Source organism: Lontra canadensis, unplaced genomic scaffold (genome assembly GCF_010015895.1).
Source record: "Lontra canadensis isolate GAN:19392208 unplaced genomic scaffold, GSC_riverotter_1.0 scaffold21, whole genome shotgun sequence".
NCBI lineage: Eukaryota > Metazoa > Chordata > Mammalia > Carnivora > Mustelidae > Lontra > Lontra canadensis.
In genome coordinates this window covers 24,038,165-24,099,719 of record NW_022631015.1, presented here as the reverse complement: position 1 = coordinate 24,099,719, position 61,555 = coordinate 24,038,165, and the positions used below count along the sequence as shown (strand labels likewise).

The 61,555-nt window shown below is 43.9% G+C and overlaps 5 protein-coding genes and 6 non-coding genes across 12 annotated transcripts; 4 read left to right on the top strand and 7 right to left on the bottom strand.

Moving 5' to 3' along the window:
* Positions 1-1,172: 1,172 nt before the first annotated feature.
* TRNAI-AAU lies at positions 1,173-1,246 on the top strand. The gene has a single exon. It is a non-coding gene; the product is annotated as a tRNA-Ile (tRNA).
* Positions 1,247-7,654: 6,408 nt separating this feature from the next.
* TRNAT-AGU lies at positions 7,655-7,728 on the bottom strand. The gene has a single exon. It is a non-coding gene; the product is annotated as a tRNA-Thr (tRNA).
* A 3,387-nt stretch (positions 7,729-11,115) lies between these two features.
* TRNAV-UAC lies at positions 11,116-11,188 on the top strand. The gene has a single exon. It is a non-coding gene; the product is annotated as a tRNA-Val (tRNA).
* Positions 11,189-16,066: 4,878 nt separating this feature from the next.
* On the bottom strand, positions 16,067-16,138 carry TRNAH-GUG. The gene has a single exon. It is a non-coding gene; the product is annotated as a tRNA-His (tRNA).
* A 5,690-nt stretch (positions 16,139-21,828) lies between these two features.
* On the bottom strand, positions 21,829-22,256 carry LOC116870027 (histone H2A type 1-H-like). Its single transcript, XM_032861725.1, has one exon. It carries the CDS (start codon positions 22,253-22,255, stop codon positions 21,869-21,871), a length of 387 nt encoding a protein of 128 aa, XP_032717616.1. The 5' UTR covers position 22,256; the 3' UTR covers positions 21,829-21,868.
* A 315-nt stretch (positions 22,257-22,571) lies between these two features.
* Positions 22,572-30,442, top strand: LOC116870032 (histone H2B type 1-K). Of its 2 annotated transcripts, none has more exons than XM_032861734.1 (2): positions 22,572-22,981; positions 28,933-30,442. In XM_032861734.1, exon 1 carries the CDS (start codon positions 22,592-22,594, stop codon positions 22,970-22,972), a length of 381 nt encoding a protein of 126 aa, XP_032717625.1. In that variant the 5' UTR covers positions 22,572-22,591; the 3' UTR covers positions 22,973-22,981; positions 28,933-30,442. The 2 variants fall into 2 exon arrangements, with proteins under 2 accessions (XP_032717625.1, XP_032717626.1); XM_032861735.1 differs by lacking the exon at positions 28,933-30,442 and adding an exon at positions 28,370-28,384.
* Positions 25,368-25,735, bottom strand: LOC116870040 (histone H4). The gene has a single exon (XM_032861747.1). The coding sequence runs from the start codon at positions 25,726-25,728 to the stop codon at positions 25,417-25,419; it is 312 nt and encodes a 103-aa protein (XP_032717638.1). The 5' UTR covers positions 25,729-25,735; the 3' UTR covers positions 25,368-25,416.
* A 4,609-nt stretch (positions 30,443-35,051) lies between the features above and the next one.
* On the bottom strand, positions 35,052-35,444 carry LOC116870020 (histone H2A type 1-B). The gene has a single exon (XM_032861717.1). The coding sequence runs from the start codon at positions 35,442-35,444 to the stop codon at positions 35,052-35,054; it is 393 nt and encodes a 130-aa protein (XP_032717608.1).
* A 323-nt stretch (positions 35,445-35,767) lies between these two features.
* LOC116870036 (histone H2B type 1-K) lies at positions 35,768-36,170 on the top strand. The gene has a single exon (XM_032861742.1). It carries the CDS (start codon positions 35,768-35,770, stop codon positions 36,146-36,148), a length of 381 nt encoding a protein of 126 aa, XP_032717633.1. The 3' UTR covers positions 36,149-36,170.
* Positions 36,171-54,733: 18,563 nt separating this feature from the next.
* TRNAS-GCU lies at positions 54,734-54,815 on the bottom strand. Its single transcript has one exon. It is a non-coding gene; the product is annotated as a tRNA-Ser (tRNA).
* Positions 54,816-60,367: 5,552 nt separating this feature from the next.
* TRNAP-CGG lies at positions 60,368-60,439 on the bottom strand. Its single transcript has one exon. It is a non-coding gene; the product is annotated as a tRNA-Pro (tRNA).
* Positions 60,440-61,555: the final 1,116 nt, after the last annotated feature.

Here is a 61,555-nt window from a genome sequence, read left to right as displayed (position 1 = left end):
CTCCAAGGCTCTCTGGAAGGAGAGGGATCTCCTGGCGGAAAAATAATAGCCAAGTGAAGACTGGAGAGCAAAGAGGTTGCCCAGCAGCCCAAAGAGCCCAGCAGGAGAGCTCTCCCAGGGTTTGGAAAACTAAGGGAGCGGCAGTAAAGTGCAAATAGAAAAGGGACCGGAGAACAAAAAAATCTGATTTTTCAGTTCACCTTCTACTGAATTTTTACTAGAGGACAAAGCAAGTGCCGACAGCTGTGAGTTCACACGCAGGGTGCCGACTCCAAGAAACGCACTAAATACAAGGAACATGAATTCACAGCTTTTATTTTCACATTAAAAACCAAATTTATAGTGGCATAATGGAAAATAAGCAAATGAGTAGTTGATCTGCCTTGTCGAAAGACAAGAACTCTCCTTTCTGCAAAAGAAAAAAAGGAGTGAAAAAGTCTTTCGAGTCTTGCTCAGATACACGTTTGTACAAAACGGGTCAGTGAACTTCAGAAGCAACAAAGGGCACTAGGATGAGACATGGGAGGGTTGCAGCGTCCAAAAGAGAAAAGATAAAGGCCCCAACTCCGAACTCGCCTTGGTCTCGGCTTCTTTTGTCTCAGATTTAGGGCGTCTTAGTACATTTGGGACGTAGAGGGGTCAGACGCTCTGGAGCGGGCAGACCCCCCCAGTCCTCGAGCCCGGCCGAAGCCAGTCCTGTCCTCGAGCGCCACCACACGTCCACAAGCCGCACTGCAGCTCCAGATTTCGGGAGCAGCTCGCGATTCCGCCCGGGGCGAGCGCGGACCCGCTGAGGCCGGGCGGCGGGGGCTGCAGGGTCCGGGTCCCTAGGGTCCCGGCGAAGCTGACCTGCCCTGAACGGGCCCCAGGAGCGGGGAGCCTGCGCGGCGGCGGTCCCGCCTGGGCTGGGGCGGCTACCGGTGCAGGAGAGGGAGCCCCGCTTGGGATTTCTAGCGGCTGCTGCCGTCAGTTTGGGGTCTCAGTTTTCCCGGGAGGAAGCCCATCTCGCTCTGTCGGCGCCGGGAAGCCTCTTTTCTCTTTCTTTATAGAAAAAAGAGCATTTATCTTAACCTTTTAGCGGGGGTGGGGTGGGCGGAAATGTGGGCCGGGCTGGGGTGGGGGGGGGGTGGGCAAGACTTTAACAAGTGTAAGTAGCGGACCCGCCCTAAGGCGGCCGGTTAGCTCAGTTGGTTAGAGCGTGGTGCTAATAACGCCAAGGTCGCGGGTTCGATCCCCGTACGGGCCAGGAATGCACTGTTTTACCTTTTCTGTCCGCCACGTCCGCGTGAACTTTGCGGCCTCCCATCCAGCGACAAATAGCCCAGAGTCGCCGCTGCTGAGCGGTGAGTTCGGAAGCTTCACTTTTTTGAAAAAAGAAATCGCGTCCAGGCGTCCGGTGGGGAGAGAGGTGCTGCCTTTCGGGACGCATCAGGAGGGTTACAGAATGCTCGCAGCGCTCCGGAGACTTTGTCGCGACCCCGCGCAGGCTTCCGGAGGAGCCGGCGACGCTGCGGCCGCGTTGCCGTCCCCGGGGTCGGGGGGCGCTTGCCGCCGCAGCCCCTTCCCTCCTCGCGTCGGGGCACGGTGCCTGCTCGCCGCATGGATCGGCGCCGTGCACGGCTCGTTAGAACTTTTAAGAACTCCGGCCCCAACCCGGCGGTTCGGAGTCGTGGTCTACGCGGTGCGGACGCGGTGGGGGCGGGGGGCGAGGCCTCGGGCCGCCCCAGGTCCTAGCGCCCGCCGCGTCTGCCCCCAGGATCCTCCCGGGCCTCTGCCACCTGGTGCTCCTTGGCCCGCGCACAACCTCGCAGGCTGCCAGCGCGCTCTGCTCTTCCTCCTGTTTCAGAGTCTGGGGTACTACCAAAGTGGCATTAGCCGTACTGATTACGTAATAACGTAAGCAATGTCTCAAGCGCGGTGCCGGCGATGTGGGAGATGCTCAGTGCATCCGAGAAAGCGGGGGCTTCTCCTGCGTGCTCAGTGCTGCGCCCTTCACGTCGAGAGCAGTGCCGAGGTCAAAGTGAAAGGCTGAGAAACCTATTTAAAAAATTAGTAAAGGATACCTACTTCTCCATGGTATATTAAATACTATACTCAGAGATTTGTGCAAGGACTCGACAGGCCTTTGCTGACCTCGAGGATGAAGGGCAGCCCTGCCGCGGGATGCGGAAACGCGCTGGAACCTGAGCGTGACCGCTCGCTGACACCCTTCCAGGACGTCTCAGACGCACACCTGCCGCGAGGAACCGGGCCTGCCACACCTTCATGCTAGCCGGATGAGCCCCCTGGGTTTTGTTTTTCTTGGATGAGGTCATAGCTTCATGTGGTCTGTAACTAAATGGGTGTGTCCCCAGCCTTTCCCTTTTCACCAGTCACTGCTCACCACTCTCTCCCAGATATAACTCCTATTTTGAGTTTCACGCGTATGCTCCCTGATGTCCTTATGCGTGGAAATGTAAATATGAATATCAATGTTCTCTTTCTAGTTACACAAAATGTTACATTGTACACACTATTTTGCATCGTGCTCTTTTCACTTGAGGTATCTTAGAAGTATGGCTTGATCAGCATATACCGAGTTCTCAAACAGCATACTTCTATAATATATATAGAAACAGAGCCCATTTTCAATTGAACTGGACCAGCTAGCCAGAAGTTGAAGCTGAACTTTTGAATCCATTTTACCCCTGACTCATGAAGTATACAAGTAGGGCTGGCGAGAGGGCAGGAACAGGGCGCCTTTAATTTTCTGTTATAATGTGAATAAAACGCTTTCTCTGAATTTCCAATAGTACTAAAGTAGCAGCGCCAAAGCACACTGTTGATCAAAGGAAATTATGTATAGATTTATTCAAAGGCAATTTTCAAAAAAAGGTAAAACTAGGACACACAGATATACAAAAATGATCATATTGTTAGACAATAAGATATTTTCAATTGTTTTAGCTCACAAAAGCGAAGTCTATCAAATTGTTACAACTCACAGCATAGACTGAGGAAAGAGAAAGAGCTTCTTTGTAGATCTAGAAGATAGAACTCTGTAACAGCATCAACAATATTCCAGACAGACAATATCCCAGACAGTCACCCCTCTGTAATTCTTGCTCCCCCAGATCTTGAGTTAACAATTATAAGGGTAAATGGAAATTATTTTCTCTGATTATATAGGGAAAGTGCCCTTCTTCTACACCCCCCCCACCTCCTTCCTTGCAGTATTTCTTGGATATGTAGTGAATCTGAGTCCTGACTCCAGGCTTCGGAATAGAGATCAATGTCTCTATGGATGAAGTCCAGTCTTTAATTTTTACCATGCAGGGTATCTCTAAGGTTGTGAGCCAAAAAACCCCTAGGTATATAAGAATGTACCTCCAGAATTAGGTCAGGGGGCTCTCAGGAGATTGACGGGAGACTCACAAGGTGCAGCCCTTTGCTTCTCAAGGAGATAAAGAGAAGTCAATATTCTTTCTTCAGCTTTGCTGTAAACAATGAGTCAGTGTTTATACTTTTGTCATCACTTTGGTGATACCCTATATACATGTAAATACGGTAAATACTTCATACCCTGTCTTCTCTTTCGTCTATTGATAAGGAAGCATCTTTCTGCTGGCGGGGTCATTTTCTTTCCCCAACACAGTTTCATGAACCCACATGCTTCTTGAGCAGAATTCTGGAAATCCAGACTCAGTAGGATGGTTATGGTCTTAAAGTTGTTGAAGCCACACCATCAGGAGTGTGTAAGCAAGTGAATCTGGCATAGTCATCTTTTCCTATGAAGCTTTGAGATGGTCTCTTTGTTGGAGATGAAGCTGGTTGCAAGTCCTTTCCCAACAAAATGACTATATAGAGCGATGACAAAAGATTTTAAATGTTGTGATTGATTTACTACTTATAATTTTCCAAGGCAAAAGGGCTGATGAGAATTCATAACAACCATAATGCCACTAACAAGGAATTCTGGTTGTTTCTGTGCCATGCAAAACAACATAACAAAGCCAGTCCAAAAGAAGTTCTAGATAAAATAGCTGTAGACATAATGACCTATCATATTTTCAAAGAAGATAGAAAACACTGCATTTAATTTATAGAAGTGAATAAATATAATTTCCACAGAGAAAAAGTCTTGAAATGGACATATGCTAATCCTGAGACATCCCATGCCACAAACGTACAAGTCACATAGTAGGAATATAAAAGGACGATGTCAACAGTATGAAGCAAAGAGGCTTGGTAAGTCGGGAGTAGGTTCTACATATTTATACATTAATGACTTATTAATAATAAGTGATGTAAGTCCCCAATTAAAACTCAGTAGCCCAGAAGATGCTAGATTCAAATTAAAGAAGTGAAGTTGTGACTGAGTTTACATAAAAGAAATTGCTGGGATTAGGACTGATTACACTCTACCCCTGTTGTCTATTATCAGCCAAACACCACCAGGAATTTATATGTTGACAGAAACATCTCATGGACAGTAAGAGCACTGATGAATCTCTGGGAATTTCCCATTTGGTGTAAAGCTTCTGCAATATTTACATTAACATTTTATCCATGCAAATTTGACTTAGGGAAGACTAAGCCTTTCTCCTTCTCTTCCCCTCCCTCCTTCTTCTTCTGATTTTTAAGTCTTCTTGTGCAACTTATCTATAGTAACATATCAAATAGCCATGGTTCTTTCCAGCATCTCTCTTTTTGCAGGGTGAAAGGAGAAATCTTTATGATTTTCTAGGTACCTCCTGGGAAGTCTAAAAGACAGTTGTAGGTGGAAAAGATATCTTGAAAGTTTTATTGTACATTTAGGATTTCATTTGGGGAGGACAAAAATTAAAAGTTGTCAGGCCATTTGAACACTCAGGAGAAGAATCAGATCATGGTTACTGGAGAAAATACTTGGCTACTTGTTTCAAAGTTACAGTAAAACATTTTAAAATAAGCATTTGTTGTCTCAAATGATTAAAGACAGCACAGTCAGCATAAACTAAAAAAGGTTATCTCTAAATAAAGAATATTTGCTCTCCAAGAAGGGAAAACCAAAAAGAACCCTGTCATATTATGGGGAAGGCAAGAAGCAGTAAACCAAAGAAACAGACACACCAAAATGAAGCAAACCTTCTTAGATTTTAATACAGTTCATGGCTTTTAAAACTCAGGTATTATAAAGGAGGATAAATAAATATGGTTTTCAAATTATGTCCTTTGTAATGCTCTTCCCCATCCTGGAACACTTGGGCACTGTATTTCAGGACTGGCTTCAGGAATCGACAAGGTTGGAACTAATTCCATACTATTACCAAGCTGTCCCCAACATGGGTTGTGTTCCCCTTTGTTATTGTCAAATGAATTAATCAATCAGTAGCGATTGTAAACACTTGTGTTGGAATTGTTTGTAACAGAATAAGCATTCCAAGTTTGTAATTTAGGTACTTAAATTTTTTTTATTCAGTTGTTTACAGTGCTTTTCAACAGCAGCTTTCCAGCTGGTATTCCCTGGAATACCAAAATTCTGACTATTGCCCCAGATGAATGGACTGGCCCATCGAAGCATAAAAGCAAGGAACAGGAGGCTCTTGAGATGTAAGAGAAATAATCTGTCTGTTCCAGCATGTACAGAAATAGATGAACAAACCAACCATTAACAACCATATTTCAAGATTTGATTTATAAATCTGTTTAAAACCCAAGGCAACTGCTAATAAACTGCCAGACAGACTTATTTTCAAATATTTTTCCTGTTGTGTGTAGCCTTTTCATTTGTTTATTTTGATCTGCCAGTCTTGTTTTCTTGAATTTGTTTTAGTCATTATCTTTCTAGGAATATTTCATGTCAGCCCACTATAGAAAAAAAATCTTTACTGAATCCGTTATCTTGCAAAACTTAAAATGTTATATGTTCTGTCATTTCTCCTAACTTCCTTCCTCCTCTTCCTAAGTTTGGCCAAAGACATAGGAGAGAGGACTCAGCTTTTTTATCCATCATGCAGGCTGCGGGGGCGGGGTGGTGGTGGTCTGGGGATATATTAATAATGGTATTAATTATGGAGGAGTCTCCCTTTCATCTGTTGTGAGTTTGGGGCAACCAGCAGTGTTATGGAGGCAAATTGGCTCCTGGTTGTTTGCTTCATGATTTAGACAAGGATTGACAGGTACCGAATAGCATATGTGTTCCTCCCTGATGGAGTTTTTGGCAGGTAGAGGGCAGGAATAACACTTTAATATATGATCTATAGGTCTAATGGTATTTTCAACCTTCCCTGGATTTAGTTTCTGCTGAGAGAGAATACTACAGAGGCTCTAACTGATGGGGGGGAAAGACGATCTGCCTGCTTTTTACCTTTCTGAGATCTTAGCTGAAACCCCTGTAAGGAAAGACAAAGAAGAGGAAAACAAACTGAATTTGTTAACACATTTACCAGGTAAAGGTGGGACACACCCTAGGAAAGACAGGTAACTGTCCACGTGGCTCAGAAGTCCAGCTCGTGTAGCACCTTTAACAAAGGACTATAAATCGGTGGTGAAATGATGGAACAAAGGAAGGCAGAGTCAGGCCAAGGGTAGAGATAAAAGTAAAGTTTGTGATTTCATTTCCAGGCAGATCAGCTCTGAAGTTGTCTCTGGGGATTGACCTTCGTCTTTTCAGGTAAAGAGGGAAGGAGGGACCTCTGTGTAAACCTCTGTCCTGCTTCTAGGCAGGTTGGGGGTGGGGCAGAGAACTTTTTGGGAATCTGGTTCTTCTCACTTGCTTTCAGCTCGCAATAATTCATATGCCAAAGTGGCAGATTTGGATGGTATCGGCTGACACCCTTCACCACCATCTTTCTGTTCACATCCCTTTGGAAGTTGGAAGGGGCAGAACAGCTAGGAATAAAAGGAAGATGAAACCAAGTTTACTCTGGAGTATAGGTGGGATTTCAGGCATGGGGCAGGACCAGGTTAGTCAGTGATTCTCAAGGAACTCCAATCATAAACTTTGAAATCTCTTTACATAAGATGGAAGAGCCCATTGCGTGGGGCAGTGCTACACATATGTTTTAGCTTATGAACTATGATATCACCTAAGATTCAAGTACGTGATGGTCCATTTGTGATTTATTTCTTCAAAATGTCATTGAGCTCCAGTCTTGTCCTTAAAACTCAGTGGCTTGTCTGATGCACAAGGATGACAGCTCTTAGGGTTGCCCAAAACCAAAACGGTGAGAGTGTAAGTGTCCCCCGTGCTCCCTTACTTGTCCTCATAAACCATGAGTCTGACTCAAACCAGACTCCATAGCTTATTACTTCTTGGTCTGACCCTGACAACCAGACTCCGTCATTTAGCTGAAAATGTTGGCCGTCACAGAATCAGAGATTGGAGACTGAACTTCCAAGACAGAGTGTGAGACGTTGCTTTCTGTCACCTACGGAAAGATAACTTGGTGCTCGGGGCCTAACCTGGTCTTCTCTATCATCAGCAAAGCCATCGCTTTGACCACTTAACAGAAATGTGACTCATTTTCCCTTCATCCCAACCCTCATGATGGGATGCAATCACCGAGCAAGACACTCTCCCCCATTGGTATAACAATTGAACATAGGCTTTACCTACCATATAAATTCTTCAAGGCCTCTCCAACATATTCCAGGGCAAGGACACCGTTGAAAATAGAAAACGAAACAAAGAAGGCCCCGCTGGGATTCGAACCCAGGATCTCCTGTTTACTAGACAGGCGCTTTGACCAGCTAAGCCACAGAGCCCCTTTTTGCATTCATGTTCAGTTATATCATATTTATACCATCTTCTGTGAAATGTAGCAATTTGTCAGAAATTTACTTGATTTTGTGGCAAAGGGAAGATAGCTGTGTTTCTGAGATTTTACTAAAACAGAAACTTCAACATTTAAGAAATGCATTCTTCAATGCAAGGTTTTAAAAATTACGAATTAAAAAAAAAAAGGGTTAAATTCCCATTTCATGGTGACTATTGCCATCTAGAGGAAATATTGGATATTGCAGCACCTTTTAATTTGGTTTCTGCTTTAATTCACTCATTTTGTCCACAAATGTGTGCTTTCCTTATAGAATTTGTAATCTAGACGGAGGTAAAGAAAGCAAGTGTAAATAATCCACCCTAACCCCTACCCTAACCCCCCCACAAAACAATGACGTAACCACTACCGCCAGGTTACACACCTACAGTGCTACCTTCTGATCTAGTTTATTGTATTTGAACAAGACTATCATGCTTCCTTCCATTATATCTAATTTGGCTCAAGAAAGCGAGCAGAGATGAGGACACACTGACGCAGAGATTTTCAGCCACCCTGCTTCCAACTTGCCCAAACCAGACAATGTCATGCCCTTTCTTTCAAGGACAGCTTGGAGCTCCACAGATGTGTGGCTCAGCATGTGTTTTCTCTCTTCTGTCCCAATGGTGCACTCACAGGTTGCCTCCACTGTCCCCAACTCCAAATAACACCTCCTTTTCACCCACCCCCTTTATTGCAAATTTCACTGGGATGTAGGAGTGGAATGGCTAATTAATCCCAGTCTCCAGTCCACACTCCCCCTGTCCACACAGCCTTGTCCAAGCTTGACACTATTCAGCTTTCTACTTTGTAATCTAACATGTGTAATGAGTCTCATCACTGTTTTTTTTATTTTAATTCGCATTTATGGTTTCTAAAGACTCTGAACATCTGTTTATGTGTCTGTTCGCTACTGGCACTCTGTCTTAATGACATTGACTCTTTTCTTATAATGAGCCCATGTTCTTATTGAGGTTGGTTTGTCTTTCACATTGATGCACAGGGGGTATATTGTGTATCGTGGTCATTGGGCTACTGTGAATTTTAGGTCTTGCAATATTATCTCCCAATGTGTTTCCTGTCTGTTGACTTGTCAGTGGAGGAACTTAATGACAGATCCTTGATTTTGTTAAGGATTCCTCTCTTCCACCCCAGGGTTTGTAGTTTTAAAGTTATGCTTAAGGGTCTTTCTCTGTTACTAAGTTAAAAAATGTTCTCTCTAAAAAACAAAAGCTGTATACATTTTCTTTTTCACATTTGTGATGTTGATCAACCTAGTATTGAGTATCCATCTAGATAATATCTAGATTATCCATCTAGATAAGCGTGTTTGTTTTTTATATGACAATCTATTAAAACTCTATCTTCTGGTTCTCATAGCTTTGGTTTGGTAAGGGTCTCCAAGATGTGTGGTTGCTTGTGTGGTGGCCTTTTCACATTTTCATACAATTACATATTTAATAAAATCATACATTTTTCCTATCATAATATCTATCTGCAAGGTCAGGGAGAATCCAGTTCTTTCCTAATACCCCATACAAATCATCACATGGAAAGAATATATTTTAATAAAACAATTGTTCAAATTATATTTTACGAATTTCCCATCAGATAACCTTCCCTAGATTGGTTTTTTGTTTATATTCTTGTAAGCCTGGGCCTATGTTTCATGGGCCTATAAGGTCAATTCTAGGTTCCCCAAACTATAAACAAATATTTTGGTTCTTCCAAGAAAGATATGAGAAGACAGATTCTAAGTTGCTGGGATGGATGAATGGGCAAGGTGCTGAACTTCCAGTTTGCATGAGTCCAATCCTTGCTTGTGGCAAATAATCTTATCTGTTAATTTGTCATCTTCAGTATGAACTGCATTCCAGAAAACCTATGAATTTTTATTTTGCACTGAGACAATTTTATTATTTTTCTCTCTCCTATAATCCTGCACCTTACCACCAGAGCTTGGGAAACAAATCCTACAAGGCCATGTTTAATAGGTACACTATTGGCTCTTTCTACCATGGTCTTAGCCCACCATGGATTTGGCATAACTGCCCAAGTTCATCCATTTCTAAGTCTACTGGAATTTTATCCTAAGCTAAAATGTAAAGTGAGAAGACCCTGGGTGACACAAAAGGGTTATGTGACCCATCACCTCCTGGGCCTAGTGGTACTCACCCGTGACTTGACTTTCAAAAGGCTCCTCACTCTTCACTAAGGCTCCGGAGAGCAGGGCCCAGAGTTTGAAGGAGACGGTCTTTTCCATACGGTGTCTGAGGAAGGAGGAGAGAGAGATTGTGTAAAGGAGGTAAAATTTCTCTTCTACGCTTTTAGCATTTCTGGCTGGACCTAAAAATCAAACGGACATCAAGCAGATTAATAGGAGAAACACACAGACATTTCATTAAGTAATTTTTACATAGATGGGCGGCCCTCACAGGATAAACAAAGGCTCAAAGAAGCAGTTAGAGCTCCCTGCCTACATAGTAGGTCGAGCCAATGGGGTGAAACCGGACAAGACAAAGGGTTGGGTGGGTGGGGAGGGCAGTTAACTGTGGACAGGTGACTAGGAAGATAAGGGTTAGTTTTCTCCGGCCCGGAGGCCCGGGTCTGGCGATAAGAAGCCTTCCTTCCTCCCGGGACAGGGAGGGGCTCCTTCCACGGGGTACTCTACCCCCTGCTTTCAGGAAGAAAAAGGAAGGTCCACAGTGCTCTTCCTTCCACCTGCTGGTTTTTGAGTGCCTTTAACTCAAAATTATCAATATGCCAGAGACGCATATTTTGGGGGTGGCATGCTCTGAACCCCAAGAGTTGAAAACACGTATTTGTGTCCCATCCTGATGCATAAATATCCTGAGCTGAACCCCAGCTCTGACCCAGTGACAAATAAAGGGAGCCCAGGACAGTGCTGCTCGCTCACTCGGCGTGTGATGTCCGGGACCTAAAGATGCGTCCGCCCCGCGGCTTTGCCGAGACTTCCGGTGTAAAGTGCGCACCCGCGGGGTTTTAACCCGCAGCACCTGCTCGGGGCGTGGCACGGTAGGCGCCGCAAAACACCCGGCCTGGGAGAGAAGGGGTGAGTATGGGGCAGTCGCGGAGGGCTCGAAGGGGGCACGCATCGCGAACGCGGTTTTACCGAAGTTTTTCTGGCGCGCTCACAGATGGCTTTACTGGAGGCTATTTCCAGCCGCTGCGCTGGAGACGCGCCCGGGACGCAGTTAAAGATTCCCTGTGTTTAAATAGAGTCACCTGTCCCTCAACTGGGTAATTAAAAACATTTTTCGACGTGTCTGTCCAGAAGCTTTTGTATATGGGGCCAGGAAAGCATTCGTCGGCTTGTGGTTCCATAGTGTAGTGGTTATCACGTCTGCTTTACACGCAGAAGGTCCTGGGTTCGATCCCCAGTGGAACCAGTGACGCCAGCGCTTCTTTTTCTGCCCCGGCTCGAAGGCACAGCCAGTTTGTTTTGGGTTTTATTTTCAGTGCTTTTTCTTTTCTTTTTCTTCTCTCTCTCTCTCCTTTTTTCTCCTTCCCCCCCCCCCCCCCCAGTAAAGGCTTTCTGGGAGTGCTGATAGGAACACAGACTTACCGATCGTTCGGGAGATGCACCTTCCTGCGCAGCACAGCGGCAGGAGCGGAGCATCAGGTCGTCGCAGAAAAATTGTCTTGCTCCTGCCACGTCCAGCCGCCCCGAGGGTCACAGGGAAGCCTGCGGGCTCCAGAAGCAGATCTGCTCACCGAGAGAGCGAGCGCCTCACCTGCAGGAATTCCTACGATTGTCCACCCGGGTGAGGGGATTGGGTAAGGGTTAGCAGGTGCAGCCTGGGCCTGGGGTCGGCCAGGGGCTGCGGTTCTGCGCCGGAACCCGGGCCAACACACACTGAGCCTTCCCGGCCCACTTCAACGCCACTTCCCCTCCCGGGGCACCCGTGCCATGAACGGGTCCAAGCTGCCAGTCACCTTTCCAGTATCCTGATCTTAGCTAGGATTAGAAAAGTCAGAATTGTCACAGATTTGAAGACTATATGACAGAAAGGTACTAAAACCACAGAAACAAAAAGCAACTTGAAGGATAAGGGCTACGTGGATGGAACAAGGCTAAGAATAAACTGATGTACTCAGGTGGGACAGAGCATTGAAGAGGGAAGCAACAGGTCTATCTCTCTACACAAGGAAAGAGGCTTCTGTAAAACAAAAATACATGATCAGAAACGAAAAATTCAACAAGTAGATCAGAAAATGTGCGGTATTCTGGAACATCAAGCAAAAACTTAGTGCTGAAGGAGAAAAAAAATTATAGTGGAGGAAAAGATGAGGATGTGTAATAGCTAAATAACACTACTTCTAAAGTAAATAATAGGGAAAATGCAAGGAGATAAACTTCAAAAAATCAGGTACATATCAGAATGCTAAAAACAAACAAACTGAAAATTCTAGGCAGTCGGGGATCACTGAATATTCAGTCAAATGGACTACTGAGGAAACAGGAAAGAGCATAAAATCTTCTAGAGAGGGAAGAAAAATACAAGTCACAAAAAGAATCAGTTAGCAGAACAACCTGGACTTGTCAAGGTTGACACCAGAAGCTGGAAGACAACAAAGCAGTGGTTTCCAATCTTAAAGAAGCTGAAGTCCGCCCTAGGTTCTCTGTGAAACCTGAGTATCCATCGAGTAGGAATGTAAAAGAGAGACATTTTCAGATGTACATTGCCTTGTACAATTTACCTGTAGTACCCCCTTCCCCGGGATCTCTGTAAAAAATGAAATGTCAGTTGAGAGGTAGGGAGACTGGAGACACAGAGAATACGAGCTAAAAATGCATTACAGGAGAGGAGCAAGGGAGAGGCCATGGTGACGGGAGCCTGGTGTGTTCACAGCTCTGAGGGAGCCAGACTGTATGAGGTCAGGAACATCTGGGGAAGACAAATTCGAGGAGGTGGGAAGTGGAGAGCACCTCGGATGAGGGTAGACAGCCCCAAATGAAATATCCGTAACTGGGGGATGAATTTGGGGCTGAAGTAATAAGATCTGCCGAAAACTGTGCCGATAAAAATAACATTACTCACTCCAGGTGGGAGGAGCGTTTGTAGTCTGTGAGGACGATTTAAAACTGGGAAGGAATAGATAAGGAAGGAAAAGCAATAAATAAGGAACTCTTGGATGCAAATGATAGGGTATCTACAGAGAATTGGTAAATGTTTAAGATCAATAAATGAGTTTAACACATTTGCTAACTACTGTTTGTAATTTTAATTCTGAAGCCTACAGAAAATAAGGCTTGAAAAATTATACCTAAGGAACAGTCTGACAAATTATGTATAATATTTACACAGGAAGAGTTATAAAATGTTATGGAAGGCCAGAAACTGCTCAAGTAAATATAGAGTGACACCGTATTAATGAGAGCTAGAGCTTTATAAAATAAACATGCAAAGTTTCTTTATAATTATAATATATATTAAGTGAGAGTTCAATCAGAATTCCAACAGATTCTGATACGGGGAAGGACTAGAGAGCTTTGGCAAGCTAAATCATTTTTTAAAAAAAGAAAAAGATGGTAGAACTGCTTTCCCTTGTAAGTATTACAGGGGCTGCAAAGGATAATAGCAAATATATACGGCATTTTTGCAGAAGTGTATAACTAAACCCGTGAAACAGAATGGATGGCACAATATAGACCAAAGCAAATAATGAAACCCTCGTGTCTGACAGAGGTGGCAGGGCAGGGCAGAGGGCAAGGTCAACTATTAACTTTAAGTATTGCGGACTCAATTATCCATATTTGGGAACAAAATCCATACTTTATACATAAAAATGAATTATTGGTAGATCACAGGCTAAAAGGTGAAAAGCAAAGATTTTAGATATTTTGGCGAAAGCAGTGGAGGAGAACTGCCAGAAACCCTCAGCCACGGGTCTACCAAGAGCTGAGAGGCAGAAACCACGTGAGTCACAATTTCTGTCTCTTCTCCTTAAGACTGCTGTACCTGACCTGCTCCTTTTCCAGCCTCTGCCCATAGGAGTCTGCCCTGGGCCTTACACTTGGAGGGAAGACTAAGGAGGCTGGAGGACACAGAGCAGTAAGGATGCGCCCCTGGAGGTTAAGATCCTAGTTTTATTCCTTAACCAAGTGAAGGGCTGCTTGATTACCATTGCTGGGAGCTGGGAGCTCCTACTCGCCTCCTGGCTTACCCCCAGGCCAGCACCCATTCACACTTCTCAAGCTTTCTGTATTGAGGTTCTTTGTGAGGTCCTGGAGGAAAAGCCCCTTGTTTCTCCTGTTGAAAAGCTTTTCAAAATAGGAGCAGCCATGCTGGTGTAAAGGAGATACAAGTATGGTCCGAGTATAGACAGATGGCGGCGCTGGGGAGAAACGAGTCCACCAGGCCCCTGGCTTGGCCTGCTCCCTCTGGATTTCTGCTCATATTAAAAGAAAGTTCCTTGAACGTAAATCTGTCTTGTGGCCATTCTTTCTACCATCTGCCTTTCTCCAAGACCTCTCTCTGTGCCTTCCCCACATTGATAGCCTATTACGGCCAACATTTCGGCCATGATCAGCTTCATAAACAGACTAGCTGAAATCCTGCAATAAGCCTTAATCCAGAGGATGGGCAAAACTCTGCCAGCCATGTGGAAATAAGCACGTCACCATCAAAACAGCCCAAGGTGGCAGTCATTTAAAAAAGATGCTGAGTTTCGTGCCCATGTTTATAACCTCACCGCTGCACGGAGACTTCTTCCATAGAAGTAGCAATGCAATTTCTTATTCTTTTTAACAATGGCTTATTTGATCGTGTTTTTGGTTTGCGCCCCCGTGAACTAGTGCCATCCTGCATTTTAGGCCCTTAAGTCTTTAGAACAGCTGCAAAAAGTGGTAATTCTCATTAACATTCCCTGAGACATGACGATGATGAGGCACAGAGAAGTGTGGAAACCAGATCATGAGTTCCACAGAGGAGGGCAGCTTTCTCTTGGCAAAGGTCACTGGCAGCTTGTGCAGGAGGCTCCCAGACCGCTCTTCATGCATTCATAAAAGGATACCTGGAAAATGCAAAGTTTTTCTCATGTAATTCCCCTGCTCAGTTTATACCAGATTTGCTGGTGCTTATTCCAAGCTGCATAATATATATGAAATATAGACATGTGCTTGGCGCCGAGTACCACTGGGTACATGCCAAGCGAGCTCTCTCCTTTTTGAGCAAATCCAGAGTGCTGGTCTTCCTCAGTCCATCACTCACCGAGCGCTATAGGTGAATTCGGTGCCAGATTTAGGATCCTAACCCTCTTAGGAAGAGGTAGCCTCTGGGCTGTAGTCACTGACTTCCTCCTGCTCCTCAGGCCAGTAAAGAGCAGAAGGAAATGTGTTCTAGAGAACTCCAAGATTCAGGGGTTTGTCTCTGTTCTAAATCAGACTTTCCTTGTTCACTGGTGGCAAAAGAATTGACAGGAACTGGTCCTTCTGGGTCAGTACCTACTTGATTCCTGTCCTCGCCCATGGAAAACTGAGGAGAAAGAACACACGTGAAAGGGCAGAGGTCATACCGGTGACCACGGACAACACGATGAGTGGAGTGAAACCGCTGGGGCCACCAGAAGGATGACGTCCAAAGTATAAGACACTTTGGCCCAGGCTCAATGTCTCTGAAGATTTGCTTGGGCGAGTTTCAGAATCTGTGTCAGACCATCAGCAAAGGAATGGGGGCTGGTTCAGCCTACAGAAGGGAAGCCTTTTGGAGATTGATCTTCATGCTGAAATTTCTTATAAAGCTGCTAAAAATATGAGAAAGAAGACAGAAGACAGTATTTGTGGAGCCTTCAAAATCTGCAAGGCGGGGTCTCCCCTACACCCAACTTTCCCGGTCCACTTGTCCCTTTCTAAAAAGCTCTGGAAGGTGAAGAGGTTAGATAGGCTTCTGAGCCATGTTTTCCCCCAAAAGTTCTCCCCATTTTCTCCAGAGGTTCACAATTTCTCCTCCCTGGCCCCGCCACGAACCTGGCACGTGCGATGCAGAATCAGGCCTTCGTGCGCTGGGAAAGATAGCCACAATCAGCCCTGGCGGTTATTCCCTCGCGGTTAAAAGGAAAAGATTCCCAGGTTTATTTTTATTACCTGTTTCTTCTTGGGACTTCCAGCCGGTGTCCCCAGGGCTGTGGGTCTTGGGAATGGTTGGGGGAAGAAACCCCAAAACAGAGAGACGCACGCCAGAGGCGGGGCAGGGGGTGAACGGCACCTCGGGTTCGGGAGATGCGCGCTGGAAAAAGGGGGGTCGCGCAGGGGAGCCCTCAAGCCCTGCCGTGACTCGGATTCGAACCGAGGTTGCTGCGGCCACAACGCAGAGTACTAACCACTATACGATCACGGCGCGCCACCGGGAGCCGCCCGCCTCGGGCCCGCCGGCCTCCCGCCCAGGAGCACCTACAGCGGCGCTCGGAAGCCACCCGCGGGTCCTGCGGCCTTTCTCCGAGCTGCCCCCCGGGGGGCTGCCGCGTCCTCCTCCGCCGCCCAGGACTGCGCTGCGAGCGGGCAAACCCAAGCGGAGAAGAAGTGAGTTTGCCCGCATGGACCTGTCCGACGCCGGGGGTCCCTGCCCGGGCTTCGAGACCGCACGAACCCATCGCCCTCCCGGCCGCTCCCAGCCGCGCCGCGTTTCCAAATTCTCCGGCCTCCGACCCCTGGCCCCCGGCTGGAGAGGCGCGGCCGCGAGGGGAACCTGCCCGGGTCCCATCCGGGGCCAGACGGGTCAGCTTGGCGCGCCGTCCTGCCGAGGGGGGTCCCCGGGTCCCGAGGCGCGCACCTGCTGGAGGCCCGGACTCCGGGAGGCGGGGCCAGCCTCAGCCCGAAGCCCGAGCTGCCCGCCCGGGCTCCAGCCGCCTCGGGGCCTCTCTCCGGCCTTCTCTGGCGGCTGGAACCGGGAGAGGAGCGCGGGTTGCTGGTGTGGCCTGGAAGCTCCACGGGACGCCCCACCCCCACCCCCGGCCAACCCCACCTTTATTTCTGCGAGAATATCGCTTGGCCGCAGAATGAATGATGGGCACGCTTTATGAAAGCAACGTCTCTCAGCAGCCGGTGGCCAAACACAGAAGCCTGGTTTTATTGTGTGTGGACGGGGATGCCCGGGTTAGGGCCGCCTGTGGCATTTTGAAGATCCATAGAAAATGCAAGCAAGGGAGCTCAGAAGTACCTGGACAGCTGTCCGGATAACGCTTCTCGGCAGAGCCAAAATGCTTCATGCTTTCCAAGTCCTCAAACCTCGGTCTCGTTCTCTACCTTCTCTCACTTCCTTGGGGGATTAGATCGGGTTGTACCCACACTCCGGGGTTTCAGCCAAGACCTCTACCCCGAACTCCAAAGGTGATGTTCAGCCTCTTGGTTGGACCCTCCCCTTCCCTGGATGTCTCACAGACATTTCCCATCGAGTATGTCTGCAGCTGAACTCTTGATCTTTTCTGCAAACTTAAACTTTCTACTTCTCTCCACTTTGTGCAAACGCTGGTTGGGTAGTAAAAGACAAAGAGGAGATTACAGCAGGCTTGATCAGATGCGGAAACCAGGTACCACCACACTGTCCTACCTGATTCACTGGGGGAAGAGAGGCAGCTCACTGTGATTTCTAGTTGCTTCTGACAACAGTGCTGGGTTAGTTCTTGAGGGTGGAGTGGGGCGAAATGACCACTGTAACACCGTACTCCTTCCCGCAGGGAGAGAGATGGAACAACTCTAATATTATCTCTTTACATAAACTGATCTACTGAAAGGATATGTTGGAGACTGACTAGTATGTTCCGGGAGCCTCCTGATTTATTCAGCAGTGGTACTGGACCAAATCCGACAGGCCGATACCTGACAATGCTTTCTAGTTCTGGTCGGATAATTTTATTAATTCGTAAACTTTTGAGCAAACAAAGTAGGAGATGCAATGATCTCTCCACGAAAATATCAATGAGTTTAGCAATTCTACCATGAAAAGAAGGCTGGCTTTGGATAGGTCAAATAATATTCATTTGCACAAGCAACTTTACCCTCAGAGTTCTTTTGGTATTTTCCTTCGTATTATTCCAAGGAAGGCTTGAGATCTTAAATTCATATACTCATGGCCAATTGTGGATCTAGATATCAGTCAGTCATTCCTGTAAATAATCAGAACTCCTATCAGGTGCTTAGAATAGCACACCTGGGACTGAGGTTCCCTGGTAAGTGAAGCCCTGTCAAAGCTGCCAGCCTATATTCTTTTGTCCTTAGTCAAGCGTCCTCATTATCCATAACCACATGCATTCCTGAGATTTTATCCTTATTAATTACCTGAATCATGCAGTTACTTTGGGGTATAAATATTTGATTTGATATTCAATATTAGATTTGACCTTACAATTGTTCCTTATCCCCAATGCATTACAACAGCTCCATCTAGTAATAGGTAGGAAGATGAGGGGGTAAGGAATCGAACATGGGAAAAAGTATGTATTAACTATGGTCCCCATATTCAGGAATCTGCTACTGTAAACATTACTTGAATAATTATGTCTAGTTTTATGCTTTCTCATTTTGTATTTGTTAGTGCAAATCTGATAGTGATACTCCTGCTAAAATCTTCCGACATCTTCTTTTGAACAACCTCACCCAAGTTTTGCACACTTTAGACCAAAGTATGTAAGACCAGATAGTTAAGGCAGTTATGTGTGGGCTGTGTGTTGGGGTAGATAATACCCTGATTTACAGATTTATCTCTTACAAATTGAGATTCGGATTAAAGAAACAACACTGCACTTTGTCTAACTCTGTTGGAGGGTATGACAAGTACCATAGGCCGGATGGCTTAAATAACAAATGTTAAAGCAGATAGTTAGTGAGGCTCAAAGTGGATGCCTGGAGGCCAGCAAGGAGGAGGCCACGGCCGGCTGTGGGGAAGGTCAGGGGCTGTCCGGAGCAGCCTCCGCGAGAAGCCGGATCCCACCAGACAGCCCCAAGATGGTGGTGCCAGGACCGGAAACCCCTGAGCCGGTGAAGAGACCCTGCTTCCGGCCCCCAGTAATGACTATTCTGCCTCCTCGTTAACAACTGTCCAAAAAAGACAGAAACCCAGTCTCTGGGGGACACAGCTCTCTCTTTCCCTCTTGAGCCGCCTGCTCTCATATCTCGAGAGTGTAACTTTTCACTTTGATAAATTTCCGGCTTCTGTCACGTGTCCCCTGTGTACATGTCTGTCCTTGAACCCCTCCTTAGCACAAGAAAGAGAACCTTTTGTGGACTCCTTTGGTTCTGGCTGAGTCAAGGCCCTAGGGCCCAGGGTCTCCCCAGTTCACCCAGCCACTCAGTTATTTCTCACAGTTCCGGAGTCTGGGAAGTACAGATTCAGTGTCTGCTCGGGACCTGTCTCCTGGCTTGTAGGGGTCCCCATCTCCCCGTGTGCTCACGTGATTTGTTTGTGGGCTGGGGCGGGGGAAGGTGTTCTGGTCTCTTATTAAGAGTGCTAATCTCAAATCTCATCATGGGGATTCTGCCCTTAAAACCTCTCTTTAATGGCTCACTCTCCTCTCGTCTGGGCCTCAACTATTCATTTCGGAGCTTTCACCATTAAATGCTGCAAAGCTGGATTTTTTTTCCCAGTAGTGGATACGTGAAGTGATTTGCTGCATCTGGAGAACGGACAGCAGGCCAGTGGAAGAAAGCTCCTCTCAGAGTCCTTACAATTGTTTATGTCACCTTCCATTTGCAAGGATGTAAACATATAAGATTCTTACAGGAGGATATAACCTTACTAAAGATTTTCAGAAAGTCTGTAGATTTTCTCATTTCTCTAAAAAGAAAACACATCCCTTTTGAATTCCCCAATGAAAGTAGTAAAAAGTAAGTTTTTCAAATACCATCATTGACATAACTTTGATACTTATATTCATGTTAATGTATGTCAGAGACATAAAAATGTCCAAAGTCCGTCCCCCACCCCCCCACCCCCCACCCCCACCAGGAATGGCTTGCAGCCCAGCTGCAGAGTGACTGTGGTCTGGAGCTGGGCAGCCGCTGAGCTCCCTACCGCCCCACTCCAGGTCACACCCTTGTCCATGGCAGCCCACAGTACGGACAGAGCAAAGTGAGGCTATAAAGACTGGCCCAGGGGAGTTTTTGCCTGACATGGGGCATCACTGGTAGGCAACCCAGGCATCAGAGCTCCCACATTTGTCTGCCTTGTAGCACAGTCTGCCATCCTCTTCTGTCCCATCCTTGTTCCTCTTCCTCCGTTCACAGCTGTTGGCCCCTAATCACATTTTGTGCCCCAAACTCCATCAGGGCATCTGCTCCCAGAGGACATGACCTGTGTGGCTATGCTACCATAATCTTTTTCCTGGGTCTCCTACGTTTTACTCTTGTTTTATTCAATAGGGCTTCTGCACACAAAGACTAGGAGTAGTGTAAGGGCCCAGGGCAGGCTGTCCTAAAGTGTATCACAATGGCACAGTGATTATCTTGAATGGGAGCTACTTGGGAAACTGCAGGCGCAAGGACATCACACTGAAAGCAGGAAATAAATCTCCTCTATTCAAGTCACCCTCCCAGGGCTGAGATGTAAGATATCCTTATCACCAGAGATAGGAAATCGAGAGCCAAGAAAGCTGTAGAAACAAACTTTACTTCTTTACTAATCTACTACTTAAACCCAACTTTTAATTAGAATTTCTAACTAATTCAGGCTCCCAAATATCTGTTTTCTTTATCCTGTCAAATCCTCACAATTTTTTTTCCTCTTTGTCTAAAATGTATAAAAACTGCCTGCTTTGATCATTCTTTCAGGTGTCAATTTCATTACTGGACCTCTCCATGCACACTATAAATTTTTTTTCTCCTGTTAATCTGTTTCCTGTCAATTTAATTCTTAGTCCTGCTAGAAGGAACTCGGACAGAGGAAATTTTCTCCCTTCCATTCAGTAGCAAATAAATCTGTGCGTATTGAAGTATAAAGTGTGAGCTCCTAGCTCTTTGTGAGCTATATGATAAAGTTAGTTTTACTTTTAGTATCTTTTTTTTTTTTTTTGGTTTGGTTTTAAAATGGGTTGGAGTCCATAGATTTTCACATCTACCTGATTTGTATTATCAAATTTATTACCTCAGAGCTCAGGATTGCTGTTGTTTCTGAACACTCATACACATTAATTTACATACCCTACAAAGTCCTATATTGTGCTGCCACCTCCTGCTTTTCCATCATAGCCTTCAGAGCCTGCAGGCTGTTTCCACATGCTTTCTGTCTTAAGGCCTTTGCATTTTCAGTTCCCTCTACTTGGAATTCTCCTCCCCTAATACCTACCTGGCTCCTCTCTTTTGATTTATGTAGGTCTCTGATCAGTTACCCTTTATCTAAAGTAGGAGTCCCCCTTATGCTCTGTAGCTTCTCTCTTTTCTTCATAGGATACTTATCACCTTACCTATTTATGTTTGTCTCCCCTGCTGGAAGTTGCTCCCAGAGGCAGATATTCTAGATTGCACCCACTGTTGTGTCCTGAGCTGAGTGAATTAAGCAAATACATGTGTTCCAAAGAAATAGGACCAAGGATTTACTAACGTGGGCTTCAGTACATTCTGTGTATCTTTAATCAATATCAGACTAACTCCCTTCAGAGTGAAATCCTAAAGAAAATGGAAACGGCCACTAACAATTACAACATCTGGTGAAGATTATAGTTAGACCACTTAAGTCAAGCGGTCCTTTCTGAGAACTCTACTATACTCAGATTGCTTAGATTATCCTGGGACAATAGTCAATGCATTCTAGCTTTACTTTTGGCTGCTTAAAACCAGTAATTGATAAGACCCTCATTAAAATGGGCTCAGAGACTTGCCCGTTTGGCTCCTTTTCTAAGTATATAGCAAACTTTCCTGAGCCTCTTTGCCTCCTCCCTGAACGATCTTCAAGTTAGCCTTCCTGTAGGTCTGACTACGTCTAGAATTACCAGTCGGGTTGCTCCTCCTAAAACACTTGACGGTATTACTCACCCCCACAAAACCAAAGTGCAGATCAAGTGTATCAGCTTTTTCTTTGAAATGGTAGGTGGCTCTGAAAAGAGCCTTTGGTTTTCAATGTCCCTAACCTCGCTCCTCCTTATTTGGTCTTGTGGTGGCTCTCGGTCTTCTTGGGCAGCAGCACGGCCTGGATGTTGGGCAGCACGCCGCCCTGCGCGATGGTGACGCGGCCCAGCAGCTTGTTGAGCTCCTCGTCGTTGCGGATGGCCAGCTGCAGGTGGCGCGGGATGATGCGCGTCTTCTTGTTGTCGCGCGCCGCGTTGCCCGCCAGCTCCAGGATCTCGGCCGTCAGGTACTCGAGCACGGCCGCCAGGTACACCGGCGCGCCGGCCCCGACCCGCTCCGAGTAGTTGCCCTTGCGGAGCAGGCGGTGCACGCGGCCCACCGGGAACTGCAGGCCCGCCCGCGACGAGCGCGTCTTGGCCTTGGCGCGCGCCTTGCCGCCCTGCTTCCCGCGTCCAGACATAGCAAGTCCAACCACACTGGAAGGAACTGCCGAGACTGAAGGCCCACCCGAGCACTCTTTATAACCCCCGTTGAGCGCGAAAAAGAAGGCTTCTCATTGGTTAAGATTGCAGCTTCTTTTTAACCAATGGAAGTGCAGCTCTGGGATCCTTGCATTCTGATTGGGCAGCACTAACTTCTGACGTTGCCTTGAATGGCCACCAATCAGACACAGGACCGTAATTTACACCTTATTTGCATAAGGTTTCTGTATAAAAGGAACTAGTCGCACTAGGCTCACATTCTTTTTTTCATTTTTTCTCTTTCACCTCAGCGTTTTGGGCATTTTTTCCGAATCATGCCTGAGCCCGCCAAGTCGGCGCCGGCCCCGAAGAAGGGCTCCAAGAAGGCGGTGACCAAGGCGCAGAAGAAGGACGGCAAGAAGCGCAAACGCAGCCGCAAGGAGAGCTACTCGGTGTACGTGTACAAGGTGCTGAAGCAGGTGCACCCCGACACGGGTATCTCGTCCAAGGCCATGGGCATCATGAACTCGTTCGTCAACGACATCTTCGAGCGCATCGCGGGCGAGGCGTCCCGCCTGGCGCACTACAACAAGCGCTCGACCATCACGTCCAGGGAGATCCAGACGGCCGTGCGCCTGCTGCTGCCCGGGGAGCTGGCCAAGCACGCCGTGTCCGAGGGCACCAAGGCCGTCACCAAGTACACCAGCGCCAAGTAACCTCGTCAAGTAAGCACATTTAGACTTAACCCAAAGGCTCTTTTCAGAGCCACTAAGTTGTCGGTGAAAGAGCTGCAAATACTTGGCCGGGATCGAGGCTTCAGTTCCAGGCAGTTACCCCGAGGCGGCTGTGCGGATTCCATTGCTCTGAGTAACGCGCGCTGTGTTCGTAACTGCCTTTGGCCGGAAGGAACCGATGTACCGCGCGGCGTCTGTCGCCGTATGTTGTAAGCCGGAACCTTAAGGGACGTTAACGCGAGTGTGTACTGTGTGTGAGCACAAAGAATTCCTATCTCTGGCGTGAAAGCGTATCCTTTGGTTGTGTGCGAGAGTGGCTTCCTGTTTAAATCCTAACAGCCTGGGTCTTGTGGCCTTTCTCCGTTGCTGTTCCAGTTTGCGTTTATGTATTAGTAAATTTAGACCCCAGTGATTAACCAAAATCCGCCTTGTCGCTCAGCCGCCATCTCCTGTCCCAGGCGGTTGCAATGGCCGAAGGGGCATTAAGTTGACAGAGCGTTGCTCTCCTCAAGCTTTAAAAAGTTGGCCTCTCCAGCCCGCAAGGGATCGGGAGCCTGGCAGACCATCGTGGGGTGGGGAGGGGGGAAGGTCTGCAAGTAGACAGCTTTTCTCCCGAATAAAAAAAATGGAATACTGGAGCTCACAAAAAAAGATACGCGGCTAGTTTACTAGTTTGTTATACATATGGCTAGAGAGCTAATAAGTGGTAGGTGGTATAATGGGGAAAAACAAGGACACATAACAAGTGGAATCCTGTGCCTCTGGTAATTTGAGCAAATTAAAGTCTGTGCAACTGTTTGCCTATTTGTACAAGAACATTGATCTGAACTTTGTGATTTCAGCTGCTAAATTCTGTGCTCTCCAGAGCCAGTATGAAATCTGTGTGAACAGAGTGAGAGAATAAGTGACTTTCTCAGTCCCAGTCAGACTTACTGTAGAAAAGACTGGAATAATTGGATCAGATTGGGATAGAGGCACATCTTGTACCTGTCCAGAAGCTCTCCTCAGTTCTGCACCATAGAAAGGACCAGGACTGCAACCCACTCTCTGTGATGGCTTCTCTAGCTACCCAGAGAATGGTTAAAAATATTACAGGTTTGGGTTATAGAATATAACATTTGTGACTTGGTTGACTTGGCTGTCAGCACATATATTTTGCCAATTTAAAATAATAAAATCTATCTCAGAAGATTATTACATAAGAATCCATGGAAAGCATTTAGCACAAATTTGAATTAACTTATTATAGGCATGGTTTCTTCTCTTTCACTCTACCTTTGTCTGTTACAGTGCCTTGCAAATTTTAGGCTTTTGGTTAATCAATCATTGCTTATTAAAATAGGAAGACCAGTCTGTTATCAGTAATTTCAGAAAAGCCTTACTCTCCAGCCCAAATGAGATAAGCAGCCTCAATTTTTTGGTCTACTTATGCCTGCAGTTCTTTGGCGAATTAAGGGAGATGGAAATAACCCCTATATGAACAGGCATCATTTGCAAAAACTACTGAAACTATAAACCCAACATTATTAAACATGACTCCAAAATAGCCAAAAAGCTTGTAAGAAACTAAACAACTTCATTATAACCAGAGAAATGCAACTTAAATACATGAGATTTAGTTTAGCAAATGTGAACTGGCAGAAAATTAGTCTGCACTAGTGAAATGTTGAAGATGGGGAGTAACAGGAACTCAGTACTTGTGGAGTATGGAGGTATAAAACAAAAAAAATAACCCTGGAACACAAGTTGCTCATTTCATGTTCAAAATGCAGATCCCCTTACTAAGCAACGCCCCTCCTAGATCTGCACAGAGAAGGGTACAGCTGTGTACAACGCCCATAGCAGTGTGATTTGTAATGGGAAATACAGCAATTTAAAAACTTCCAGCATAGAGATGCCTACTTAAAAATGTTTTACCTAGGTCCTACAGTGTAGAGGAGCAATACATTTTCAAGACCCTTGCTAGAGCTCCCTGCAGCTCCGTTTAACCAATCACCGCATTTTTTAAGGTGACTGATGTGTGGATCTTATCCCTTTGCTTATACCCTTCACCCTGACATTAAGGTCTAAATTCAAAAGAACAGAAAATTAGTGTTGGGTGCGGCCCTTTAGATCTAAGACCTCCACAGTCTTGAGACTTTGGGTTAGACTAATGATCCAGAATCTACCAGATTCCCTGCGATTCCTATGTCGTAGCGAAGAAAGGTTGGTCAGCAGGAATTCAGGTCAGCAAAGTCAGAGTACCTGGGCCTCTGGTCACTTTGTTGGCATTAAGAACTACCCCAAGACGGCTTTAAAAGCTTACACAGCGGCTCTACCGAAATGACCCATTTGTAGCCAAGTACTAAAGCTCTTCCAGGGAAAACTTGGGGGCCCTAAAAAGGGCCTTTTTGGTGAGTAACAGGAATCCAAGGTTACTTTGGTCTTTAGCCCCCAAAGCCGTAGAGGGTGCGGCCCTGGCGCTTGAGCGCGTAGACCACGTCCATGGCCGTGACCGTCTTGCGCTTGGCGTGCTCCGTGTAGGTGACGGCGTCGCGGATCACGTTCTCCAGGAACACCTTGAGCACCCCGCGGGTCTCCTCGTAGATGAGGCCGGAGATGCGCTTGACGCCGCCGCGCCGGGCCAGCCGCCGGATGGCGGGCTTGGTGATGCCCTGGATGTTGTCGCGCAGCACCTTGCGGTGGCGCTTGGCGCCCCCCTTGCCCAGGCCCTTCCCGCCCTTGCCACGACCAGACATCCTCGCAAGCGTGAAAGCAGAAAACTGCCTCCAGGCCGCGCAGCTCCTTTTTATCGGTAACCTCTGCGGACCGGAGTGAAAACCGGAAGACTGTGGCGGGAAGTCCCTCTGGGTTGGAGGAGGGGATCTGGAAAGGAACAGCCTGCTGCTAGGGTGCTTGCTTTTGTTCACCGAGTGTAGCCTCAAGACCTAAGGCTCTTTGTTTCTTCTTTTCTCTTGTCCCACCCTCATGAAACAACACAACTTTAACACTGTAGAGGATACGTTTGAAAAAGAATAAAATATGCTGTTTTTATCTGCATATATATGCATGCATTTTCTTTTACTAACAGTATTTGCATTAGCTTATACCATTTTGTAAAGGTTTTTCTCCTTGTTATGGGGGGGGGGGGAGGATATGTTCCAAACACTAACTTCCTAGAAGTGGAACACGATGTGCTAATAGAATAGAGAATTTAAAGATCTTCCAGGGATATGGTTAAATTCTCTTCCACTGCCAAAGGGCTACCAATTTTCATTTTCAAAAACAGTTATTATATTTTACTCATAATGAGTAGAACCATTTAAGAAAATTTTTAAAACTATAATAATCCAGACTTGGTTTCTTGTATAGAGCATTAATTTTTAAAAAGTTAACAGGCTGGCTAATCAGTATAACATATATTTTCTCCACTGGTTTGAGGAAATTGTTTATATATGGAAAAGTTCACTTAAAATTATTTCTTGAATTCTCACTGTTCTGTTGATCAGTCTGTGTGTACTGCTGAAGTATTATAATTATTTGAAACATTGAAAAATATCTTAGTATTTGGCTGTACATTTATTATGGTAAATTTATTAGCTTTGGAATATTGTGCCCTCCTAACCTGAAAAATACTGAATTTCTCCATCATACTAGGTCTTTCAGTGTATCTCAGTAGTGGTCTTTTTTTTTTTTCCTAGATAAATACAATTTTAAAAAAACTTTCTAAAACTTTAATTAACTACAAGAGCAATTAATTTGTCATAAACAAACAAGTAGAAAATTCAAATTCAGGGAAAAGAAACTATACTTTGGTCTAAGAAAAAAAATTTTATTCTTTTTTTAAGATTTTATTTGTTTGTCAGAGAGAGAGAGGGAGCACAAGCAAGGGGAGCAGCAGACAGAGGAAGAAGCAGACTCCCCACTGAGCAGGGAGCCACATATGGGGCTCAATCCCAGGACCCCAGGATTATGACCTGAGCTGAAGGTAGACGCTTAACTGACTGAGCCATCCAGACGCCCCTAAGAAATTCTTTATTAAAAGAATATACTTAGTTAAATATATATAATAAATATAAATACAATGATATACTTAGTTAAATATATGTAGTATAAATACATATACAATATTGCTTAAATTCTGAGAAATTTTAATCACTATTTTCAGAATTAGCATGGAATCCCCTTGTTATCCAATTATTTTCTTGCTATCCTTTATTTCAATGACTTACTTTTAGAGATGTTGCATTACAGTATTTCCAAAGTATTCCATTTAAATTTCATAAAATAACTAAAAAGAATTTCTAAATGTCATTAAAATATTGAGTTTTTTTTCTGCATTTATGTTGCAATAAAAGAAAACTTGCCAAACACTTGAAGAAACAATACTGATTCAGATAGTGGGAGGCAAAATCAGTATATTTTAATAGAGGGGAGGGATAGCATAGTTTAGTTTAAGGGCAAATACAAATGGAAGATAAGAGACTGACTTTTCTCTGAAGGTCCCTCTATTCCCTTTTTCTCTTTCAGAATTTCTTTCTCTATCCTTTCCAAATGTACGTAAATCCTTCTGATGGGTAAATAAGCCTTTGGCCAGCCTCTTAACTCAGGAACTTTCCTCAAGGATCTTTGACTCCTTTACTTTGAAATGTAATCATCAAGGAAAACAGTACTCTACTTGCCAGTTTCTTGAAAAGGAAATTTAACTTCAGCTGGTATCTGAGACTACATTGCAAATCCTACCTGAAATAAAGGTTTGTATCCGATTAGCTCTAAAAAAAGTGAGATTTCTTTGTCTTTGCCATCTCTTTAGAAGATTGCCAGTGATGAGCCTAATATTCTGGCTTTATGCTTATTGAACAATAAAATTGTTTTCTTGGGGCACCTGGGTGGCTCAGTCTTTAGGCATCTGCCTTCAGCTCACGTAATGATTCCAGGGTCCTTGGACGGAGACCCGCATCAGGCTCCCTGCTCCGAGGAAAGCCTGCTTTCTCCCTCCCCCACTCCCCCTGCTTGAGCTCTCTCTCTATGTCTCTCTTTGTCAAATAAATAAGTAAAATCTTAAAAAAAACTTTTTTTTCCTTATATTTCCCCAACATTAGTTGATTGAAATACCTTTTACAGACCTTACTCTCTCTACTTTAAAAATCAGTAAAATTCCCACCAACCAGTAGCCTCCCTCTTCATCTGATTTAATGGATACTTGCATAACACTAGTCATGATAGAAGGTAGCAATGGATGGATATCTGAAAAGTTGGTCAGGCTCTTTTTATAGTTTCTGAAATTAATAGCCAAAGGCATTTATTTATTTATAAACCTACAGTATATTATTTTGTAAAAATACAAAGCTTTTTCTTTTTCTTTTTTAAAAGATTTCATTTTATTTATTTGACACAGAAAGACACAGCAAGAGAGGGAACACAAGCAGGGGCAGTGAGAGCGGAAGAAGCAGGCTCTCCACTGAGGAAGGAGACCGACATGGGGCTCCATCCCAGAACCCTGAGATCGTGACCTGAGCCAAGGCAGCCGCTTAACCGACTGAGCCACCCAGGTACCCCTTAACCAAATTTTCTTTTCTTTTCTTTTTTTAAAAGATTTTATTTATTTATTTGACAGACAGAGATCACAAGCAGGCAGAGAGGCAGGCAGGGGTGGGGGGAGCAGGTTCCCTGCTGAGCAGAGAGCCCGATGTGGGGCTCGATCCCAGGACCCTGGGATCATGACCTGAGCCGAAGGCAGAGGCTTTAACCTACTGAGCCACCCAGGTGCCCCCTTAACCAAATTTTCAATGGAGAATTTGGTTTTCTCATCCTTTGCCAGATGGAATATTGGCAGGAAAGTGACGGACTCCAGGAGGAAAGTGACAATGTCATCTGCTAGGCCCCAAGACCTGACCTTTGCTGCCCACCTGCTTGTACTCATTGATGTTTGTCCCACATAATCCTGAAGCTCTTCTTTCCAGCTGATCTCTTAGCTCCGGCAGCTGACCCCAGGAGCAGTATCCCGTGATGGAAAGTGAACCTACCCTTTAAGCATTAACAACCGACCAGACCACCCAGACCAGTTTGAATTAATCAGGACTCCGACCTGTGCGGGTGGACCAGTGAGTGACCCACGGAGTGACTTACAGTGACCTGTACTTCATTATCATACTAAAATCTGCCCACGGAGCACAAGGCTCATTTCCATAACACACAATGTGAGTCGAGGCATGTTTTTTAAGGCACATGTGAGGCTATGCCTGCCTATACATACAAGGACAAGGCTCATCTTCCTACATATTCACCCTAACCCTACATAAAAGGAACCCATTCACCCTTGCCTGGGGAGTCATGGTTTTGGAAGTTATTCCCTGTGGTCTCCTTATTTGCTGCAGATAAAGTTTCCTTTGTGGGACAACTCACCTGGTGCAGTTTCTTTTTTAAGATTTTATGTATTTGAGAGAGAAGAGAGCCAGGGAGTTGCTGAGGGAGAGGGACAAGCAGACGCCATGCTGAGTGCAAATCCCAGGGCTGGGTGCGATCCCACAACAGGGGATCATGACTTGAGCCAAAATCAAGAGTCGGGCACTTAACTGACTGAGCCACGTGGTGCAGTGTCTATCTGTGATTCCCAGGGGAATGAACTCGCACATGAGTTCCCCTACAATGGTACAGGTTTTCAGTGTTTATTTTGTGTATTATTTCTAAAAAACGGTCGCTGCGGTCAGTGTCTTCCAGTTTGCTTTATTCCACAGGAGAGAAACCAGGCCTCCTAGTCCTCTTTGATTCGGGCTGCAGCCTGCAAATAAATTGATTAGGGACTGTAAGGGGGAAGGAGCAGAATCCAGCCAAGGCAAGGGCAGGTCATCAGGCTAAAGGAAGGACTGGTAACCATCCTTCCCTCCTCTTGCCTCTGTCTCCTCTCCTCCTAATCTCCCTACAACGCCCACATGGTTTTCTTATCATTTCTCTGCACTATTATAAAAAATCCTCACCAAGCCTATGGAACTTGAAATGAGTAGATCATTCAAATTGTCTGTAAGGGATATATGAATATCTACAAATATAGGAAAAAGTGCTCAATTACATTAATCCAGAACATTAGGGGGAAAAAAGCCTTAAAAGTATGGTAAAGAGACAGCTTTCCTTTGTTTAAAACTTTTGTTTAGAAATATTCTGTGTATCATTTAGAAATATAATGCAGATTTCAGATTTTTTTATTAATACAGACCTAATACTGTACTAATAAATACAAATATTAGCATTAGGTATTAAAAGATAGCTTAATAGGCCACCCCAAAATATTCCACTCTGACCTAAGGTTGATTTTGAGCTGAAGGCGTTTGAGATGAAGCAGAGAGAAGAAACGCTCTTTGTCTTTCCGCTTAATCGCCTAAAAGCAGGAAGCAGATTTACAAAGCTGTCCCTCCTTCCCTCTCTACTAGGAGGGACAAAGGTTAATCCCAGTGTCTGGGTGGGCAGTTAATTTAGGCTCTAACGGGATGCGGGCCATCAAGGAGGAGGCCACGGCGGCTGTGCGGCAGATCAGAGGCAGGTCCGGGCAGCGTGAGAAGCCGGATCCCACCAGACAGGCCCAAGATGGCGGCGCCACGACCGGTAACCCCAGACCGGGTGAAGAAACCCTGCTTCCGGCCTCAAGTAATGACTATTCTGCCCGCTGGTTAACAACTGTCAGTGAAAGAAACCCTAACTCCAGGACGCATGGTTCTTCCTTTTGAGCTCACCATGCTCTCTCACATCCTGAGTGTTCTTTGGTTTCAATAAACTTTCCTGCTTGTACCTCTCATACACTCTGTTGCGTCTGCCCTTGAATTCTTTCTCGTGAGGAGATCAAGAGCCTTCAGCGACATCTTTGATATAGGTTGGGTCCAGACCTCAGGGCCCAGGTCTCCCAGTTCACCCAGCAACACCAGTAGGCAGCTTTAGACCTTTATCAGTGGAGAGGGCCCCAACTTAAATCTGCCTAACAAACTTGATTCTTGTTTTCCTGGTAAGCTTCCCATAACTAACTTCCCCTCACCTTTTGTGCTAGGCTTATAAGGGCCGAGGGTAGGAAGCCCCAAAGATGGGCCTTTTTGCTGAAATTATTCTGAGCTGAAGACAATAAAGACCCTGTGGGCTCAAGAGAAACTTTTGTCCCTCCCATAGGTACCTAGAAAAATCTAAATTGGGGTCATTCCCAGAAGAGGGTTATTAACAGAGGTAAACGTTTTCCGAGGGACCAATCTCTTGTGGAGGCAAAAAAAACCAAGGCTGTACCCACCTCAAGTCTAGTCTTGACATCAAGTACATCCATCTTGGCCCCAGCAGCCATCTTTGGCCTTCATGAGGGGTAAAGGACCCCTGGCTCCAGGAAGACTGACCAAGTTTTGAAAACAAAACACCATACCAAAAACTAATTAGGAATAGGATAGCGTAACGAGGTAATAAGTCATGTCAGGAGTAGGATAGCTTGACGTTGTAATAAATCATGTCAGAAATAGGACAACTTAACACTGTAAAAAATCACAAGAACATAGGGATGCGATTGTGGCCCAATCACCTACTGCCAAATCCACCCCTACTCAGTCTTTAAAAACTCTGACTGTAATCTGTTTCAGGGTCCAAGCCCCTACTCTGCTGCGTCGGGTATACTTGGGCCCAAGCTTAAGCATGTCACCTCGGGGTCCAAGTCCCTACTCCGCTGTGTCGGGTATACTTGGGCCCAAGCTTAATCTTGTCAAATAAACCCTCGTGTGATTACATCAGTGTTGGCTCCTCGGTAGTCTCTCAGACGTGAAAATTTGGGCATAACATCTCTATGGCAGGGCAAACATGTAATTACGGAACACCCGCCCTTCTTACTACCTCATGAAGGTCATCCCTTCCCTCCAAAATCCCAGATGCCATCTTAGTTCAGAATGAGATATATACCTTCTTTTGCCTGTCTTTGGAATTTCCAGGTCTGTGTGGATTCCCTGTACAAATGCTATTAAATTAGACTTTTCTCCTGTTAATCTTTCTCAAGTCACTTGGATTCTTAGTCCAGCTGGAAGGACCCTTGAAGGGGACAGGAATTCTTGCTCCCTGACAAGCGGAAGACAGTATTTAAATGGTATTTTTAAGGCACCTTGGGGGTTCCTGGTTGTCTGCAGTGTGGCTCCCATATGTACACGAGGTACACATGTTAGAAAGGAGACAGCAAGCCCCACATGGAGTCACTTGAGTAAACCCCACATCAGCAAACCAAGATTTAATACCTAATCTCGTCACAATCTCACTCCCCTGGAGTCCCACTGCCATCCCCCGAATGTAACCTTTAGCCAAGTGCAATTAACCTAGTCTGCTAGTGATATAATCCACCCAATAGGCCCGCCCCTTTAGAAAGATGACCTTGCCTGAAACAATGCATTCTTAGCTGCTAATAGTTTCTTTTTTTCTGCCACCTTTCACCTTTAAAAGCCTTTTCTTTTCTATAGCTCCCCAGAATGCCTTTCTATTGCCTGGTGGGATGCTACCTGCCCTGTGAATCATTGAATAAAGCCAATTTGACTTTTAAATTTACTCAGTTGAATTTTTGTTCTTTAGCAATGTTAATAAAAGTCTGTGTTTTTCTCTTGGGAAAACTGTCTTTTATTACAGGGATCTCAGCCGAATACTCAGAAGAGTAGAGGAAAAGTCATTTTTCTTTCCCTAAAATTGGAAGACATATTTAAGGACAGAACAATTGAATAATGAGTAAAATCATTTGGGTCACACAGCTTCTAAAAAGCCCCTCAAAAAGTCAAATATCGGGGCGCCTGGGTGGTTCAGTAGGTTAAAGCCTCTGCCTTTGGCTCAGGTCATGATCCCAGGGTCCTGGGATTGAGCCCCGCATCGGGCTCTCTGTTCAGCGGGGAGCCTGCTTCCTCCTCTCACTCTCCCTGCCTCTCCGCCTGCTTGTGATCTCTCTCTCTCTCTGTGTCAAATAAATAAATAAAATAAAATCTTAAAAAAAAAAAGTCAAATATCTTACTATGGGAGGGGGTGCATCTGAGTGCCTGTCATTGTTAGATACTGTCATCAGTGTTCATTTTCGTTCCAAAAAGTCATATTTACACTAGGACTAGAAGTAGTTTTACCTAAAAAAAAAGTTATGTTTTAAGTACAAGAAATAGGAACAATGGTATGAATATTAATATGACATATTAATAGACTTTGTTAAAGAAATCCCATATAGGAAGGGGTGCTTTCAGGGATAAATTGTAATTAGGCTGAAAAGTCACGGGTAAGTCAACCAAATTTTACAACAAGGGTTTTTAAGCTGAAGTCCATATACGCCACAATACCTCCAAGGATAAAAATCGGCAGTGCATGGTGGGGGGGTGCGTGGTAGTGAGGTGAAACCGCTTAAGATGGGATGGGGAAGCATAATTTACCTGACTGCTCTTTACAATGAATTTAGGCCACAAACCTCAGTACTTGTCACCCAGTGGAAATCGCAGATAATCCCATTTCTCATAACAATTGCCAAATTACCTCGAACCATTAGTTATTTACTCGTCTGATTAGTGATGGCAGTTGTTAGGCTCATCTAGCATGTATCATAGAACATGTTTGCTAGTTAGGCACATGTCAGTCCTATCGAATTTATTTTTATTAAAAATACATCAGTAACTAAAGGGTTACATTTTTTGGTAATGTTTGTGTTTTATGCACCTCAAATATTATTCTGAGAAGAATTTCCATAAATGTCACTGGGCAGCCAAGGTTATGCAAGACATTCAAGAAAAAAAAACCAAGAACGCTTCCTGCTCCCCCCCTCCCCTTTTTGAGATGACATCAGTTAAAGGAGTACAGTGAACAGAGTAGGAGGCAGGAGTCTGTACCCTGGGCAATAAAACCAGTTGGCAGGGGTTTTCCTTATTTCCTTACTCCCTAACAGGAACAAAAGTGTGGTGCTCGTCAACAGACCTTCCTCCATCCCTAACCCTGCCCCCTCGGAGAGGCCAGGGGTTGTCAGAAACCCGCCACACACTGTACTTCATTCCTAAACAGCCCTTGGTCAAACCATATCAGAGTCCTCTATAGTATTTTTCTGACTCCACTCGTTCCTGTGAGTCTGGAAGGCAGAGCAGCCTGCTTGATTAGCAACATTGCACATTTCAATTGCACTAGTTACGGGAAACTTCCCTTAAATGTTAAGGTTCGACAGAAATTACCCTGAGGCAACAGCCCTGAAGATTTTAGTTCATCCCAGATGTGAGAAAGTTTTCTTGGGCTCCAGAATGGTGTCCTACATACCAATGTAATCCCAATATTTTATTCATTTGGCAACATCGAGGGTGATGGGGAGGCAGTGCCTCAGAGCATGTCTACTGTTAGGAAACACGGGTGTGGCTCCTGACAGCCTTTGGATGGGTGGGGGGGCGCTATCCTGTAATGAGGCCCTCCATTAACCTGTAGGGGACCCGGGTGTCCTTGGGCATGACGGTGACGCGCTTGGCGTGGATGGCACAGAGGTTGGTGTCCTTGAAGAGCCCCACCAGGTAGGCCTCGCACGCCTCCTGCAGCGCCATGACGGCCGAGCTCTGGAAGCGCAGGTCGGTCTTGAAGTCCTGCGCGATCTCGCGCACCAGCCGCTGGAACGGCAGCTTGCGGATCAGCAGCTCGGTGGACTTCTGGTAGCGCCGGATCTCGCGCAGCGCCACGGTGCCGGGCCGGTAGCAGGGCGGCTTCTTCACGCCGCCCATAGCCAGCTGCTAAAACTCAGCCAGGGAAGCTCATGTGCACCAGAAATGTCAACTTACAAAAGCTAATAGCTGCCTGTGGACGTACACTACCTACCTAAACAATTAGACGAGGTACGCAAGAGGTGTTTACAATTACTGCAAATGTCAAATGCGACAATCTACCGTACATGGCTGTTCTGGACTAGACATAGGGAGGTGGGCTTTCAACCCGGGATAGGACTTAAAGAAAACTCCGCTTTTCAAGGTTTCACCTGCTCCTCCCATTTAGCGGAGTAAATGTTAAAGTTCTTTTCCGGAAAATATAGGTGGCCCTGAAAAGAGCCTTTGAGTTTAGACAGGAGATTTGAACTGCGCATTCTGCCAGTCTTCTACTTGCCCTTGGCCTTGTGGTGGCTCTCGGTCTTCTTGGGCAGCAGCACGGCCTGGATGTTGGGCAGCACGCCGCCCTGCGCGATGGTGACGCGGCCCAGCAGCTTGTTGAGCTCCTCGTCGTTGCGGATGGCCAGCTGCAGGTGGCGCGGGATGATGCGCGTCTTCTTGTTGTCGCGCGCCGCGTTGCCCGCCAGCTCCAGGATCTCGGCCGTCAGGTACTCGAGCACGGCCGCCAGGTACACCGGCGCGCCGGCCCCGACCCGCTCCGAGTAGTTGCCCTTGCGGAGCAGGCGGTGCACGCGGCCCACCGGGAACTGCAGACCCGCCCGCGACGAGCGCGTCTTGGCCTTGGCGCGCGCCTTGCCACCTTGCTTCCCGCGACCTGACATCCTCGCCTTCAGTTTTATCGCCGCAGTAAGTTGCTAAAATGGAAGCGCCAAGTGTAGCACTTTTTATAACCCTTATTGGGCTTGAAAAAGAAAATTTTTCATTGGTTGAGATTGCAGTTCCATTTTAACCAATGGAAACGGGCAACTTGGGGATCCTTGCATTCTGATTGGGCAGCATTAACTTCTGACGTTGCCTTGAATGGCCACCAATCAGACACAGGACTGTAATTTACACTTCATTTGCATAAAGGCTTCTATATAAATGGGACCCGTTACTCTTTCTGTCATTTCTTGCTTCGCGGAGGACTCAACTTTCCCGAATCATGCCTGAGCCAGCCAAGTCGGCGCCGGCCCCGAAGAAAGGCTCCAAGAAGGCGGTGACCAAGGCGCAGAAGAAGGACGGCAAGAAGCGCAAACGCAGCCGCAAGGAGAGCTACTCGGTGTACGTGTACAAGGTGCTGAAGCAGGTGCACCCCGACACCGGCATCTCGTCTAAGGCCATGGGCATCATGAATTCGTTCGTCAACGACATCTTCGAGCGCATCGCGGGCGAGGCGTCCCGCCTGGCGCACTACAACAAGCGCTCGACCATCACGTCCAGGGAGATCCAGACGGCCGTGCGCCTGCTGCTGCCCGGGGAGCTGGCCAAGCACGCCGTGTCCGAGGGCACCAAGGCCGTCACCAAGTACACCAGCGCTAAGTAAACAGCGACTTAGCTCTGAATTGAAAACTCAAGGCTCTTTTAAGAGCCACCCATGTTCTCAAAGAGAGAGCTGCCTCTTGTTTCCATTCTGTGCTGCCTCCTGGAATTTTGCGGTAATTGGCCTGCGAGGAACGGCAATCACTGCACAATGTCACAGTTTTTCTGTCCCGGTAACTAAACGACAAAAATATGACCGGACCCTGCCAAAGGTCTGCAACTCCTTTGTGCAAAGTAACAGCTCTGAGTTTGTCACTTTCCCTTAGGTTTTCAAAAGGCCTCTTAAACTGGTTCTGATCACCATCGGGATCAAATGACGATGGAATAGCAAGCTAAACTCGAAGCAAATTATTCAAATACTCCCCAGTTTGTCGGGAGTAAAGCGTTGGGAGCGGGGGTGGCGCCGGCACTTTGAATTTGCCGCCCGTCCTCTCGGCGCCCCGATTGGCTGCCGGCAACTGGGTCGCGCCCCCGGGTCCAGCCGCGAGGAGACCCGTGGCCACTCCCGGCTGAGAGCCCCATCGGCCCGCACCCAGCATCCCCGGGAGGGAACATTCTCCCGCGGTCTGGGCTGCTTTCCATTGTCCTCGACTTGAGCGTTCTATCGTTGTGGGAATGACGTTTATAATTTTCCTCGGAATTTTCGTCAGAAAGGAATTGGGCGGATGTCATTTTCAGGCCCAGAAGTATCCTTGGTTTATTTCTGTTTAGGGCGCCGCTTTCCCTTTGCCATATATCCATAGGCTGGAAAATACTACAGGACGAAACGGCTCTATGGGGGGTGTGGGGTTGGGGCGGGGGTTGTCCAGTGAAGGCAAAGATGCTTGATGGCATTTATCCTAGACTCTCCTGAAACAAAAATCAGTATTTATTTTAAAGTTCCTTTTGTTGCTGTTTTAAATCCTATGTTTGACATTGCCTGGAACCGGTGAGGAAGAACAATCCCCATGTCAGGCTGTTGTAAATAAGAACCAGTCACCCAATTGTAAGTCTCTGGATTGTAACTTTTCAATATTTAGTGTCTCTTTGCTTCAAAGCCACGATTATATAAAGCATTTGGAAGCTTCATTAAGGTGCTGGTTTGGGGGTTAGGTAATTTTAAAAGCGTTTAATTTAAATATATTATCTAGTTTATCTAAACGGATTTTAACACAGTAGCTTGTTGTCTCAAATCCTACTCATATTTCAATGCCCACTTCAATCTGCCTGCTCTCTGAAATTGCCTTCTGTTTTCGAGCTTCTTCCAACAGTTTGTCCAGCATTTGGGAACTGCCTTCATATAGTTCCTCATATATATGGGTTTGAATTGCTACTAACTGGTTTGTTGTATGTTTCCACATAATCAATGTCCAGTCATAACAGAAAAAACAAAGAAAGTTCTTTCCTTCATCTCCATCCCACACTAATAGTAACTGAGTATCTGTAAATAAACAGAACATAAATAATTTTTGTCACTTCTGTCACATGTCACATGAGCCCCTGGCCCCTCTCCATTAATCCAGATAGTCAGATGATAATTTCCAAGCTAAATACTTTTTTTGTTGTTTGTCTTATAGGATACAGAAATCAGAATAAAAAAGAAAAGGACTTGGGGCACCTGGGTGGTTCAGTCCTTAAATGTCTGCCTTCAGCTCAGATCATGATCCCAGGGTCCTAGAATCGAGCCCCACATCAGGCTACCTGCTCAGCAGGAAGCCTGTTTCTCCCTCTCCCACTCCCCCTGCTTGTGTTGCCTCTCTCACTGTCTCTCTTTTCTGTATAATAAATAAATAAATAATCTTAAAGAAAAGAAAAAGAAAAGGACAGAGATTGAGATAGAAGATGAGCCATGGGCAATAGTCCATTCCCGATAAAAATTTGGAATGACTAAGTTTTTAAAAACTACTAAGTTGAAAAGATCCCAGCTAATTCTCCTATTACTCAGAAAATCAAACTGCTTAGGCCATAAACAAATCAGGTAAATAAATCAAATTTTCATCTTTGAGGTAATTTGTACCTTGATGGAGTCCCCTTGAAAATAAGGCAAGGTTTTTATACTTTCCTTGAAAAAGTGTTATCACTTTAACCCGTTGTTAATCAGCTTCAGAAGAATTGGTTCAAAGCTAAACTAACATGGTACATCATTGAAAAAAATACACTGTGAAATATATCACAAAATAAAAAGATATTTGTTGCTCAAAGTACTTAGGACTATTTGACAGGTCTTCCCCGGAAACCACAAACCAGAATGCCTAGAACATTGTGTTAGAACTAGCTGCTTGTATATAACCTTTTTTCCAGCTATAGCAAATGATTATATTCATTGTTCTACTGTGCACTTGTTTCTTTTTAAACTAATCGCCAACAGTTGTTAAAATCAAGGCACCCAGTCCCCAAGGGAGTTAAAAGAGCCCCATTGACAAAGTCTATGAAAAGGTCAGTGGCCCTATATCTAGACACCATGCAGCTGATCTGTTCTTCCATTATCCCTTTGGTATGTTAAAGTTAATTCCATTGTAATATAACTTTGGTTAATTTTACTTTCAAGTTTTGATAATATATGGTAAATTTCCAATTAGTAATAACTACATTTACAAACTAGTCATTGATTTGAATGACTTATCTTAAGATTTAATTTCAAAGTGTCACTTTTCTTGATATTGCCCCCAAATGTTGGAAATCAACTCTCTTTAGAGTTTGCATTGCATGAAGGCATATTTGGATTCTGCACATCAAAGTAGAGCAGAATTTTTAAATTTTAATAATAAAAAAAGGATTTCTGAAGAACTTTTCTTGCACATTACTAATACTCTTTCTACTCTTTGTCAGTGAATCTGTTCACATTTACTATGGAAACTATACTATACACTTGACATTGGGAAACCAGGTAAACATGTGGTTTGTGCTCCTACTATTACCTGCACACCATCAGATCTACAAAACTATGATGTATACATCAGCATTCGATTGTCATACAGAAGTGATATATACCAGGCCCAGCCTGAGCAAGTGCTGAAGGAAGAAAATAACTGTTAGAGCAAATAGCTCACACTGCAATTATTTCTACTTCTGAAACATAGTTGTGCTTTTTATTTTTAATAACAGGAGGAGTTTCTTATACATTGATAATTGAGAAAGACTATCTAGGTTTGAAACTAGGCCGTGGCACTTAAAATTTGCATTTACACATTGATTTCTCTAGCTTTTTTCCTCATTTAAAAAGGGGGGTAGAGTAGTGCTTCTGAAGAATGAACATTTTTAACATGCATGGAACAATGTCTCACATATGGTAAGTATTCAACTTATGGGATGTAATCCCACTGCTGACACCAATCATAGCAGCCGTTTTAGAAAGAGTAATAACAACATACACTCAGGAGCATCTGTGAAAGACAAGAGGGAGGAGAGGAGGATTGTTGCCACTGGGAAGAAGTGGGAGTATTGCATCTCATTGTTTACTTTTGCTGGAAAGAGAAATGATCTACGACATTGATCTAAAGTGATTCAGGCGTGTGATGGATTTGTCTGGTGAGTCAAAGATGTGAAGAGGACAAAAGTGGAGGTTTATTGACAAGTTTTGGGGAAAAATGAGATGAATGAACTCAAAATGGTCCCAGAGTCTAAAAATAGTGTTGGCCCATGCCAATGCCAACCAGAGGTCCATGAGGACGCTCTCAGTAATCAGGCAGAAAATACCAGCCATGTGCATGTCACTGTTTCTTTTCTCAGCGCCCTTCCTACTGCCCAAGCAGTTGGTAGCGAGGTGGCCCGGAGTAGAGGTTATATAGGAGCTCTTCAATATAGACTTAGTTCGGCAGAGCTGACCTGGATACAGACTCTGCCAAGTGTCTCATATCCTAGGACAAGTCTTCTTGGATCCATTTTGTCCTCATGAGGCAAATACAGGACTTCACTGAGATAGGCGCTCATTCTAGATTTGGTGTGTTTCACTCTCATGCCATTGCTAACAAGCTTATCTATGAACTTACTGAATACTTTACGCCTCCTATCTCACAACACTATTTTCCCCCATTTCACTACATTATAGAGAAAAGGTGAGGCAATGCAGAGAGGGCCGTGGGACTCAGTAGTCTCAGCGTGTAGTGCAGACTTCATGACGGCAGCCTCGTCAGTTACTAGAAGACTCATTGAAAGTGGTGTCTAGGAGTTTGGCAAGTTATTGGAGTCCTTTTCAGCTGGATGACGTATAGGTCCTAAAGAGTGACAAAGTGTAGCCATAATTTCTACCACTGCCAAAACACATTGGTTAAAGAACAGAGAGGCAGAAATGGAGGGGTCCCTCAGGTACAGGATTTGATCACCATCCTTGCATCTTTCTATCCTTGCATCTCAGGGCTCACTCCGTCCAGTTTATTGGATTTTTGGTTTTTTGTTTTTGGTATTCAAAGAGGAATGCCTCGGCCAGTGGACACTGAGATGACTCTATTAAATTCTATTGATTTACCAAAAGTGGTTCATTTTTTAGGTAAAGTTAAAGCAACTTTAGTTAGATTCACTAGAGGGCTTAAGAGATGTTTGGTAAAGATTTAGGTCTTTGGATTTAGGCCTTTGGAATCCTTTGTTTCCCAATCTTAAGCTTTTGTTTTCCTTCTTCCCTCTTGCACTTTCTCTTTTTAGGAGAATGGGCAGACAATGGGATTGAGACAGTTTGAGTGTTCTTTAAAAGGCTGTCATAAAAAATACACACTGAAAGCCAATGAACTTAGTCTCAGAAATCTTCAAACACAAGTTAAACTACACTAATGTAAGTTACTACAAAATTGATAAATACATAAATAAAGTTTCAATAATTCTTATTAGTCACCAATTAGTTACTTGGTGAAATGGATTTTAGATAACTGAGTTGAGAAAAACTGTCCTGTCTACCCATATTTCCTTCTGTGATATTTCACATATTTGACTATTTAATCTAATCACTGGTTTTTCTCTCCTTCTCCCTTAGTATTTTATTTAGGGTGTCCTGGTGCCATATAACCTTACAAGTTACACAATATGTAGATGGACTCACAGTAGAACGAGAAGAGTAGTGGATTCTGGATTATGAGCTATTTTCTATAACTAAAAAGATTTTGCATGCTCTTAAAATACGACTGAGACCTGCAAAATGAGCAAATCATCATCGTTATGGAGAAGCAGTATGTGCAAAGGAGTGAATTTTGGGTTTTGGTCATTATTTCTCAATTTACAAAAATTAACTGAGTTTCTGTCCAACAACAAACTTTTTCAAAAATTATTAAATGTATATATATATACATATATATATATGTATATATATGTTTATATGGCCACAAATAGCTGCATTGGAGGATTAAGAAATCCAATGCTATCAGACTCTTATTTAAAGGTATTAAAAGATGTATTATGCTCATGGACAAGAAATATTAAATAGCATAGAGATGTCAGTTCTTCTAAAGTTGGTATAATTCTTCAAGGTACTTCCAGTCAAAATCCTAATGTTAGTTTTAGAATTTGGAAGCTAATTCTAACATTTATTTGAAGAGTGAAGTGATTTTAAAAAATCCAAGAAACTCTCAATGAGAGGAAGAATATGATTTAGCGATAAAAGACGTATCTAATACTACGGAGCACTGCAGAGAGATGGGCGCATTGACCAACTGAATTAGATAGGAAGCCAAGGATCACATCTAATTTTTTTTGAAACTTCAGAAAAGAGAGAGGTGAGATTTCAGGTCAGTGAGGAAAAGATGGGCTGCTCAAAAAACTTGATCATGGCAACTGGCCATGGGATGGTTTTTGGTGGAAGACCCGAAATGTAAGTAGAAAACCACTAAGGCCTTTGGAAGATAAAATAGGAAAATATTAGAAAGAAGGACTTTTTAAAACAAGAAACAAATGTACTAGCCAGGAAGAAGAGTGTTCCATTATACCTCATTAGAGGAGGCCTTTTCTTTTAAGCTATTTTGCAACATCGCGACTTCTAGGTTCTATTATTAGTGAATATTAGTGAATGTCAGTTGAAAATGAAGAAAGGATTGAAAAGTCTGTTTCCACTGAAGTCTGACCTTGACCTCACCTGAGGTCAGGTTTTTAGGTTCAAACCTTCTTTTCTTCTCTCTTTCCTTCTGGTTCCTAATTCAGAATAATGAAAGTGTTAAAATATGTTTCCTATTATGTCTATGGATACAGAAAATAAGTTTATTTGCTTATTGTGTAAAAAACTAAGGTTTTCAGAGCAAAAGTGTTTCAATTTTAAACTTAAAGATGCTAAATTTAATGTGAACGGAATATGAATGGAACATATCAGTAATTACTTTTGTTTTTTAGAGAAAACTTCTCCCAGCACTTTTCACAAAGGGTCTACAAACAATGACAATCCATGACCAACGAGAATTGCCATTACCCAGATTATCCTTTCTCAGTCCTTTCCCAAAGAGCAAACTCGACTATTTGGAGATTTGGTTGTTAGGAATTAAAACAGATAGCAAACAACGGAATCCTAATTCAGATAAAATCATTGTAGAAAAGTATTTGAGGCAATTGAGTGTTGTGGAGTTGTTGTTGTCGTTGTTTTAACCACTAGGTATTGGATGATTTTACAAATGATCACTTCTAAGTTACTTTCGGTGCGAGAATCCGGTGTTTTGTTTATCTCTGTATCTGTTGGGACGTTTGTGACAATACTCAACGCTGAAAGGACAGCTGGTGTCCCCCTCGGGCCCAGTGAAGCCGGGAGAGCCAGCCGGCGTGGGCAGGATGCTGGTAATCCCTGGAGATTCCGGGGGTGCTTCAACACGGCCTCAGTCCCTGCCCCACCTGCCTCCCCTGCACCCCGCCCTGCCCCCAAAAGTTTTTTTTAAGGAGTCGGCCAGGTTAACGAATCTATTCCTCCTTTAGAGGAATGAAGACGCACAGAAATCACGGCGAGGAAGCCCAGTCTCCCCTTTTCCGCCCACTGCGGGACGGCGTCGCACGCTCTCGCCACCTGCTGGCCGTTTGGGACAATGCAGCTAAAACTTGGTTCTGTTGCAGTTTCTACTAGGCAGTCCCTTGCGAGGGTTTCCTAACTGCATCCATAAAGAACACAAGAAGCACTTCTGTTCCCAGCATAGTCCTCGACCACCCAGCTCCCCTATCAGTAACAGCGAACCACGCTTATTCGTTTCCTGTGTAGCTGTCTGGAACTTCTTCATACAAAGACATAAACGTGAACTATCCCCCTCGCTGCCCGCCCCCCCACCAAAGACACACTCTTTAATTTAAATGGGCAATGGCCATGTTCTCACGGTTCTACCCATTGCTTTTCTCATTACCTAGCTTGGAACCCTTTCCTTTATTTTTACTTTTTTAAAGATTTTATTTATTTGACAGAGAGAGCACAAAGGGGGGAGGGGCAGAGGGAGGGGAAAAGTAGGCTCTCCGGGAGCAGGGAGTCCAATTTGGGACTCCACTGGGACCATGACTGGAGCCCGAGGCAGACGCCCAGCCCACGAAGCCCGCCAGGTGCCCAGAACGCTTTCCTCAGTAACCGGAGAGGCTGAAACTTCCTGCAGGTGCGCCCTAGCTAGTAACCTGAGGAAGGTAACCCCAGGCCAAAACTGTTCCTACATTGGGATTCCCTGAAAGTGAGCCTGATGCCCCTCCCCGTATTAAGCCTCACTTGCCTTATCTAGTCAGTTGCACACCTGACCTACACGCACCTGCATAATCGAGAATAACTGTAATAGTGTGTAGTGGTGCAGGGAGCATGGGCGGCTCAGTCAGTTAAGCGTCTGCCTTTGGCTCAGGTCATGATCCCCGAGTGGTGGGATCGAGTGCCGCATTGGTGGGCGGGGTGTCCCGGCTCATCAGGGAGTCTGCTTCTCCCTCTCCCTTTGCCCTGCTTGTACTTGCTCTCTCTGTCAAGTAAATAAATAAAATCTTTTAAAAAAATAGTGTTTGATGGTGCAATAAACAATTACTGTTGACGAAGTGCCTGTTTGTCAAGAACTGTTTCAGGCATCTGGGAAGCAACAAGGAGTGAGGCATTGTCCTTGCTCTCACAGTCCAGTAGAAGAGAACAAAGGTGCTCTTACACTTAACCCCAATAATCCCGCGGCCACGAATTAAGTTTTGTGTTCAGGGCGTTCCTCAACTCCGTAGCCCACCCCCGCTCTGGGGAGCTAGTGCTGAGTTCCCATTCCTTCCCACTCTCAGTCCTTCAGGCTCTCATGAACACAACCCAGGAGGAGGCAGAATGGCTTTTTCCATAGGAGTAGGACCAGACCCTCCAAACTACTTTTGTAAACTCAAAAATCATCCTTGCCAGTTTCCTCCTACTCCATTCTGATAATAGGGCAGGTCAGTACCTGGTGACCTGGTGGTTGGGCTTTCCATCATTATTTGATTCAAATACCATTTTAAAATATTTTTATTTATATGCTTGATTTAAAAAGTCCACCTGATGTAAAATATTAACAAGTTGAGGATTAACAAACCATAATATCTTTGAATTTATGTTTACATTAATTATGTTACAAAGTCAATACTTTGAAGTTTGTAGATTTAAATTCTAAAATTCCTTTATTGATTAAAAATAATATACACATGTTGGGGCGCCTGGGTGGCTCAGTGGGTTGAGCCTCTGCCTTCAACTCAGATCATGATCTCATCAGGGTCCTGGGCTCCAGCCCCCCACCAGGCATCAGGCTCTCTGCTCAGCAGGGAGTCTGCTTCTCCCTCTCTCTCTGCCTACTTGTGATCTCTCTCTGTCAAATAAATAAATAAAATCTTAAAAAAAATACACGTTAAAGTATTTGATTGACTCCTAATGGCATAGAAGTTATGGTGACATTTTATTAGGGCTAATGTGTTAATTTGTACTTTAAGAATGCTTACAGGACAATTTCAGGAAATGCTAACACTTTAAAATTTAATGTCCTTGGTTGCTTTTCAGTTGCTTTTAGTTTTGGGGGTATTATAAACTCTATGAATATTTTTGTATATGTCTTTTGGTGAACTTATGCATTCATGAACTTCAGGCATATAATTTTAGGAGTAGAATTGACAGTTTGTAAGGTAGTCATATATTTACTTTTCATAAACACTGACAAATATTTTTCCAAAATAGAGAAAGCAATTCAGCATGAGCAGTATAAAATGATTTTAATTGCTTCCTGTCTTTGCCTTTATATTGTCAGGCTCATTGATTTTTGTCCTTCTGGGAAGATGTGCAGTGATATTTTGTTGTTTTAATTTGAATTTTTGGTTCCTTTCTGAGTAATGATGTTATATACCTTTTCATATGCTTCCTGTACCTTGAACGTCATTAAGTGGAGCATGTTATTCATATCTTTGAGTATTTTCTATTGGGTTATTTAACATTTATTTGTTGATTTTTACAAGTTTTTTCCATATGGGTATTTCCATATAGACATATGGTTGACTCAACACAATTTATTAAAAGACAACCCTTTGCCCAGTGCACATGCCCATTTGTTCATCCCAAATCAGGTGACTATATACATGTCAGTATATTTTTAGCCCAATACCATCAAAAATAGACATTTTAAAAATTTTCCTTTATAATATGATAAAAATATGAAATGTTTTGAGATAAATTTGCCAAAAGATATTAACCACCTGTGCCTGAAAATACAAAATATTTTTGGGAGAAGTTAAAGAGGACAACTCAATGTGAAGATAAAGTTCATTCAGAAGTCAGAAGACTCATATTGTTAACCTATCAGTTATCCCCCAACTGATCTGTAAATTTAAAAAAAACAATCAAAACTCAGAATCCTTCTTTTAAAAATTGACAATATGATTCTAAGATTTGCATGGAAATGATAAGGATCTAGGATAGCCAAAACAACTCAAAAAGAACAAAGATGAGTGGCTATCGACTACTGATTTCAAAGAATTATTATAGAAAGTAAGATAGGCAAATAGGTCAATGAACATTATAGAGCATAAGAATAAACTATCGCATATGAACAACCCATTTTTGAAAGAGGCCTAAAGGTAAATTGGTAGAGAAAGGATAGTCTTTCTAATAATTGGAAAAACTGAATATCCACAAGCAAAAAAAAGAAAAAAAAAAAAGAAAAGACAACTTGGGCTCATAATTTGCAAAAATGACCTCAAAATGTATCATAGACTTAACCATAAAATGAAAACCACAAAACTCCTACAAGGAAATATAGGGGAAAGTTTTGTGACCTCAGATTAGGCAAAGACTTCTTAGCTATGACACCAGAGAAACAATCCAAAAAGGAACAAATTGATAAATTGGGCTTCTTTAACATTAAAAAATTCTGCCCTTCAAAGGACAAGAGAATCAAAAGTCAAGTCACAAACTGGGACAAATCTTTGCAGAGTCACTTACTTGACAAAGGACTGTATTTATAATGTGCTTAACATTCAACACTGAGAGAATAAGGGATCCAATTAGAAAATGGGCAAAAGATACGAACAGACACTCCATAAGAAAGTATGTGCTTACCAAATAACTACAGGAAAAGATGTGGAGAATTGCTAGCCATAAGGGAAATTCAAATTAAAACCACAACCAAAGACCACTACACACTTACTAGAAAAGCCAAGTTTAAAAAAAGAATCATGCTAAGTGTTGGAGAGGAAATGAGGGAACCAGAACTCTCCTAGTAAACTTGTGCTGTCGACGGAAAATGGAAAATTATTTGACAGATTCTGAAGAAGTTAATCATATAATCTACAATATGATTCAGCTATTGCACTCCCAGGTTTTTACTCAAAAGAAAATGAAATATATGATCATGGTAGGCGTGGAAAGATCCTCCCTTCTTCCCTTCTGGGTCCTTTGGCTGGTCTAATAATTAAACTGACATAAGACAGAGTAATAGGAAAAGAACAAATTCGGCTTCATAGGTGCGGGGGCCCTATGGAAACATGACTCAGAGACATGAGCTAAGCAGGCAGCTTCTGTCCTTGGGAGAGAGAGAAACTGCATTTGTGAAGAACTGACAAGGCGATCCGGGCGTGCGGTAGTAAATTAGTGATGTACCAAGATTTGTTTATACAGCCTCTTTGGGACTAAATTCCCACCTCTGATGAGAAAGAGGTCTTCTAGCCTCCTTGGACAGGGAGGGCACCTTTCACGTGGAAGATTTATTTCCTGCTTTCTGGGGGGGGGGGAAATGAGGGTCAGAGAGTTCTTCTTGTACCAGCTCGTTCTCAAGTAACTTTGTTCGAAATAATTGATATGCCAAAGTGGCACATTCTGTGAGGGCATACTGTACTGCCTTTCACCATACGAAGACTCGTACACCAATGCTCACAACAGCCTTCTTTGTATTCGCCAAAATGTGGAAATTGTCTAATGTTCATCAGTACAGGATGGCTGAAAGATGTGGTCTATTTGTGCACCAGAATTCTACTCAGCCATGAAAATGAATGAGCAGCTGGTAGACAAACATGTTGGTTTCCTACTACAGCATAATACACTACCACTGCTAAAAAAGAAATGGTGACTAATGTCTCACACACACACACACACACACACACACACACACACGAGGTCCCAAATTGAATTGTTCTGCCAAATCAACCAGACTCACTGAGGCAGACACTAACACCATGAATAAACCTGCCAACATTAAGAACTTACACACAGGGGGCGCCTGGGTGGCTCAGTGGGTTAAAGCCTCTGCATTTGGCTCAGGCCATGATCCCAGGTTCCTGGGATCGAGCCCCACATCCGGATCGAGCCCCACATCCGGATCGAGCCCCACATCCGGCTCTCTGCTCAACGGGGAGCCTACTTTCCCCTCTCTCTCTCTCTACCTGCCTTTCTGCCTACTTGTGATCTCTGTCTGTCAAATAAATAAATAAAATCTTAAAAAAAAAAAAAAAAGAACTTACACACAGAATAGGCTCAAACATCCTAGCCAGGACCCTAGTCTCTCCCATTTCCAAACCCCTCTCCAGCTACAAGTTCCCAGTCTAGAGGGGGGAGCAGGGGTTGACTTGCCGTGAGTGTGATGCTGATAATCTTAGCTGTCCACCACCCCGCATTTTTAGGTGACTGACCATCTCTCACACAGAGAAATGTAGTGAGCTACAACTCCACATGTCATCTCGAGAGGCAATGGATAAATGGATAAATGGATAAGTTGCCTCAGCCTCAAATATTTATCTTGCAGCTTCTCTCAACATTCAGTGGGCCCTTTAAGTTAGAACAATGATCCCTCCCCACCTGGGCAAAAATAATGGAAGTTGCCTATCCCTGTTAGGGATGGGGGACTCACGTCCAGCATCCAGGAGACCAGGCTGGTCACCAGCATCCTCGCCTGGATCTCAGCCACCGGCCTCCCCAGGTCCAGATCCTTCAAATACGACTGATGTCAAGACATCGAGGACAAGTGAAGCCATGCTTGGTTCTCCCTCTCTAGACGTCTGACAAGGGAAGCAGAAGTTGTGTTTGCAGATTGTCAAACAGGGATTTTGAAGTAGTCCACGGGAAAAGGACATGTCAGTCAATGCCTTTCTGAGTTTTTCTGTAAATCCAAAGAAGGATTTACCATTGTGGTAAGTGAGAAGGACTGAGAATGTTCTTGTTTCCACGTGATGTTGTAACACATGCATAATATGTATACATAACACTAGAGAGAATATTTGAATTAATAAATTTAGAGATGTTGCTGGATACAAGATGATGTACAAACATCAGTTTTATTTCTTTCTATGTTACAGTCACAGATTGAACGGTGATATTTTAAAGGGCTCATTTCTCCTCAATTTAATCAGTGGCAAAGAGCTTGTTTTCCAAAAAATTAAAAAGCAAACAAATAAAAACACTCCCTAACCAAGTAAAGATAAAGAAACCCATTAAAAAAAAAAAAAAGTCAAGACTTGAAAAGGCACTTTCCACGTTTCACTTTCCCTATAAGACTGCCCCTATAAGATGTCAGACATAAGTCCCAAGCTGTTACCTGTGCTTTTGACTGGCTCCCGACTGGAGGTTCGCAGGACCTCCTCCTCTTTTAATTTGTTAGAATGGCTCACAGAACGCAGGGAAACAACATTACCAGTTTATTGAAGGATGTGATAAAGGATATAAATCAACAGCCAGATGAAGAGATACATAGGGCAAGGTGTGGAGAAAGGAGTATCCGTGTCACAACGCAACTTGCATCTTCACACATTCACCAGCCTAGAAGCTCTTTAAACCCAGTCCTTTTAGGTTTTCATGGAGGTTTCGTTGCACACATGACTAACTAAGTAACTGGCCATTGGCTGATTCAACTTCCAGCCGCACTCCTCTCCCCAGAGGTGGGCGTTAGGACTGAAATTTTCAACCCTCTAATCACATGGTTGGTCCTCCTGGCAACCAGCCCTGCCCTAGGGTGGGATCCAAACATCCCCTTCACTAATAACAAGACACCCATTTCACTTTTATGGCTCTGAAGCATTTTCAGGAACTGTGGATGAAGACCTAATATGTTTCACCATTATATTGTGGAGATATACAGAGCAACGAGGGTTACACCATCAAGAAAGATTAAGTGTCCTATTACTATTTGGGATTCTTTCAGTCTTTTGCAGATGGCTTAATGCCCATTATGTGGCAGGATGAGAGTTCAGTGCTTAAACCAAAATTGAGGAGTTAAAAAAAAAAGCTAACTGGAGTTGCAAGTTAAGCATGATTGATAACATTGAGCAAAGGCAGGCTATATATTCCATTCCAAAAATGTTTTGAAAAAGGGTCGATTTTCTTTTTATTGAATTAAGTAGTATTTATCTCTACATGCAATTATGCATTCTTTATATCCTTTTTGCTCACTATGTCACTGCCTCATAAGATTTTGAGATCCATGAAATACAGCCCATGTTTCTGTAATTTTCCATTTTAGCCCATGTCAACAAATAACACTCAACCTAACTTTAAATGGTTCTACGATGTGGCAGAGCCATTTATATTTTTAAGGAGACTCCGCTATTATTAATGTTTTCTTTAAAATTTGCTCAAGGTTGAAGGGGTAGAAGAATTCCATTAGCGAAGTAATGGTGTGAGATAATTCCTGTACTTCTAGATCATCTACTTATTGTGTTTATTTTTTAAAAACAAATGCCACCAATGGTAAACACATTACTCACTGAAGTTGACTTCTAATGAAGTATAGAAAGAATGCAAGGATTAAAACTCACTTCTTACACTGAGGAGCTCCCTTCAGGCATCCAACTCTGAAGACTGCGAACTACATGTAAAGGACTCTGGTGCCAAACTGCCATTTTATTGGAGCAGGTGAGATCACACCTTTTACCCACATCCTGCCACACCCATCTTGACTACTCTCTCCTTTGATTGGATTTTCCATGACAAAGCTAATCAAAGTAAGGCAGGAATTTCACCAGCCCATGTAAGACAGCCAGCTACCTAGCAAGAAAAGGATACAGAGTAATTTCAAATACTCCTGGGTTCTTGGAGACAACAAAGCAAGGCAATGTTGGATTTTTAAATATGGGGTCTTAGAAGGCCTCTTAGACCTGATCCTTGAGGAGGAGGGACCAGCCTCACGAGAGCCTCAGGGAAAGGGAGAGTTTAGAACAGAGGATAAGGCAGACCAAACAGGTAAAAATCCTAAACATCCAAGCCATTTATCAGCTAGTGACCTTGGGAAAGTTTAAGTTCTTTGTGCCCTGGATTTAATAAATTTTAAATGGGGATCATAACTGTATCAGATATTTTTTTAATGGGAATGTGAGCCACATTTGATTCGGAAGTGCTTCTCACCATGTCTGGCTCCTCTTAGACCTCCATGCCTTATTTAATGTGTGTGGGTGTGATCGTGTCTGTTTGCTCACACATCTGTTTCTCACATGTGTTTCTGTGGGGGTTCCTCTGTCCCTGTACCATTCTGGGTCTGTGTGTTTCTGTCTTTCAGTAGTACTGTGTATGGTTCAAGTTGCGTCTCAACAGCATGACTTTGCATCTGTGTTAGGGTCTATGGGGTCGCGGTCTGTATCACCTACCAGAAAGGACTTCCTTAGGGCTGGTCGGGGTCACCTCACTGTGCCCAAGATTGCCCAGCCCAGACCCACGTCTGGGAGAACTGCTTAGTGATGATGCAGGACATTAATACCTGGAGTGGATGATATATGCTGTTTTGTGCCTGTCTGTTGCTATATGGCAGTGTCATTGTGTGCCTCTATCATTTTATCAGTGGCAACCACCGTAGAGGTCCTTGATTAGATGAATGCCCGATTTGTATCTGGGTAACACTGTGTAGCAGTATCCGTGTTTTGTCCTTTCATGAATGTGTGGCTTTTCAGAATCAGTGTGTTCAGAAGTCATTAACCCTGGCTTTAGATTTGCCATCATGTGAGCCTCACAAATGCCACAAGGGGTGCGAGCTCCTGGATTTCTGGGTTTTGCTATTCAAGGACTATATACAAGGACTGTTTCTGCTCTCTGAACTTGACAAGACCCCAGACCTAGACCCATGTACATATGTACCCAGACTCAGTACACAAAAATTCTATTCTGGAAGTAATTTTTCATTTACTATTTCTTTAGAAGTCCATTATGTACCAGTCTTGATAGCGCAGACACTCTGTAGAGTGGGACACAGTGCAGGCCCTTAAGGAGAAAGGGAGACACATATTATGGGGGATGGATATTAAACAAATGGCTGGGAACATTTAACTAGAATTCTCATACATGCCTAAAGAATTACAAGGGTCCCTGAGAACTTTTCACGAGGTGTCTTAATCTTGGAGACTGGAAAAGGCCTCCCACGGTGGTCGGCATTAACTACAGAGCTGAGGATGGCAGAAGGGCAGGAGGGCACTGCAGGGTGTCAGCATACAGCTCATTTTAATTGGCATATTTTCTGCTTGAAGGAAGAAATCTCTGGAGAAGTTCTCATGTTATCAGAAGATAGTGCATTGAGAACAAATTACCATGTCTCTTCAGTGGTCTAGTAAGCTAGGAAGGGTTCTACACATTTCATATATATTTGATAGAAGCAGATTAACTGTACCCAGGTGAGTGGGGAATGGGCTTGTTGAAGAAATATCACCCAAAGCAGTGCACTTGGGCAGATGTCTAATCAGCTGGGTCCATGATGAAGCGCCACACGTTACAGAATGTAGAACCACTCAAAGTTGAGAAGTAAATAATCAGTCCCTTTTCTCCATAGTCATTCTACAAAGGGTAAATCTGGAAATGGTCTTTGAAAAAATATAAATCCATCAAGGCAAAAGGAGCAGTCCAGATTGCACAAACATCCTGAGAAATGGGTTAGGTAGGAAATCATAGGACACAGGTGAGAGAGATAGAAGCTTCACTCTGAGGAGTATTGAGTTAAGAGCATGGAGGGTCTCGAGCGCTGACATAAGGACTTGGGTATTGATCTAAGAGACAGAGTCAATTGTGACCATTTGATGTACATTTCTCTACTTTAAATATATATATATATATATATATATGCACACACATATAATTATATTATTCTATGTGTGTGCATTATATTAATATATCACATGTCAAGATTTCTCAGCTTTGATACTAATAACACTTTGTGCTGGAAAATTATTTGATGTTGGAGGCAGTCCTGTTCGCTGGCAGGATTCCTGGCCTTCACCCACCAGAGGGTTCCTCTCTAGTTGTGACAACTAAAAATGTCTCCAGACGTTGCCGAATGTCCCGATGGGGAAAAGTAACCCGTGAGTGAGAACCACTGCTACAGATCCCTCATTCATTGAGAGGGCAAGCCTGGTGGGGCCGGAGAAGCCTCAGCCCTAACTTGAAAAAGCAGAAGGGCCAGAGGCAGCAACTCCTTAGGTTTGTTTTGGATCTTCTGCTGAAGATCCAAGAAGTTTGCAATGAGTTTTGGGGAATGAGAATGTCTCCAAGAAGGATGCTATGTGTTCCTGCTGCAGAGCAATGGAAGTCCACGGATTCAGATAGAAGGTTCATGTCATCTACTTTTATATCGTCAACATTCAGTGAACTCATGAATGCTTCTTAATCGGTTTTATAACTACAGTAAAGTGCATGTATCACAGGAAACTTTACCTAGTGAGTGGATGATTGAGTCTTTGAGGTGGAGAGACTTCTCTATAATGGTGCCAACAGATTTATTCAAAATAAAGCTCACAGGTGTAAAGCAAAGGTGGTTCCTTCACTGTAAGGAGCAATGATCTTCCCTCCTCAGCACTCACCCCCTCATAGTGCCAGAAATTAACTCAGGGTTGACTCCTGTCCAGAATGTTCATAAGCTTACTGAGAGGGCCTTTCAGTAGACTATTTTCTCTCTCGAAAACAAATGTCCCATCTCAGTTTCAAATTCCCCACCCCGCTATTTCTTTCCCTAGAATTGTGTGCACTGGTGTGGTGGTGAAATGTTGGGCTATGCTCCTCTTGGCACTGCTAGTATGGGAGAGTGTATTGAACACCGAGCTTTCCCTGGGGTCTGATGACCTCAACACACATGCGTATCCTCATCCCCTGGGGGAGGGGGGAGGTTCAGCATTTCCTAACATGACATTTCTGACAGTGGGCCTGCTTCTCCTCAAATTCGCATCCACACGATGAAGAAATATCAGCCTTTCTATGGCTAGCATATAAAAATAAACTGGATTTAAAATGAATTAATAAACAAATTTTCAAAAATAATAACATATGTCATAGCATATTTATATATACCATATTTAATAGCATAATTTAGATACTTAAATACAAATATCTAACATAATCTATGGCCTATATTTTCATGAAGAAAAATCATATAAGACACTATTGAGATAGAGAAGACATAAATAATCGAAGGGTATAATATGCATTGTTCAATTCAATAGCTAATGTCTATTATATTCAAATTGATCTACGGATTCAAACAAAATTACACTAGCCTTCCCTTTTCTGGGGCAGAAATTTACAAAATGATTCTAAAATATTTAAGGAAATACAAAAAGAATATTGAGAACAGGTCAGTCTTGAATAGGAACAAGGGGTCAAGACTTATCACAAAGTTATAGTACATAGGACAGTGGGGTAGTTTTCAATACCCCACTGTCCTATGAGTAGGAACCTGAAAAGCACCACACACACAAGGACATTTGATATAAATGGCAAAGGTGATTTTGTAGAGTAAAGGAGGGGTGGTAAGGTAAGTCTTTTACACAGTGGTGTTTGATTATTTGAATACGAAAATGAATATCTTTATCTATAGATCAATGATCAATAAATAGATATTCGGATTGATTTTTCCTCCCACTAAAAATAAATATTAGTTCCAGGTGAATTGTAGATCCACATATAAGAGGTAGAATAATATAGCCTCCGCGCGTTAATAAAGGGCAAGATCTGTGATTTCTAGAGACAATTTTTTCAACCTCATCTATCTTTCACTTTCTCTCCTCCTTCCCCCGCTCCACCCCCTCCTTTCGCAGGCACCAGAAAGGAAGCAGACCAGAAGGGACTTGATTAATCACATAAAAGCGCCCACATAGACAATCAGCACTCGACCAACCATAAAGGGGAGAATCCAGTTTACCATAGTGAGAGTCTGAAAGTAGGGAAGGGAGGGAGCCGCGAAGTCAACTTTTCCGGCAAATGGGCTTAAATGGGATGTATTTCTTCCCGCTCGTCCTTACTAAAACATCTGATCGACGAAGGTGGGATTCGAACCCACGCGTGCAGAGCACAATGGATTAGCAGTCCATCGCCTTAACCACTCGGCCACCTCGTCACGGTACACCGAATCTTCTAAGTACCTTATTCCAGAGTTGACACTCGGGAACTCCTGGCTGTCTTGGATGGAAGGACGAGCAGGAGGTGGCTCGGGGACGTCCGGGGGACCTGGGCATGGCCTGCTCCCATACGAGCCGACCAAGGAGTGGACTGGAAAACTCGCCATGGGGGGAAAAGACGGCATTAGCGCTCCCAGGAGTCAGGACAAGGGTCGAGGGGCGACACCAGCAGCACCATGTCGGGGGTCAGGCTTCCCGGCGCAGGCGGCCGGGCCCCCAGGGGCGCATGCGCGCAGGCGGTGGGCGTGGCCCGGCTGCGCGGGAACCTGGGGGCGGTCGGCACTTGAGCTCCGAGGGCGCCGCCTGAGCCCCCCGCGCGCAGACGCGCTCCGGGAGCCGGTGTACCCGGAGGCCACCTCAGGGCCTGGAGAGTCGGGACCAGGGATTCGTGGTAACTTAGTCTGGGAGGTTAGACGACGTGCTCAGCGCCTCGACGCTGCCGGGTGACAGTGCGCAGAGAAGACCCCTTAACTAGTGGGCCTCTTTTCCCGCTGCTCCGCCTCAGAGCAACGGTGGGTTCTGCTGTCCCCCCAGATACCTCTGTGCCTCTTGGGTGGTTTTCTTGGGGCAGGTTGCCCAACTTCCATTCGATTTTCCAGGAATGCGGTGCTAAATACGTTAAAAGATTCACTGCCAGCGAGAAAATTATATGGGGGAAAGGATGGGGGTGGGGGGAAACTATTTCAACTGCTTTTTAAAAGATTTTTTGCTTGTTTCACGGAATGAATAAAACGCACATAAATGAACATGGGTAGGGCTGAATTCTGACGAATCAGAATGAATCATAAATGCCTGGGGAAAGAAGGTCATATTAAAGGTGGGTCTGGCAGAGGAAGTTTCCTAGAGGGGGCCAAGAGAGAGGTGTCCCACGCTGAGGAAGGGGCCTGAGCAAAGGCAGGAGGCTCGCAGGATCTAGACAAACGTGAAGAATCACTGTGTCTGGCGCTGGAGCATTTGAGTGACTGACTGAGCAGGGGGCATCCATAAATCTGAGAAGGAAGGTGGCCGTGAAGATTTTTTCCCTGAAGCTCAAGCAGATTAATCATGGATGAACAACAGGGAACATGGGCGAAATCCTACAGCAACGGATCAAAGAACCATTCTCTCTTCTTACTTGAAAAAAATCCTTCTATTTTAGTGCTTGCCGATTGACCTGCATAGATCTTCATGCTCAGCGTCACCCACTGCCCTCTACCTTGTTTTCCACACTCGTCCAATTACTGATTTTGTTGTTGTTGTTTAAGATTTTATCCATTTATTTGGGACAGAGAGAGCACAAGCTGGGAAGAGGGTCAGAGGGAGAGGGAGAAGCAGACTCCCCACTGAGTGGGTCCCCCCAGGCGGACTCCATCCCAGGACTCTGAGATCACGATCAGTGCTGAAGGCAGCCGCTTAAGTGACTGAGCCACGAGGTGCCCCCAATTCCTGATTTTTGTGTCAAGAAGGCTCTATTTTCTGTCTTTCCAACAAGACCTTTTTCCTCATGGGGAGCTCTTGCCCTTCCTCATTTGAACCTGGGTAGATTTTTTATTTTTATTTTTTTATCCATACCTTGGTTCTCAGCTCAAAGCTTATTTTTTTAATTAACATTTTTTGGATCAAAGTTAACCGCACATGTTTTAAAATTTTAAGTACTTCAAAAATATGTGTACATGAGGAAGTGGTCTTCTTCCTCCTATTCCCCCTTAAGAGAGGCAAAGATTTTCAGCCATTTGGGTTTTTGTGTTGTTTTGTTTTTACCAGCATCTTATCTCCAAATCTCATGCTATGGCAGAGGGGGCTAGTTGTCCATCAGTATTTGTTCCTTTCTTCCAAGAAATGGACATTTTAGGGCTCACAGCTACCCATGAGAAAAATACAATGCATAACTTTCTTTAATAGCTAAGCGTGGCCACAGTGACCAGTTTCTACACTAGTGCATTCGAGAGTAATGGTTTGTGAAACTTGCAGGTTATGCCCAGAAGAGGAAAGAAATATGATCCACTTCTCTCTTCCTACTCTTGTTGCTTGCTGGAAAAGGCAACGCCATTAATGAAGGAGCCATGACATAAAAAGCAACACCATAGGGAGGGAGCCGTGAGGTAGAATACTGGAACCAACACCATGGGGCCAAAGCACCCCCCTGGAATTGAATATATCTTCATAAAATTGTGTGAGAGATGAGTAAATATGCCACAAATAACCATGTAAGTTTTTCCAAAAAAAGGAGAAAGAAATTAAAGCTTTCTGGAGTTGCTATACAGTTTTCATCATGATGTCTTCACCAGATCCTGTACATTTTCTTCCCCTGCCACTTGTGGTAGATATCCCATATCTTAAGTCTTTTTCTATCTTAATTTGCCTCCTCCTTTGGTGGGACAAAAGCTACTCTGCATTGTAGAGTAGCTTTGTGGAAAAGAGTTCATTGGAAATAAGGGTTTTAAGTATTTGGGCATTGGAGAATATCTTTTATGTTTCTCTAACATTTCATTAAATGTTGTTGGGTATGGAATGCTGGGTTGGGGAGTATTTCTTAATTCATTTGAGAATTAAGAAGTCATTCTAATTACTGATACTTCATTTGCAATTAGCTTTTCTCTCTTCCAGGATAATTTCTCTGTCCCCAGTGTTCCTAAATGTCTGAAAGGTAAGCCATCATATGTTTCTATTTTTATTCATTGTTCTGAGAGCTCTATTATTTCATTAAATTTGGAAAATCATATATTTCACTTTGGAAAATTAGCTTACTTTTTTGTTGTCGATTTTCTCATATATGCGTTCTCTATTTTCAATCCTTTTTTCCTGAAATTTCTTTTGGCTCGGATTTTAAGCCTCCAAGATGTTTCCTCTTCTTTTTTCTTTCTTTCTTCCCTGCCCCACTTTTTTCCCCTTACTATTTGCGCTCTTATTTTTTTAATAGACTTATTTTTTAAAGCCAGTTCTAGATTTACAGAAAAATGTTTAGGAAAGTACAGAGTTCCCACATACCCTCTCCCTTCTCCTACAGCTTCTCCTATTATTTACATCTTACATTACTGTGTTACATTTGTTACAACTGATGAACCAATGAAACTAAAATCCATAATTTGCATTAAGCCTCATACTTTGTGTTGCAGATTCTTTGGGTTTTGACAAAGATATAATGTCATGTGCCCATCATTACTGTATGACACAGAATAATTTCACTGGTCTGTGCTCCATCTCTTTATTCCTATATCCCTCCCTACCCTTTTGAGAGTAGTTTTTTTTCACTTAACATTATGCTTTTAAGGTTCTTTCATGTCTTTTTGTGGCTTGATAGCTTATTTCTTTTTCTCACTAAATAATATTCCATTGCATGGATGTACCAGTTTGCTTATCCATTCACTTATTTTTTTTAAGATTTTATTTATTTATTTTAGAGAGATAGATTTTAGAGAAATAGAGAGATAGAGAGAGATAGACAAGGAGAGGGGTGTAGGCAGATGGAGAGAGATTCTCATCCAGACTCTACACTGTGCTCAGAGCCTGACTCAGGGCTCAATCCCAGGACTCTGAGATCATGCCCTGAGCCCAAACCAAGAGTTGGACGCTAAACCAGTTGAGCCACCTAGTGGTCCACCCCATCCAATCATTTATTGAAGGACATTTTGGCTGGTTCCAAGTTTTCACAATTATGAATAAAGCTGCTGTAAGCATTTGTGTGCAGGTTTTTGTGTAGTCGTAAGTTTCATCTCACTTGGGTATGTACTAGGCAGTATGACTGCTGGAGTTTCCCTTTATATTTTTACTCCATATTCTGGAAGATGTCCTTCACATTAATTCCAGTTATTCCATTAAGTTTTTCATTTATACTCTCACAATTTTAGTGTTAAGAGGCTTTTTGTAATTGAGTTGTTTTGTACAGCATTCTTTCTCTCTGTAATAACTTTCCTGAGAAGTTTTCTTCTCTCTGCATAATATTTTCCTCTATTTTTTTTTAGTTCACTTTAATCTCTTTCATATTAGACACTTAGTGTGGATGTCTAGTGATCTTTGGTTGCTGCCCTAAAAATAACTGGAAACTGAGATTATGAGTCCAATTTATTGAATGTGGACTTGCCTGTGCCATTTACTATAAGACAGTATGTTTAGCTTCTCCTTCTTGGGATAATAAAATGTCTTGAAGAAGGATTACTCAGTCTCTGGCTTAGATGGCATAAAACTGACTTTCTGCCTCCTAAGAAAATTCTTGAAGGACAAAGTTTGAGGGAAGTTCCTTTTGAATTTCAAACTTAATGAGTGACACCATCTACTTTAAGTTAGAAAATTGTATTTCCAAATAAATTATAAATTCATAATTCATGTATAAAAAGAGACAATATTATTATTACACCTTCTGAATAAGGACCTACATCTTCAATGCTAATTAGGTCTCCAAAATTGACCAAAACAAGGAAAGGTAGAAAAGATCGCACATTTTCAGAATACTAAGATGAGCTGGGCCAGTTGAGCTTTGAAAGAAATTGCAGTGGTGTGTGTGTGTGTGTGTGTGTGTGTGTGTGTCCACTCTCAGTGTTGGTCACAAAACAGCAGTTATTCTAAGGAAGTATCTTAATTTAGCTTGCATGAACAGAGTAACTGGATTAATACCTTCCTCTCCATCTTTTTTTTTTTTTCCTTTTAAATTTGTATTCGTGCCTTTACCTGAGCGTTTTCAACAATTCCTAAGTGAGGGCTTTTTCTGGGGGAGAGCGGACAGTACTGATGAGTCTCGGGCATGGGGTAGGGAGTCCCCTCTGGTTTTAATCTCGAGTGTTCAAACCCTGGCCGGCAATACTCCCTGGTTCTCCCGGCGTTTATGGAAGTCTGTCCTTCCTTCCTAGGACGCATGAAAATGGTAACTATTTAGTTACTTGTGATACTAAATTCCGCAGAAACGAAAGCTTTTTTATTCCTCGCCCACCCCCACGTCCCTAACACCGGGCACAGGCTGACACGCAGCAACCGTTGAACATTCATTCGCCGACGGAGCAAATGAACGAGCGCCCACCCGGGCGGCGCAGGGAGAGAGCGGGACAAAAGGAGGGAGAGAGAGAGAGAGAGGGAGGGGAAGAGAAGGAGAGAGAGAGAGGCAGAGAGGCGGGCTCTCCCAGCCGTGGACCGCCGCGCGAGCCGGCACGGAGGAGGGGACCGCGGCGCGAGTTAGACGCGGAAACACCACTTCCGGCCCGGCCCCCTGAGGGAAGATCCCGCCTGGCGCTGACCCTCGCGCCTCTCCCGCGTCAGGTGTGCGCACGCGCGTGCGCGCTCGCCGGCCACGCCCCCGACCTTCCTTCCTGCGGTCGAGAAGGGATGCGCTAGGAAGCGGGCGCGGAGGCTCTGCTGCAGGTGTCTCGCAGCCCGGGAGATGCCGGGGTGCGTGCGATGCTCTTCCGAGGGCGGTACCTTTTGCATATGGTGAAAGCCCAGTGTTTTGGGCAAGAATATTTGGGAAAATACTTTTTGAAATTTCTTCCTTGATTCTGTAAATCCAGTTGGTTGAAAAGGAAGCGGGCTCGTCCGGGATTTGAACCCGGGACCTCTCGCACCCGAAGCGAGAATCATACCCCTAGACCAACGAGCCGCCTACGTTCAAAGTCCTTCCATATTTTGGTATAAGAAGAAATAGAATCAAATTCTCCGTTTTACTTTGCTTAAAATAATTTGTTTCCTGAGAAGGTGTAATTCCCCACCAATCGCTTGCCTAAATGAGACAGCTGGTACAGTTGTTTGTGTGCACGGTTTGTTGATTGCTTAAAACACCGTAATATCACTTGGTTGTAAGAAAGACCGGTCACCTGAAGAAAATTTGGACATTTTCTTTTTCCTTTGTTCTACTTTGCTAAACTACGCTACTGATCTCGTTTTCATTTAGCTTTTAATTAAATTCAGTTAGAAAAATTAATGTTTTGGAGTTTTCTTCTTCTCACTATTATCCTTTTTGAAAGCTGGATATTACTATTACTGAGGGGATTGGGAGACCATTTGCTCTAACAAGGAGTCTTTGCAGCTACCAGAATCTCTGCAAATTTTGAGAATACTCTGAATCTCTTTAAATTCTGCTGATTCGATTACATAACATCAATTTTTTCAGGGGCACAAGAAGTTTGTATTAGGTGAGTTTATTAGCTTACCAAAACTTATGGTTAAAGTCAAAGTTTTTACCAGGGGTGATTAGCTGATATCTGTAAACCCCATTTTAAATCCATGTAAATATGTGTGCACCGAACTAATACACATTTCAGATTTGCTGTGCTAAATTCAATACCTTCAAAATTTAAGGCAGTTTGCCCCATTACATTCATTCTTTCAATTATTCTATAGTTATTTATAGAATGCCAATTTGTTTTTATTTTTTTACCCCAAATGAAATTTTTACAAAGATGAATAAAAATAATGATTTTCTTGAATATGTGAGAAGAGAAATCAGTCCTTTGTGAAAGAGAGAGTGCACTTAAACTAGCACTCACTTTACATTTTGGGTAAATGGGTTTGGGTTAAAATTTACAATTTGGGTTAAAATGATTATGAAGTTACTAGGCATTCCCCTTTCGATATCCTACTCACTTAATGTTGCAATAGTGTGACTCCTGTTACAATCCAACTGCTTGCTTTGTACCTTGACAGTTTAAAACTCTTGACTGATTTATCTAAAACATTTATCTTTGGGTAGTAATAATTCCTCACTGCCCTCAAACTC

Bases quoted from the DNA above. Each gene is read 5' to 3' on its own strand.
- LOC116870027 (XM_032861725.1), bottom strand. From the start codon at position 22,255: ATGTCTGGACGCGGGAAGCAGGGCGGCAAGGCGCGCGCCAAGGCCAAG.
- LOC116870032 (XM_032861734.1), top strand. From the start codon at position 22,592: ATGCCTGAGCCCGCCAAGTCGGCGCCGGCCCCGAAGAAGGGCTCCAAG.
- LOC116870040 (XM_032861747.1), bottom strand. From the start codon at position 25,728: ATGTCTGGTCGTGGCAAGGGCGGGAAGGGCCTGGGCAAGGGGGGCGCC.
- LOC116870020 (XM_032861717.1), bottom strand. From the start codon at position 35,444: ATGTCAGGTCGCGGGAAGCAAGGTGGCAAGGCGCGCGCCAAGGCCAAG.
- LOC116870036 (XM_032861742.1), top strand. From the start codon at position 35,768: ATGCCTGAGCCAGCCAAGTCGGCGCCGGCCCCGAAGAAAGGCTCCAAG.